This window comes from Hemitrygon akajei, chromosome 17 (genome assembly GCF_048418815.1).
Source record: "Hemitrygon akajei chromosome 17, sHemAka1.3, whole genome shotgun sequence".
Lineage (NCBI taxonomy): Eukaryota > Metazoa > Chordata > Chondrichthyes > Myliobatiformes > Dasyatidae > Hemitrygon > Hemitrygon akajei.
This window is the reverse complement of record NC_133140.1, coordinates 57,765,007-57,837,095: the sequence shown is the minus strand read 5'-3', so window position 1 is coordinate 57,837,095 and position 72,089 is coordinate 57,765,007. Positions and strand designations below refer to the sequence as shown.

General features: G+C 40.4%; 2 protein-coding genes across 3 annotated transcripts; one reads left to right on the top strand and one right to left on the bottom strand.

Annotated features, from left to right (window-relative positions):
• The first annotated feature begins 32,338 nt into the window (after nucleotides 1-32,338).
• On the top strand, nucleotides 32,339-54,644 carry LOC140740486 (melatonin receptor type 1A). The gene is made up of 2 exons (XM_073069665.1): nucleotides 32,339-33,110; nucleotides 54,337-54,644. The coding sequence occupies exons 1-2, from the start codon at nucleotides 32,339-32,341 to the stop codon at nucleotides 54,642-54,644; spliced, it is 1,080 nt and encodes a 359-aa protein (XP_072925766.1).
• A 7,032-nt stretch (nucleotides 54,645-61,676) lies between these two features.
• Nucleotides 61,677-70,400, bottom strand: sult5a1 (sulfotransferase family 5A, member 1). 2 transcript variants are annotated; one of them, XM_073070214.1, is made up of 6 exons: nucleotides 70,241-70,400; nucleotides 68,623-68,831; nucleotides 66,497-66,623; nucleotides 64,328-64,422; nucleotides 63,215-63,395; nucleotides 61,677-63,124 (listed from the first exon to the last, which is right to left on the bottom strand). In XM_073070214.1, the coding sequence occupies exons 1-6, from the start codon at nucleotides 70,395-70,397 to the stop codon at nucleotides 63,012-63,014; spliced, it is 882 nt and encodes a 293-aa protein (XP_072926315.1). In that variant the 5' UTR covers nucleotides 70,398-70,400; the 3' UTR covers nucleotides 61,677-63,011. The 2 variants fall into 2 exon arrangements, with proteins under 2 accessions (XP_072926315.1, XP_072926316.1); XM_073070215.1 differs by lacking the exon at nucleotides 64,328-64,422.
• Nucleotides 70,401-72,089: the final 1,689 nt, after the last annotated feature.

Here is a 72,089-nt window from a genome sequence, read left to right as displayed (position 1 = left end):
AAAATATAAATGAATGTCTCAGATAAAAGCACTGCCCACTTTTAAACTCTTAGAACATGGACTGCAAGCTTTGATAACTCAGAGACTTCTGTGACGTTAGAGCGACAATGAAAGACTTAAAACAATGGATTAAATTTAAAAGGTTATGATCAGACAGGCGATTTGTTGTTGCAGCTGTGCTATATGGGAGTTAATGGAACCTATTATAATCCCTATTTGCCCGCCTACTTACCATCATAGACCTTTTATAACTTTTTAGTTCCATTCACACAAGTTGCATTAGGACACTAGTAGGAGGAAGAATCCCTTTAGGCCTGCATAGTTGACTGATCCCATGCCTCAAGTCCATTTTTCTGCTTTATCACCAAATGCCACAATTTTCCTCGTGTCCAAAATCTAATAGCCTGGAGACAGAGTATAATTGACTTAATGTATAAAATCCTTTTACGTCCTCTGAGGAAAGATACTTCTCGGCTTTTAGTGGCCTCCCAAATGACTTGTAAAATCAGCACAGCTCCAAACAATATTGTGATCTAAAAGCCTACGGTACACCCAATCTAGTGGGAGGAGCAGGGTGCTCTTGGCGCAGTGCCTTGCTGTCCACTACACAGGATCATTAGGTACTTTACCTGCACCCAAAAAAGTGCAATTGGTCTCTGTACATCTGGACACAATGTTAAGTCAAAAGATGCTAAAATGATCTTTCAGTCTTGGGGTAAAATATGTAAAAAAAAAGATCCAAAAGCAAATTTGGTGGCCCACATTCTTCCCTCTTTCTTGCATTGTCTAACAGGTAAGACTTGAATAAAAATATAGAACTAGCCTGGAATCTTGAAATTCTCCAGGCTCTTTAGGTTGTACAGGTAAGAAAATAAAATGGTGGTAAAATGAGAAAATGTCCTTCAAATAATAATTTAACTTTTAAATAACACATTTTGCTGGACTTTCTTGATAACTGCTGCCACTTCCATGTGTCAGCAAGCTTGGGCGTTCCATGATTGAACGTATGAAGATCAAGTACTTTACTTTCTGCGAAGTTTGAAGGACCTCTTCTGCATGGCAGAATCATTGGCAAATCTTTCATCTGCTTGAAAGATTCAAAAGCTAGTTAAGCTTGGTCAATTGTTAAAGAATTTCTTTTTCTATATTGGTGAACTTGTTTGCATGATGCTACCGACAGTATACCTGTAAGGGCACGCACTACATGAGCCAGTTGGAGCCATCTAACTTGCTTGAATGCTTTCTCAATGTAAGAATGGACTTAGCAGATAACTGAGCAGAAAGTCTGCACAACTTGCTGCTGCCAGTGAATTCCAGAGTAATAACATAGTTGGAAATTTGATACAGAGAACTGAGCCAGTTAAAGACAATGAAGAGTTAACAATTGTACTTTGTTGTAGCATGTGAACTCCAAGAATATTGGGATTTAAACTGATACCCAGCTGCTGAAACATAGAGATTGGAAAGCCAGGACTAAGAAACAGAAACATTCAATAAAATAGGACATTACAGAGACAATCAAGAAATACGCAGTTCACAGTGAATATGGAAAATCGTATGTGAGGAAGCAGTGATGCCAATGTTCGTCATTTCTGGATAACTGAGAAATTCTCTGAGGACTGTTGAAATTGCTCAAAACAGAGCAGTGGGTAATGTCCATTTGTCTTAATTGGCTTTCACATCCCTGGTTTTAATTAGGCACTAAATAGAAGTAAACAGCCAGTGTGCTGCAAAGCATACGGTACAATTTTAAAAGAAGCTTTTGCTTTTAATCCCTTGAAATGATCATTTGCATTTCATTAATGAAAAGAGGTGAAAAGCTAATATTGTGAGTTTGCATTCAATCGAAGTTTCCCTCTGTTTGTTTCTGTGACCTTAATAGAAAGTAATAGCCATCAAGCAATTATCCTCTCTTTACGTGGGAGTATATATTCTAAAACACAGCTGTGGTTAGGAGCAATCTTTGTCCCTTTTCACCAACTATCTTTTAACAAGAATATCTTTTCATTTTTAATTTTATGTAATATCTAACCTCAATTGCTTGGCCTAGATTGTAGCCTGGAGCAATAAACAATGTAACAAAACAAAACCAATATTCCTATTTCCCCCTCCCCATTATCCAGTAGTTCTGTAATATTTTCTCTCACAGGCCTAACTACTCCTCTTTTAGTTCATTTATATTTATCGACACTAAGTAATATACAGTACCCAATTAACCTACTCTATACTAAATGCATACTCAATCTGGAAGAAGTTGCTCCAGAACTGAACTGCAAGCTCCTTGGAGGGGGGGTACTCCTCCAGCACCAATTTACAGGCAACTGACAGGCTGGAGTTCAAATTCTGATGAAGAGATTCAGACCCTAGGTGTTATTTCTCTCTCCATAGAAGCTGCCTGACCTGCTGAGTGCTTCTAATATTTTTTACTTTTATTTATGACTGGGTATATCTGCTTTACAAAGTCATAATCTTTAAGCATTAAGAGCCAATCCTAAAAGGATATCCAGAGTCTGGAGGGATTCCAGATGCCGGGGCTGGATTTTGATACGAGAGAGGGACTCTGATTGTTGTGTGTTTCTGATAGGAATCCAGTGGTAGTCATGGGAGAAGTGGGAGAGGATGCTGAGTTCATTGACAGGTGGGTGAATGTGGAGTTTCTTGGTTTGAGTCTGGAGGGAAACCCTCCTGAATTAAATGTGATGCTGTGAGGACCCTTACTTCACAACTTCAGTCTTTTCTGTTTGTCTTCAGCTGTTGAGTTTTCCTAACACCAGATGAACTTTATTATGGGGGGTGGGGTCATTTTGGTTTTTAAATAACTAACCCACCTCTGGGAGAAAGTCGGCTGCCTTAATCTCATCCAGTTGCTATGAATGTTGTATGTGGGAGGGGCTTGAGGTTGGTTTACCTCTTGTTCAGGTTGTTTTGCATTTTAACCTCTGGAGTGACCCCACGAGAACGATTTTTGGCAAATTAGGATCCGGCCTACTGCACTATTGAAAAGACCCACAAATGAATCATCTTTCAAACTTCTGAAGCTGTAACATGGAAAACGATCGCGTCATCCCTGATGTCACACTGCACTGAGAGTTGATTAAATAGTGCAGACCAATCAACATTAACTTTTCTACTGGGTCTATGTTGTGACTTCTATGAAGTAAGTACCAAAGTTAAGAACTTTCTTAGCCTCTCTTTTGATCATGTGATACCGAAGTCTAACATACTAACATCCACAACTTTTTGCATTCAGTGACTATTTTTGGCCTTTAAAAAGTATCTCTAAGATAGTTAAACATCTTCAGGTACCCAACAGGAACATCAGTAAACAAAAATCTAAAACAGAACCTGACACCAGTCCAGAAAAAAAAAGACAGTTTTAATGAACATTTTCACGGAAGCGGGAAAGCTAGAAGCATGTATTCCATTTGCCTCTGGTGACTTCAGTTGATTATTCAGCACTGAATCCACTGCAGACTTTTATTCCACATCATCCTCACCATTTTTAACTTGCACTCTTGCCCCTTTTAGTCACTAATTTCTCTGCTGCCTTTCACCCTGTCACATAAGTTCCCCTTTGATCTCTCTTCTCCCGCCTTTCCCTGCGATTGAAATCTTGCCCATCTCTAATTAGTCCCAGTTCTGATGAAAAGTTATTGACCTGAAACATTAACTGTTTTTCTCTCTGCAGATGTAACCTGACCTCTGGACTATTACTGATGTTTTCGCTGCCTCTGCCCTACCTCTTTCTGCTCGATTCAGCCTGCCTGCTTCTTAATAGTTCCCAGGATATGATATTTCTGTCCTTATACCATCTGACATACAAACAAAATTTGTATTAGAACAAATCCAGTTTAAACATCACATTGTCAGTTTTTGCTGGACAATATTAAGCATTATTCAGCCCTGCTCATTAAAACAGATCAGCATTCAAAAATTACCCAATAATGCAAATTTAGTCATAATTTCTCTGCATCATTAATAGTTCCAAAGGTTAGCAGTGCTGAACTAAAAACAGTGAACACTCCCAGAAAATTTGGTTCTGACCTTAATCTTAAGATATTGAATGAATATAGTGAAGCTTCAATGTCTACAAGGTATTCTAGCTTCTTGCTGACAGCCTTCATGATTCCATCGATGCAATATAATCTTTTTGGTACCTCTGTTAATTGTTGAGCTGTATGATAGGATGACATTGTCCATTGCTATTTCCCAAGGAGGCAGTTTTAAACTGCTGTGACCCCTATGCGGAAGATACGGTGCTATTTGAGAGCTAGTTTGTTCCAGTGTCTTGGCCTAACTGTAATGAAGGGATGATAGTCAAAGGCTTTCCCAAGAACATTGTGCTCTTCTCCCAAACAGTGAAGATTGTAGTACTGGGACTGGCTGCCATTGAAACCTTGGTGGGTCCTAAAGTAGACAGAAGGCACTGCAGACCTGGTACATTGCTGGTGGAATGTTTGGAACTTCACGTTAATGGACAGCATGAGACTTAAGCGCTTTATCCCAGCTGGTGATGATCTGAAGAACTACTGTTACGATTGTGCTCATCCAGGTAGATGCAGAATATTCCCCCAACCCTTGATTTGTGATCAAAGGTGCAAGGAGAATTTTAGTCACTGAAAGTGAAGGCCCTGACCTACTCTGGTAGCTACAGTATTTGACAGGGTTACTCAAGATACCTCAAGCAAAAAACAAACTGTAGGAGGGACTCGGTGTCAGGCAGCATCTGTGCAGTTAGAAGGGTATCAGAAGTTTTGAGAGGAGGGGATTTCAATCAGGTCCACTCCCTGAGTACAAAAGGCAGCAGCGAGTCACTACACGAAAAAGACCTTTGACCAGTGACCAATCAGCTCTTGGTTGAGCCCACTAGGGGTTCAGCTATTCTGCAGTGGGTGCTGTGCAATTAAAAGAAACTGATTAGAGACCTTAAGGGAAAAGAATCTTTAGGGGCAAGTGATCATAATATGATCGAATCCACCCTGAAATTTGAGAAGGAGAAGCTAAAGTCAGATGTATCAGTATTACAGTAGAGTAAAGGGAATTACAGAGGCTCGAGAGTGGAGCTGGCCAGAACTGATTGGGAAAGAACACTGGCAGGGATGACAGAAGAGCAGCCATGGAATTTCCGGAAGAACTTGGAAGGCACAACATATATATCTTCCAAAGAGGAAGAAGTATTCTAAAGGCATGATACAACCATGGCTAACAAGAGAAGTCAGAGCTGACATAAAAGCCAAAGAGAGGGCATATAATAGAACAAAACTTAGTGGGATGTTAGAGGGTTGGGAAGCTTTTAAAAACCAGCAGAAGGCAACTAAAAAAGTCATTAAGAAGGTAAAGATGGCATATGAAATTAAGCTAGCCAATAATATTAAAAAGGATATGAAAAGTTTCTTCAGATACATAAAATGTAGAAGAGAGGCAAGAGTGTATATTGGACCTCTGGAAAATGATGCTGGAGAGGTAGTAATGGGAAACAACAAAATGGCGGACAAAGTGAATAAGTATTTTGCATCAGTCTTCACTGTGGAAGACACTAACAGTATGGTGGAAGTTCCAGGTGTCAGTGGGCATGAAGTGCGAGAAATTTCCAGAACTACAGAGAAAGCACTTGGGAACTGAAAGGTCTGAAGGTAGATAAGTCACCTGGTGTACACCCCAGGATTTCTGAAAGAGGTGGCTGAAGAGATTGTGGAGGCAGTAGTAATGATCTTTCAAGAATCACTGGATTCTGGAATGGTTCCAGAAAACTGGAAAATTAAAAATATCATTCCACTCTTCAAGAAGGGAGAGAGGCAGAAGAAAGGAAACCATAAGCCAGTTAGCCTGACTTTAGTGATTTGGAAGATGTTGGAGTCAATTATTAAGGATGAGGTCTCTGGGTACTTGGAGGCACATGATAAAGTAGGCCGTAGTCAGCATGGTTTCCTCAAGGGAAAATCTGTTGGAATTCTTTGAAGAAATAACAAGCAGGATAGACAAAGGAGAATTGGTTGCTGATGTCTCCTCTCCACCCACTTATCATCAGCAACGGTCAGCACATGTGGGAGAACCATATCCCCACATTAACAAAAAAGGCCTGTCAGAGGATGTACAGTACATGACAAAATTCCATCTTCCCCAGAACATACAGGTGCAATTATATACTGCCATCATACAGAGCAGCCATTACTGTCCGGTTCTGTGAAACACCCTGCCACAATGTATGAAAACTACAGCAGACTATCAAGACTGCAGAGAAGGTCATTGGCTGCAATCTACCATCACTGCAGGACTTGTACATGTCCAGGACACAGAAACAGGCATGAAAATATCATTGTGGGCATTACTCATCCAGCAAAATGCCTTTTCCAAAAGTCCCCTTTTGGGAAGCACTATAGGGCTGTTAAAACAAACACTTCACGTCATCTTAAATGTCGCTTCCCACAGGCAGTTAATCTGATCAACCATTCTATTTAGCCTCACCCTCCTTATCTATAATCTCATTCAATGCACTTCACTGCAAGCACTTTAAACTGCTTCTTAGAATGCTGTTTACATTGTAAATACATGATGATATTTATGTATTTATGCAGTTTTATTTGGCATCTGTATTTCTAACTTTAATTTTTATTTAATTCTTTGTTCTGTATAATTGTTGAATGCTGTCTTTCTTGTTGCATGTAGCATCAACACACCACAGCGATTTCCTAATGCACGTAAATATATATGGTGAATAAAGCTGATCCTCAACCCAGTGCATAGGTCTGACTACCTTTCTGCCTCCACTGATGCTGCCTGAGCTACTGATTTCCTTCAGGAGTCTGCAGATGCTGCAAGTTGGAGCAACACATAATCTTGCATCTCAGGATGGCTCAGAATATTTTACCAGAATGAAGGTAGTCGCCGTTATGACGTAACAAAAAATAGAGTTGCAAATTTTGCATGGCAAGCTACCACAAACCAGCAATGTGAGAATGAGCAGATTCAGGTAGAGGGAATGGATTGGTAACCAGAGCTAGTCCTTTGGGCTAAATCATTTATATTCCCCCTAAAGAGTTTCATCTGAAGGGATGAAGCTGACGGCACAACACTCACTCAGTCATGCACGAGATGGCCAAGGTAGAATTTCCACTCAAATCTCTGACTGAAAAGCAAAAGTGTTGCCTCACTAAGCTAGGATTAGGGACATGGCACCCAAACCAGCCTACCTATTCCCAAGGCAGTTAACCATTACTGTTTTTCCCACAGACACTCTCGCCCTTTTCCATTCACGGCTCACGGGTCTTTGTCTCAATCCACTGCAGAGGTAAATACAAACTCAAAGCCAGCACCGGGGAACACCAATTCATCGCAACATTGAATGCTTTAGATATATGATATCTGAAGTAAAAACAGAACGCTTGAAATATATAGAGAGTTGGAAAACATTTCGAAAGAAAGTAAAAATTATAACTTCCCTCAGCACTCTCATTTAGCAGAAATAATTAAGACAGTTGAATAGACTTCCTCTATTTAACTGTTGAAAATAGAACATTTCTAGTGGGATATTTATTTTAATAATTTTATTTCGGTGCTCTTTTGATTTGCAATCAGATGTTCATTTTCTCCCTCATCGCTTGCACACAGTTTTCTGCCCCAAAATGAACAGAGGACAGAAATGCATAGAAACAGCCCCAACAGACTACTGTGTCTGTGCCAAACATGATGCCGAATTAAACTCCACATGATCCATATCCCTCCACTCCTGGTGTTCATGTGCTCCGCTGGATGCTTCCACCATCACCACCCCTAATAGTGAGTTCTAGGCACTTGCCACAATCTGGGTTAAAATAAACTTTCCCTGCCTATTTCTTTAAACTTTCGCCCTTTCACCTTAAGCGCATGTCCTCTAGTACCTGAAAATTTCCACCCTGGGAAAAAGACTTAGGCTATTTTCTCTGTCTCTGACTCTCATGATTTTATATAGATCTATCAGGTCTCTCATAGCCTCTGTCACCCCGACGACAACAATCCAAGTTCACCCAACCTTTTCTTACTCTTTAATCCAGACAGTACCTTGGTGAACCTCTCCTGCACTCGCTCCAAAACCTTCACACCCTTTATATTAACGGAGCAACCAAAACAGCACGTAATTCTACAAATGAAGCCTAACCAAAATTGTAACACAACTTCCTGACTCTTACACTCAATGAAAGCAAGCAAACCTTACTCCCTCTTTCAAGCACTATCTGCTTGCATTGCTACTTTCAGTGAGATATGCACTTGGGCCTCAAGCTCCCACAATGGGGATTACCATGGAACCAACCAGGAAAACCCAGCTCCTTTTTGTATTCCAGAGACAGAGGACTCAAAACGTGCCCAAACATAATTTACCTCTTTATTTTCTATTCAATCGTTTTTGAAGAAACTTATTGCTAAAAGAGTGCACTTCACTTAAAGTCCCGTCATAACAAAGAATTTACGCAGCTTTTAATTGAAAAGAGAGAAGAAGATAAAAGCATTTAGCAGCTGGAATTTTTACTATGGCTTTGTCAGGGTTTTGAATCTGTTTATGGATCCAAGTTCTTGAGGTGAAAGAAGGTGATTACTAGTACTGTGATTTATTCCAGAGTGGTACATTAAACACATTGGATAGCTTTCTTTTCCTGAAAAATCCAGAAGCTTTACTTTTCCTTCTTTTTGTTACATCTCACCCTGAAGATTTCACATGCTGAGCTCAAAAATATTTTATTCTGTTTTCTTTTTTAAAAAATTTCCTTCAATGAAGCATCTGCCAAGCCTCCCATTTGAAGAAAGGCTTAAAAAATGACAATTATATATGAATAAAGATACACCTGCGTATTTCTCACTTCTTCCAAAGCACAATCATTCTGAACAATATCCATTCTCCTGTGCTATGTCACATAAATGTACTGGCATTGCCTTCAGCCAATGCCAATAACATACAATTAATTCAGTTCATGTTTTTTTTTGGCAATGTCAGTACATAGGATGCTGGTGAGGCAGCAGTGCATACTGTGGAGTTCAAGACTGTTTTAAATAGGCTTACACATTTTCACAGATGATGCCAATTTCTATCTTTCAGTCTGATATCAATTTTCCTTTCCTGAAAACCATACCAATGTTTTCATTTTGCATTCCAGAGACAGCAGTAGGTAGATGAAGGATCAGTCAAATCAGGTTTGGAGCAAATGGATATGAATGAAATTTGATTGTGTGGAATGTATTTGTTACATTGCAACACTTGTTAATTCATCCCAACTACTGCAGCTGTTAACATTTTAGACCATAAGAACATAAGATATAGGAGCAGAATCAGGCATTCAATACATCCAGTCTACTCCACCATTTCACCATGGCTGATCACCGATCCCATTCAACCCCATACACCTGTCCTCTCACCATATCCCTTGATGCTCCAGCTGTCAACTTCTGCTTTAAATATACCCACGGACTTGGCCTCCACTGCAGTCTGTGGTCTCAATGCTGATCCCTGAGAAACATCACTAGTCACTGGCAGCCAACCAGAAAAAGCCAGCTTTATTTTCACTTGCTGTCTTCTGCCCATCAGTCATTCATGCCAGTATGTCTCCCGTAACACCATAGGATTTTAAATTGTTAAGCAGCCTCTTGTGAGGTAACTTATCAATGTCCTTCTGAAAATAGAAGTAAATGACATCCACTGCCTTGCTTTTGACCACCCTGCTTGTTACTTCCTCAAAGAATTCTAACAGATTTGTCAGGCAAGATTTCCCTTGACAGAAACCATGCTGACTTTGAATTATTTTATCACTGGTCTCCAAGAACCCTAAAACCTCATCGTTAATAATGGACTCCAACACTTTCCCAACCACTGAGGTAGGGTAACTGGCCTATAATTACCTCTCATTTGTCTCCCACCCTTCTTAAAGAGTAGAGTGACATTTGCAATTTTCCAGTTCTCCGGGACCAAGCCAGAATCAAGAGATTCTTGAAAGATCATGACCAATGCATCTGTTATCTCTTCAGCAACCTCTCTCAGGATGTAGTCCATCTGGTCAGGGTGACTTATCCACCTTTAGACTTTTCAGTTTGCCTAGCACATTTTCCTTTGTAATAGCAATGGCCCCCATTCCTGCTCCCTGACACTCATGAACCTCTAGCACACTGCTAGTGTCTTCCACAGTGAAGATAGATGCAATATACCCATTAAGTTCATCTGCCATTTCTTTGTCCACCATTACTACTTCAACTGCATCATTTTCTAGTGGTCCAATATCAACTCTCACCTCACTTTTATTCTTCATATGACTGAAAAAACTTTTGGTATCCTGCTTTATATTATTGGCTAGTTTTCCCTCATATTTCATCTTTACCATTCTTACAGCTTTTTTAGTTGCCTATTTTTGGATTTTAAAAGTTTCCCAATCATCCAACTTCTCACTCACTTTTGTTACCTTATATGTCCTTTCCTTGGCTTTTATGCAGTCCTTAACTTCCCTTGTCAGCCACGGTTGACTCCCCCTGCCATTTGAGAACTACTTCTTCGGTGGGACATATCTATACTGTGCTTTGTGAACTATTCCCAGAAACTTCAGCCGTCTCTGTTCTGCCATCATCCCCACCAGTATCCTCCTCCAATCCACCTGGGCAAGCTCCTCTCTCATGCCTCTGCAATTCCCTTTATTCCATTGCAATACTGATACATGTGACTAATGCTTCTCTCTCTCAAATTGCAGTATGAATTCAATCATAGTATGATCACTGCCTTCTAGGAGTTCCTTTAGGTTAAGCTGACTATAACCCTAATAAGATCTGGGTTATTTCATAACACCCAATCTAAGATAGCCTTTTCCCTAGTAGGCTCGAGCACAAGCTGCTCTAAAAAGCCATCTCGTAGGTATTTAACAAATTCCCTCTCTTGCGATCCGACACCAACCTGATTTTCCCAATCCCTTACATATTGAAGTCCCCTGTTACACTTATGTCATTACCATTATTACATGCCTTTTTTAGTTCCCTTTGCAATCTCAACCCCACATCTTGACTACATCTTGGAGGCCTATATGTGCTTCCCATAATGTTCTTCTTTTTACCCTTGCAGTTTCTTAACTCCACCCACAAAGATTTGAAATTCTCTGTTACTATGTGACCTCTTTCTAAAGATGTAATTCCATCTCTTACCAACAGAGCCACACCACCACCTATGCCTTCCTGTCTGTCCTTTCAATACAAAGTATATCCTTTGATATTAAGTTCCCAACAATGACCTCCTTTCAGCCATGACTCCGTGATGCCCACAACGTCATACTGACAACTCTCTAATTGTGCCACAAGTTCATCCACCTTATTCCGAATGCTCCACATATTAACTACAGCACCTTCAGTCCTGCATTCTTTGCCCTTTTGAATTTTGCCTCTGTGATACAACTTAACTCTTTGCTCTGTCTGCAGTTGTACACAATCATTGACTTGTCCTTCCTTACATTCATATTACATCATCTATTTCTAAACCTGTTGGCTCATCCTCAGCTCTATCATACTGGTTCCCATCCCCCTGCCATATTAGTTTAAACCATTCCCAACAGTTCTAGCAAACCTGCCTGCACGGAAATTGCCCCCTCTCGGATTTAGGTGCAACCTGTCCATTTTGTACAAGTCCCACCAGCCCCTGAAGAGATCCCACTGATGCAGAAATCTGAATCCCTGCTCCCGCTCCAATTCTTCAGCCACGCATTTATCTGCCACCTCATTCTATTCAAATCTTCACTGTCGTGTGGCACAGGAGCAATTCTGAGATTACTACCCTACAGGTCTTTCTTGTCAGCTTCCTTCTTAACTCTGTGCATTCTGTTTTCAAGATCTCCTCCCTTTTTCTACCTATGTCATTGGTACCAATATGTACCATGGCTTCTGGCTGCTCACCCTCCCTTTTCAGGATATTGTGGACGTGTTCAGAAACATTGTGGACCCTGGCACCTGGGAGGCAAACTACCATCCATGTTTCCTTTTCGCATCCACAGAATTGCCTCTCTGTCCCCCTGACTATAGAGTCTCCCATTATTGCCGCCATCCTCTTCAGTTCCCTTCCCTTCTGAGCCACAGGGCCAGACTCCGTGCCAGAGGCACTGTTGCTTCCCCCAGGTAGGTCTCTCCTCCCCTAACAGTAATCAAAATGGAGTACTTATTGTTGAGAAAGATGGCCTAGGGGTGCTCTCTACTATCTGACTTTCTCCCTTCCCTCTCCTGACAGTCACCCATTTATTGGTCTCCTGTAGCCTTGGTGTGGCCTCCCTGTAGTTCCTGTCTATCACTGCTTCACTTTCCCTAACAAGCTGAAGGTCATCAAGCTGCAGCTCCAGTTCCCTAACATGTTCTCTAAGGAGCTGCATCTCGATGCACCTGGTGCAGATGTGGCCATCGGGGAAGCTGTTAGTCTTCTGGGAATCTCACAACTGACACCCAGAACAGAACACTGGCTCTGTAGACATACTCCCTATTCTCTGTAGAGTTAAATTTTTAAAAAAAAGAAAAGAAATAAAAAAATAAATAACTTACCTACTTAACCTTGCCTCCGCCTGTTCTCACTGAAGTCTTGTTGAGCCAAAGCCTTACTACTCTGACTCAGACTACTCCAGCGACGACTGCTCCGCTAGGCAGTACCTCTCTTTTATAGAGACTGTGTTTTCAAACCTCTTCACCGGACCCGCATGGGAACGCTTCTGTTGTGTCTGTGCAGTACTCCAATTTTCTTTCTATTTTCTGTATTTGTTTATTAGTTCATTGTACTAATATCTTGAATGTGACTGGTATGTCATATTTATTGTTGAACCCAATCCATGAGTGGGTGTTGTGCAGCAGACAAGCTATCACAAAATAAACACAAGTATCTTACTTTTTTCAACCATTCGCATCTGTGCACCCACAGAGTTGAACATGTCAGATGTTACCAACCATCACTTCTACTCGGCAGTTCAATGTGAGCCAATTAGTACAACCATCACATGATGAAACTTCCTAAATTGCACAGCCCATTGACACTATGACTCATTCATATTTTAAAACTTATAATTTTTCAAATCTAGATTATCATATTTTGATCAGTATCCTGAAGATACAAAGCTAATAGTAGAGAATACAGGACTAATGATCAAATGACACAGGTTCAGTTCCTACTAGATAAGCTGGGAAATTTAAATTCAATCAATTAAATATATCTCACATTAGTTACTATGACAGTGCGACAATGAGTATGTCTGTGGAATGAAGAAAGAAACCAGAGTACATGGGGAGAACTTGTGCAGTCACAGAGAGAACGTGCAAACCCCACCAAAGCAACACCCAAGGCCGGGATCAAACCTAGGGCTTGAGCTGTGAGGCAGCAGCACCAGATGCAATTCCACTGTGTGCTCCAAGGTGTCTTTCCCATTGATGAGTTTCTAGGGTGTATGTTGCCTAGAAGTTCTGGATAGTTAGCAAGGATTATCATTTTAATTTTTAATAATTTTTGATTTATGAATATTAAGACATTGACAAACATACAAGGTGATTGATAGCTAGCTTCAGATTGGGGACACAGATTGTTTACCTTTTTCTGTGAGGTTTACAATAAGAAGGCCTTGAGCTATGCATGACTTCACTGATCAAGTCAGTGATTGTATCCTTTGGGAGGTAAGCTGGGGGCCCGAAATGAGACGAAAGCAGGTTTAGTTGGTAGGCTAGCAGACGCAAAGAGCATGGATTTAATAAAATTTGAAATTTAAAAGCAAGTAGATTACTCTAATTTGATCATCTATGTGCAAACTGCTGGACACTTTGATTCAAGACTGTCCTCACACTTCCAAATATTCTATCTGTTGACTCTCATTTTTATTAGAAATCTCAGGTGATCAACAGTCCAATGGTTAGTACACAGGAATGTGGAAGAAATAGGTGGATGAGTTCTCCTGATCACTTAAAGGGACAAATCTTTTGATAGTTGGGTGTCTGCCAAGAACAGTTGGATCTTGATGCCTTTCTCAGTGATGGTTGATTTTCTCTTAGTTTGTGATGTGGATGATGCCTGAAAAGCCAAAATTTAATATCCACCTTGAAATAGCCATGGGACAGTTTGAACCTGCTGCAGACTTCTTGGTGAAGTCATGTCCATAGCGCTGATGAGTAGAAAGATATTCCAGTTTGGGCTCCACAATGATGGAGGAATGGCAAAGTATTTCAAAGTCACAATGTAGTATAACCTGGAAGGGAGTCTGCAGGTTGTGGTAGTCAATATGCCTGTTGCCCCTCATTTGATAAATAAAGTTTGCAGCTTTGCCATCAAGGAAGTCTCAAGAGTTGCTGCAGCACATTTTGTAAAGTAGAAGTTTATTTTCATGGGCATACATACCCAGGGAATAATTGATATGAAGATTAGCTTTGCTTTCCCATGGTGAGTGGAATGTAAATACAGGACAGTGCATGGGGTGCCAACTGAGCAGATTGTTTTTTCCTGGATGGTGTCCATCTTCCTGAGAGTTCATGGATCTGTACTTACAGACAAACAGAGAGTATTACGTTACAAAATGTACAGCTTGAAATAGCTGGCAAGGTACTAGGCACTCTGGAGGTGAGTCACTAGCTACAGAATACCCATTTTTGGGAGTGAATCACTTGATGTAGAATGTCCAGCCTCTGATCTGCTGTTGTAGAAATAGTATTTATATGAATAATTCAGTTTAGCTCTGGACAGTGGGAATCACATCTCCCAACCTGCTGGATGCCATCAGTCGGGAAAATTACCAATGGTACAGCCGTTGTAATCTAGAGGGACATCAATTTCTTACCTGATAGAGATGGCCATTGTTAGCTATTTGTGTGCTATAATTGAGGCTTGCTATTTTTCACCTGAACACTGGCGCAGGTTGCTTCATTGTCTGAAGAGTTGTGAATGGATCTGAACTTTCTGTATTTATCATCGGGATTGACATTAAAGTGGAAAGCTTAAAGATTCAAAGGTGGTCCATGTTAGGACCTGACCAATTCCTCAACAACATGTTTGATTGTTATCCTCATCAGTCAATTTCTCCATATACTGCAGACTGTAAGTAAATGGGCAATAATGGCAACTTAAACTGAAATGGCTCTGTGTGATAGCAGCCGAACTATTTATCACTGAAGAATTCACCACCCCTCATGTACAAGATTCAACTGGATGTACAAGTTGCAAAATCGCCTAGGATTCTTGATTTTGATATAAAGCAAAGTAAGGCTGCAAAATATTATTCTTGTAATATTCATATTATGAGATTTACAGAAGGGATGAGAAGATGTGTTGGATCTCGATTATTTTCAATCCCCAGGTTCTTTCAGGAGTTCAAGACTGAGATAGGAACTTTGATTTTCATTGATTCTTCATGATCATACATTTTAAAGTTTAAACAAAGATACAGACAATGTAACAAGGCAGATGAGAGAAATTAAAGTGATTCAGTATAAAAAGATGGCACCTTTGAAAAATCTAAACTCAAGATAGGGATAAACCAGTTAATAGGCTACACAATTAAAACAATTATAACACACATATAATGTACTAATACTTAGTCAATTAAGATATGAGAAGTATATGTAACTGCTTTACCACCTTCTCCGGTAAGTAGGGATGAACCACGACATACTATGAAAAATGTAGGTTTATTAAAGATACAAATTGTTAAAAATACAAATTATGTCAGAAAGAAAAAAACTATGTTTAAAACTACATTTTAAGTCTTGTAGTAATTCAGCTACTATCTTATCAAAAGTATATAAAAAAAAAATGATTCCAATAATGCCAATATAGTATCAGCATTCCTCTGCACATATTCTTCGGTACTCTACAAACCATACACATAGCCCACTACAACCTATTCCAGACAAATCTAAAGAAATCCATTTCTACTTACACACAAATCTATGTATAGAAATATGTCCCTGCTCTATCTGGTGCGTAGCCAACAGCATGGTATGTTTTTCAAACCAACAAGTAAACTCTACCATAGTAGTGAAAATGAGTTCTCACAAATCATTCTATATCAACTAATCTGCAATCTACAGACATGAAGTTCCACTTACGTTGTTTATCATCACGATATAGGATTATACAGGATTTCTTTCACAGATTCATACCCGCAGTTAAGCTCCATTCAAGCTGCCTCCTTTCTTTCCTCATTTTAAACCCAAACCTTTATTTCTGATGGAGTTTCGGATAGAAATTGCTTTAACTAACATTTAAACAAGGCCTCTGTGATGTTGTGTAAGAGTAAATTATATAACAAATGGATATCTATCATTCGGAAGCACTTAAGATATTTTAATATGGCACTATCTAAAATTCGTTGATTATTTGAATATGTTCCTGGTTTCTTCAGTCTTGATAAATGAGCCCATCTAACATTAGTGGGAATAGATAAGTGCCCCATTGACCCATGGCCATGAGCTTCAATAAAATGGTTCAATTCTACACCAGTGTGATGGCATCAAATTTATGTCACCGTGCCTGGCTCTGACGTTGGGCTACATGAGATTAGCAGAAGACAAGTCTTCTGTTATTTTGTTATTGAGTGTCACTGACGAGTTCAGTTTACAATGCTTATTTTCAAGTTCCCTTGGTTAATGACTGCATTTCTTTTTTTTGTAATTTATTTTTTTATTGAAATTCATCATCAAACAAACATTTCCATAAGCTGTATTTCAGATATTGTATATATATATATATATATATATATATACACATATATCATATAATCATATATATCACAAATCTCCACTAAGTATTTATCTGAGGTATGTGACTGCATTTCTTGTGGTGAATATATTTTCTATGCAGTCACACAGGAAGTTCCAGGATTTGGATTCTGAAACGGCAATTCAGTATGGTGTGTATTCTTATAGGGTATTTTGCAGGTAACAATGTTCCCATGCCTTACATTCTGCAAGGTGCAAGTACAGTCTTAAAAGATGCTTTTGTTGGCTTCTCAAAAATCCTTCCTGGTTCTTCCAATGCGACAGAAGGCTCCAGAAAAGATGTTTTTATTTGATAACAAGGAGCATTGCAATCGACTAATAACAGAACAAACTCTTGGAAATCTCAGTTGAATATTCTATAACCTTATCTGACAACTTTGAGTAATTTACAATTGACATCAAATAATTAATTGCTTGAATTTCTGTAAGAACTGGATAATTCTAATTGATAATCTTATTGAACTCCCTTCCGTAATCAGACATTTTGATTAATAGGTGTTTCTAGTTGTATGTGAACTAAATGCTGATAAATATGCAATTTTATTTTAAATCCATTCATGATGATATTACATAATTTCTGGATAAATGGTTACCAGGACTGCATAATGAAAAAATGGATAAATTATAAATAAAATGACATACAGGAAGTACTTTTTCTCTGGGAAACTGTACAGCTTTTTAAAAAAAATAGTAGAAGGTAAGAATATGGCTTTTTCTGGTGTTAACTCTTTTGTAAATAAATCCTTTAAAAAGAGTCTTAGAATGAAAAGCTGGTAAAGTTGGTCAATGTGTAATATTTATCCTGCTGACTCTGTGATTTTTGTTCATTGAGATCATCCTGCTAGACCTTTGTAATGTGCAACTGAATGCATTTCATATGCTTGGTATAACAGGACAGGCTCTGGCAGTTGTACTGAAGATCTAAATTCCATAAACATCTATTGAGTCCAGTTTTCCAATATTGTTACACTAACAATTACCTGAAAAATTGCCCAAAATTTACAAAAAGGAGGAGAAATCCACTCTGGCCTAACAAGTCTAGGTAGAATTACCAGAAAAATTTGGAAGGTTTTGCAGACAGGGCCATCAATTGGCATCTACTCAGAAGAATGGCCAGTTTGGATTTCTCCAAGATGATTTGGCTCAACCCATCAACAAGGCCTTGGTCTACATTTGGACCAAAGGGGGTGAAACCTAAAATTGTGATGAATATGCCTGCTCTTGACATGGAGACAATGTCTGATTAAGTGTAGCATCGGGAACTCCAATGAAATGAAAGTCAATGGAGTTAAAGGGGAGAAGTAATCAGTGGTTGGTCTCATAACTTGCATATAAGATGGCTGACAATTGTCCAGCAGACCTCTAGATCCTATTCCCAAAAATTTCTGACTAGCTAACACAAAAATGATGGAATTCCATATGAGATATTGCTGATATTACAGCATCTAAATGTCTTGAGAAATGTGGTGTGAATTTATAGAAAGAATTGTGAAGAACTGTGTGGGGGGACTGCTTTAAACAACCCCTTTGTTCAAAGAATATAAACTAATTTAGAGCTTAGGGTGCTCTTGAGCACTTGACACTCAATCACCATCTTTCTGATGATTGTGACTATATAACCATTGTGCAAAGCAATAGAAAGGCTGATAATGAGACAATAACTAGAGTGATATAACCAGAAGAAATGCATCTTCTTTTGTTAAAGGCATATTAAAAGATTTAGATATGGAAAATAGCGATCTATAGGAACTTACTCAGCCTGACTAAAATAAAGGTTTAAAATTTGTCCTTTCTCATCTTCACTGCAAGGCAAGACATCTATTGCTCTGTAAATGGTTAAGTAAGAATAGGAGTTAGGAGTTCATCATGAGGCCACGGGTCTGGGCCAAGTAAAATTGCAAGTTTTCTTTCCAGAGATGGGTTTTTCAAAAATCCACTGTTGATGGGGACATGAGAGACAAAAATGGAATTGATGTAAGTGGGTAGTTTAGAGTCAGCATGAACGCAGCAGGCCAAAGAATCTGCCTTGAGTCATACAGTACGGAAACAAGCAATTGCTCCATCTGTAACACTATTACTGCGCCAGTGATCTGGGTTCAATTCTGCTGCCGTCTGTATGGCGTTTGTCCGTCTCTCACACATTCGGAAGATGGGTTAGTAGGTGAGTGGGTCACAAGGGTGTAATTGGACAGCACGGGCTTAGTGCTGCATCTCTAAATACATAAATTCGGATATTGACTCTCAAACACTTATTTGCAATGATCCAATTTTTCCTATCACATTCTCATCAACTCCTCCCACCAATAATTTCCCTATAACTCACCCACACTAGAGATAACTTATGATAGCCAATTAACCCACCATCCAGCATGTGTTTGGCATATGTGAAGAAAGATTACAGGGAGAGTGTGTGAGTTCCACACACACAGCATCCAAGATCAGGAGCACACCAGAATTTCTGGTGCTGTGAAATATCAGTGCCAACTGCTGTGCCATGGTGCCGTCCTCCCAAAAATTGGGATCACCGAGTTCAGTATCTTCAAGAAGGTAGCATCCATCATTAAGGATTCTCACCATCCAGAACATGTCCTCTTTTCATTAATATGATTAGGGAAGAGGTACAGGAGCCTTAAGACACACACTCAATACTTTTGGGACAGCTTCTTCCTCTCCATCATCAGATTTCTGAACAGGCCACCTCACTGTTTTGCTCTCTTTTTGCATTAATTAATTATTTTTTATATATTTCTTATTGCAACTCATAGCAATTTTATGCATTGCAATTCTGCCACAAAAACAACAAATTTCACAACATATGTCAGTGATAATAAACTTGATTCTGATCATTCTGTGATCTCAACCAATTTTCAGCCATAATTACTTCCCTGCCAGGAGTTCTATGGTATCTGCAGGAGATTTACAAAGAAAGCCCCATGCAGAATCCAAAGCCCATTGCAGATATCAGCCTATATGTCTGAAACAATAGTCAAGAAAGGAGACTGTGAAGGATTTTCAAGATTTTGCCTGGAAAGATCTTGAGGATCTTTCACAAACTTCTTTTTACTTCTGGCAAGGTGGCAGTGCACTCAGATGCAGCGACTTCTACAGGGTCAACCAAAGGTATTATTATGGTCAGACCCTACTGGACATTAAAAACTTAGAAGTACTGCAGGTCTGCCTCATCAGTGAGCTGCTTGTTGGCAGAGAAACAGAAGGAGCTGGACTTGGAGCAGAATGTTTCTGCCTGTGACAGAGGGGCGTCGGTGTGCAATCTAACAGTGACAGGTTGTCTCAGTCACTTTTCTTGTGATGTTGGACATGGTTGATGTGGAGTGATACAAGTCCAATTTGCTAGTTAATTGGCGAATGGCGAAGGACGTGGGGGAGCAGCGTGGTCTCAGTCGTAGTGTGGACGAGGCCTCAGGTTGGGGAGTCTCCTGTTTGCAGCCACCCAGGGGAAGGCGTCGGAGTCAGGTGCTCTAACAGAGTGCCGGAGGCAGTGTGGTGCAGCATCCACTCTGGAGTCGGTGCTGCCCAAGTGTCCAATCAGCAGAAGACAAGCTACATTGTGTTTGACTACAGACTGCTGCAACATTCATGGACCCAGGGACTTGTACTATATATATTTTGGTATGACTGTATGTTACTGCTGTCTTGTATGGGCTGTGTTTTGCACCTTGGCCCCAGAGGAAGCTGTTTCTTTTGGTTGTATTCATGGGTATACATGCATGGATGAATGACAATTAAACTTGAACTTGAACTCATTTCTTGACTAAACTCTTCCAACACCTTTCGACACTGGAAACCAGAACATGCAGCCCAGTGTCCATCAATGGAAAAAAGTTAATTTACTGTTTGTTTGGGTGACTGATTTTACACTGCCAGACCTGTTCTCATAAAAGTAACAAATGGAGTAAGCAGGGAGGCAGAAGCATGTGGAATAAATCTTTCACCCCAATGGTGGCAACAGATCATCAGGATAAGCAGCTGCTCTAGTATTACTTGCTTTCGAATGAGTGAGCAGCAGTTCTGAACAGCCATTGCATGGTGCTGTACTGCCACCAACAGTCCAAGGCTCTACCAACTTATTTTACCAAGTAAATCTCAAATCCACTTAATTGAGTACATTGCCGTTTGCAAAATCCTAAAACGACACTTTATGTTAATCTTTCTCCTGATATTAGAGTGAAGAGTTTTATAAAGTGGTGAGTTAAATGTAGTGATGGCTAGGGGTTTACCACCAGAAAGTTCAATGGAGAGGTTAGCAATGGCCACTTGAGATTGCAGAAACATGCTACGAAAGTTGAAAAAGATAATAAGCTTATAAGCTTATCAAAAAGGAACTAAAAACTTGAGATAATAGGTAGAAAATGTTCAATTGGAAGAGTGGTGATGGGTCAGGGAAAGATGGGAAGAGAAGTACTCCATAAGTTTCAAAGAAAAGGCAGTGAGAAGTGATAGAAAATGGAAGATAGCAAGTAGAAAAGGCTAAGTGGAGAAAGTAATAAACTCAGGCCATAGGTATCAACAAAATTCACGTGCAAATGTTCAAAAGGGATTAGAATTTTATTGACATGGGAAAAATTAAAAGAACTATCATGACTATAAAAACACACAATAGAGATTGTTTGAGTCCAAGCAAAAGTGCAAATCCTTATGATGGTTGAAAGCACTTTGCAGTTACTGTGCAAATTAAACATCTTCTCGACTTGGATAAAAATCAAACACCTTCACAGTTGCTGAGATAATATCTACAGATTTCTCACATGACATTAATAGTACCAAACTTGAAGCTACTCAAAGATGCTTGCACGCGAGCAGAACAATTGTGTACGACCAGGACAGATCTCTGATTCAGTACGGATCTGCACAGATAACTACAGACAGCAACAAAATGATTTATTTCAGTTCAAAGTACAAAGCACATTTATTATCAAAGAATGTGCAATACTATGCAAAATTCTTAGGCATATTTATATACTGAGAGTGCCTAAAACTGTTCCATAGTACTGTCAAAACTTAATGAATTACACTGTACTGCTGCCACAAAGAAAAACAAATTTCATGACTTGTGAGTTATGATAAACCTGATTCTGATACGGGTCTCTGTTGTGGACTGAGAGTAGCAAGGGGGCAGGGAAAAGGGAATCATGGTTGGGAAAAGAAGAGGGGATAGGGGAGGGTGAGATGTTCTGAAACGATCAATAAATCAATTGTTTGGAATCAAGTTACATTGCCAATTGTACATGTCTGCAAACACAGTCCAGAGATCAAGTTAAAAAAATGTCTTCCAAAGAACGAAGCAGTGCATGAATTCGAAGTGCACGAAAATGAAGCACAAATTCCCAAAGCGCTACAACCTGTTAGTCTGGAGGAAAGTGTGTGTTACACACTCTAAGTGTAGTCATGTCCCTATGCAGTTCCTCAGAATAACTTCCCAGTGCTGGATAATGATTTCAGCAATGTAATCATTTTGAGAACTGTGGCCCAAACTGCCATTTTCACATTGACAGCATCACAATTCTTTAACCCTTACATACTGTTTGGGTCAATTTTGACCCTTTTTGACCTTTGACTGCAGAGAAAACTCCCTAAATGCCGTTTTTTCCAGCCGAAATTTTATGACTTTTCCTAAAGTGACCCAAAATACGCAAGAATGAAGAGATTAAAAACAATTAAACTTTTGTACTGGTGTTCCAATTTTTGCAACACTGAAGCTGTTCCAGGTCAAATTTTACCCGTACCGTTTGCAAGCCAGGGAAATACGGGATAAAGATATGGGCAGCCTGTGATGCGCGTTCCAGTTATGCTTGGAATATGCAAGTGTATACTGGGAAGCCAGCTGTGGGAGGCCTGGAGAGAAAGCAAGGCATGCGCGTCGTGTTGGACATGACAGAAGGGCTGAAAGGACACAACGTGACCTGTGACAACTTCTTCATGTCTCAGGAGCTTGGTCAGGTGCTCCTGAAGAAGAAAATCACAACGGTGGGGACCGTGAGGCGGAACAAGCCGGAGCTGCCACCTGCTCCAACTGGAAGAAGGAGGAGAGGCGTCTTGTCTTCTAAGTTTGCGTTCACCCATGACACCACAGTTGTGTCGTATATGGCAAAGAAGAAGAAGAATGTGATCCTCATGAGCACTTTACATAAGGCTGCAGAGGTCAGCGATCAGGGGGACAGAAAACCAGCCATCATCCTGGACTACAATGCCAACAATGGGGGGGGGGGGGGGGTTGACAAGCAAGCGGAGAACAGCCCGCTGGCTTCCCGCCATATTCTATAACAACATTGACATTTCCACATACAATGCCTCTGTCATCTAGAGTGACCTGAGCCCTACCTGGAGGGCAAGCAAAAGGAACTGGGGGAGCTTGGAAAGGCCCTTATGACTCCTTCTACGCAAAGATGAGAACACCTTCCCCGCAGAGCATTCTCAGCAGCAGGGGTACAGGCAGTGCAGCAGTCTGAACCTGGCCCTGCCCAATAAGAGGCCAAAACAGGGGGACAAAAGAGAAGCAGATGCAACTTCTGCCCTGCAAAAACCATTGCAAAACATCGACTACTTGCAGCAAATGTGGTTGACTCATATGCAAGGGCCACACCCGCAAGGTTTCCCACTACTGCTTTGAATGCAAAGACTAGTTTGCAAATAGCAACTACCGGTACTTTTTTGTCTCGTTTGTTGCTTAAGTGTTATTTAATGTTGAATTAATAGTTAATAGTTATAATTAGATAGTAGTAGGACTTTTTTTTATGACACAGCAGTGAGGGCAGTGTTTTCTGGTTGTAATGGTTACAAATGGCTATATAATAAACCCCACAGTTCCAGAATGTTGTTGCAATTTTCAGTTTCAATAAAATATATTTAATTCTTTATGGCTGTTATGGTTTCTTGTAAAATAGGACATTATATTGTGTGACAGTATATGTTTTTTCTCCAATGATGAAGGGTGTAAAACCTAAAAAATACACTGTCCCTCATCTCTGATACACTAATTAATGATTAATTACACTTTTATTAATATCAGATAGACTACTTTGACATTGTAAATAGATCAGTGGCTCAAAATTTGGTATCGACACTTGCTATAGGGGGATTCTCGGGCCAGGGTCAAAATTGACCCTGACCATCCTGGGAGGGTATAAAATCTGAACAGTATCAGCTCAACCCATTACCCACCATCTTCTGTACGGAAAAAGTTTGCCCCTCTGGTCCTCGTTCATTTTTCCCCTCTCGCTGTGCGCCTCCACCCCAAACCTTGGGAAAAGATAATCCACTATATCTACCGCTCTCATAATTTTATAAATCTCTATAAGGTCACTCCTTAATTCCTGAATTCCCATCTGGGTGTTCTGATCATTTAGTTTGATTCGTCATTGTCATGCTGGAACCAGTGACAAGCTCAAATGGCACATCGCTCCTTTTCATTATCACGGCAACAATCAGCAACTCTATTTATGAGCCAGCCTATTTTTCTTTCAATACTGTAATATCAAGTAAATGTTTACACTTTCAGGCACTTCTCCCACATGTTGAGAAACTTCAAGAATCAAGCTTTTTCCACTAGGTTCTCACTTTCATTTCCACTAGGTTTTCACTTTCATTTCCATTTCATACCTATTCCTGCAAGCTTTAGTGATGTACCCTTTGAAACCACAAGTGTAGTGTTTTTGTTGTGTGAACCTAAGTTTCCCATTAAACTACATGTGGGATTCCACATCTGTCTATCTTCATCAATTACTCTATCTGCAAAGAAATATGACTGTATCCCAAAGTATTTCCTCCCATATCTAGGTGTGATAGTCAAATGTTACAAAGCAGCTTATTTGTGTGTCCATTTTCTTTCACTTATTGTTTGTAAACTTCCCTTCTCGTCTCCTCTTTATTTTATGATGAAGAGTTTCTCTGCAATCCTTTTGAATTTGGGAAAAGACTGTCTTTATCACTAATAGACACTTAAGCAAAGGTGGACCCTTTAGATTCCTTGCGGAAGTTATTTGGTTTTTTTTCCCAGCCTTTTGAGGGAACATCTGGAAACACAACCCTTAGAGAAATCAACCAAACTGGCATCTGCCAAAAAATATAAAGCATTGACCAAAGAGAAGTCAATGGTACCATTATCCAAAGTCAATAACACCCCAAAAGCACCATGACCCTTGTGACTTGGAGGAGGACAACTATCAAGTATACACTCAAGTATATATTATTACTACATAAATGTTATATTACTAAATGATAGGATACATAAGCCACTTGATTAAAATTTCAATGGCACAAAGAATCTTTACAAGTAATGAAAGTGTTTTTATGACAAGGGGGAGAGTGCAACCACAAGGCAGCACTAAGTTACATTGCAACCAATCTCATAGTTCCCTTTCCCATAGAACATAGTGATGCACCATCAATAACTCACGCTGAGACGTAGGAAGCAAGATATCGGCTTTTATTGACTGGAAGAATAAACAACACTACATCCTGGGGAAAATGAGGGAGAGCAGCAGCCCACAGTCGCCTTTATACAGGGGTCTGTGGGAGGAGCCACAGGAGCAGTCAGCAGGGTCTGTGGGAGGAGCCACAGGAGCAGTCAGACAGGTATATCTAGTTCACCACACATAGAAAACCTACAGCACAGTACAGGCCCTTCGGTCCACAATGCTGTGCCAAACATGTACTTACTTTAGGAATTTCCTAGGGTTACCCATAGCCCTCTATTTTTCTAAGCTCCATGCACCTATCCAGGAGTCTCTTAAAAGACCCTAGCAAATCCGCCTCTACCACCGCTGCCGGCAGCCCATTCCACACACTCACCACTCTCTGCGTAAAAAACTTACCCCTGACAGCTCCTCTGTACCTACTTCCATGCACCTTAAAACTGTGTTCTCTCATGTTAGCCATTTCAGCCCTGGGAAAAAGCCTCTGACCATCCACACGATCAATGCCTCTCATCATCTTATACACCTCTATCAGGTCACCTCTCATCCTCCATCGCTCCAAGGAGAAAAGGCCAAGTTCACTCAACCACACTGCTTGCTTCTACTTCCCACCCATGATCCACAAACCAGACTGTCTGGCAGGCCTTTTGTCCTTGCCTGCTCCTGCCCCACTGAACTTGTGTTCTCATATCTCGATTCCATTCTATCCCAGTTGGTTCAGTCCCTTGCCACCTACATCCACGACATTTCTTTTGCCCTCAATCTCCTTATTAACTTTCCATACCATCCATTTTCACCATGGATATTCAGTTCCTATACAGTTCTATCCCCAATCAAGAAGGCCTGAAAGCTCCCCACTTCTTTCTTGACAAAGAAAAAACATCAACCAATCCCCCTCCACTCCCACCCTCTTCCATATGGCGGAACTGGTCCTCTCCCTTAACAACTTTTCATTTGGCTCCTCCCACTTTCTCCAAACTTGTGGGGTAGCCATGGGCACACTGTTATGAATGCAGCAGCAATGAATATGAAACTGAGACAGGGTTTAGAACAAATCACGAGATTTATTAACCTCTGCTCAAAACTTAGAAAAGTAAACTAAATTACTAACTTAACCGGAAGTTAACAGCTAGGCGGCAATATCTAACAAACGGTCAAAAGCAGAAACTGTTCTGAACGAGTTCTCATTCAAGCACAGACTTAAAGTGGTAAATTCAAAAGCCCAAGTGATTTATACAGTCATTAAGGAGAGCCTTCCCCAAAATGATTCCTTTGAAGTAACGCCAATCTGCCGATTGCACACCTGAGAGATGCCTTGTTCGACGAAATCTCAAGAAAATAAAAGGAACTGACCTTTTGACTGGAGGGTGGTCACTGCACAAACCATCTTGACTTTGCAGGGGTTCAACTCAAATGTGCATCCCACCATTCCTGAACGAAGTCACAAAGGTCGATCATTCCCAAGACACTGAATGACATTAACTTTATCCAATTCTTTGAACTCGGATAACTCTGGTAATGCCTTCACTCTCTGATACTGGACCGTAAGGGATAAATAAATGTGCAACAAACAAAAATCGTGGAGCTTCCACACCTCAGAATGGCAACAATAACGTTGCACAAAAATAAAAGTGAGAACTGCGTCACAGACCGTGGGCTTGATTTAAAAACTGTTTGGAACATGCCATCACGTGATATAACATGACCCCATGGTCATAAGACAATTACATCATCCCACTGTCCCGTGTTCAATCAACACAAATGAGCACCAGCTATGCCTGCCTTTTCGTTGGTTACGTAGAACAGTTGATGTCAGAAGCCTTCTCCAGTTATACTCCCCAACTCTTCCTATGTTACATTGACGACTGCATTGGCACTACTTCATGCAGCCATCTAACTTCATGAAGATTTCCCTCTAACTTCCATGCTGTCCTTGAATTCACTTGGCCCATCTCTGACACCTCCCTCTCCTTTCTCCATCTCTCTGTCATCCGTCATCTTTTACAGACCTACTGATTCCCACAGTTTTCTTGACTATACCTCTTCCCACCCTATATCCTGCAAAAATGCTATTCCCTTTTCTTAGTTTCTTCCCCTCCGCTGCATCTATTCCCAGGTCACACCTTTCCGTTCCAGGACATCAGAGATGTCCTCCTTCTTTAAAGAATGGGATTTCCTTCCTCCACAATTGATGCTGTCCTCACCCACATCTCCTCCATTTCCCAGACATCCATGTTCACCCCATCTTCCTGCCATCTTAGTAGTTATAGAGTTCCTCTTATCATTACCTACCATCCCATGAGTCTCCACATCATTCTCCTCAACTTCTGCCATCTCCAAAGGGATCCTACCATTAAATATATCTTTACCTTCACCCGCCCCATCAAAATTTCCCTCCCGGCACTTAACCCTGCAAGTGGCCTAAGTGCTACAGCTACCCATACAACTCCTCCCTCACCTCCATTCAGGGCCCCAGGCACTCCTTCCAGGTTAGGCAACCAATCACCTGTAAATATATGGGTCACCTATTGTGTCCTGCGCTTCCTGATGTGGCCTCTTCTACATTGGTGAGACTTATCTTAGATTGGGAGACTACTTTGTCAAGCACCTCCACGTCATCTGCCACAAGCACAACTTTCCAGTGGCCAAACATTTTAATTCCCGTTCCCATTCTGACGTGTTGGTCCACAGCCTCCTCTTGTGCCAAGGTGAGGCCACCCTCAGGGCGTAGGAGCGACACCTTATATTCCATCTGGGTAGCCTACAATCTGATGGCATGAATATCAACTTCTTTCAGTAAACAAATTCAATCCCCTTCCTCTATTCCCCACTCTGACTTTTACCTCCACTCACCTGCTTATTACTTCCCCCTGGGTCTCCTCTCATCTCCTACTAGATTCCTTCTTCTTCTCCAGACCTTGATCTTTCCCACCCACCTGGTTTCACGTATCACCTTCCAGCTGGCCTCCTTTTGCTCCCCCCCCCCCCCCAAACTTTTTATTCTGGCATCTTCCCCCTTCCTTCTCAGTCCTGAAGAAGGGTCTCAGCCCAAAACGTTGACTGTTTGTTCATTTCCATAGATGCTGCCAGACCTGCTGAGTTCCTCCAGCATTTTGTGTGTGTTCGTTAGATATTCGATGTTTCGGGCCAAAACCCTTCTTCCAGACTTGCAGTTCTAAAGAAGGGTCTCAGCCCAAAACGTCGACCATTTGTTCATTTCCATAGATGCTGCCTAATCTGAAGAGTTCCTCCAGCATCATTTTTTTTTGTGTTTTACTAAGTTATAGATGTTTTATTGTTAAAGTCTTTCTTGTTTTCTGGAATCAAGTTTATTGGAGTAAAATTTTACCTCTTACTAAAGGAGATTATAGTCAATGTCGATTAATAACTCAATTTAGATGGCCGGCAAATGGTATAAAATATTTAGGTATAAGAGTCGATAATGATATAAAGAATTTATACAAATTAAATTACTTACCATTATTGAAAAAAATTCAAGAAGATCTTGATAAATGGATGATATTACCAATAACATTAGTAGGTAAACACCGTAAAAATGAATATATTCCCAAGATTACAATACTTATTTCAATCACTACCAATACAACTACCCCAGAAGTTTTTTCAAGAGTTAAATAAATATGTGAGGAAGTTTCTTTGGAAAGGTAAGATGTCAAGAATATCGTTGGAAAAATTGACATGGAAATTTGACCTCAGAGGGTTACAACTTCCAAACTTTAAAAATTATTATAAAGCAAATCAACTTAGATTTATTGCATCTTTTTTTGATGAAGATAAACTGGCATGGATTAGAATAGAACTAGATAAAATAGGAGAAAATATACCAGAAGATTTTATATATAAGTGGGAATCTAAATGGATACGGGAAAAGAAAGAATCTCCAATATTAAAACATCTGATTGATTTATGGAATAAGATAAATATTGATGATGAGATAAAGAAATCTTTATTAGCAAAGAGATCTTTAATTCAAAATAAACTTATTCCTTTTACAATGGATAACCAACTTTTATACAACTGGTTTCAAAAAGGGATTAGATATATAGGAGATTGTTTTGAAGGTGGTATATTAATGTCATTTGATCAATAAAAGAATAAATATAAAGTATCAAACAACACTCTTTTTTGTTACTTACAATTAAGGGCTTACTTAAGAGAAAAATTAGGTCAAACAATGTTATTGCCAAAATCTAGTGAAATAGAAACTTTAATTCAAAAAGGAAAAAACCAAAAGATTTATTTCTTGCATGTATAGCTTGATTCAAAAACAGGCAACTAAACAAGGAGTCCACAAGTCAAGACAAAAATGGGGAAGTGACTTGAATATTAAAATTGAAGAAACAAATTGGTCAAGACTATGTCTTGATAGTACGACAAATACAATAAATGTCCGGTTAAGATTAGTGCAATATAATTTTTTACATCTATTATATATTACACCACAAAAAATAAATAAATTAAATCCAAATTTATCTGATCAGTGCTTCCGATGTAACCAAGAAATTGGTACTTTCTTACATTCTACTTGGTCTTGTTCTAAAATTCAACCTTTTTGGACAAATTTAAGAGTTTTATTGGAACAAATTATTGGAACACAACTTCCACATAATCCAATATTATTTTTATTAGGCGAAATTGAAGGGATAAAATCAAAACCCAAGTTGAATAAATATCAGAAAGAATTTATAAAAATTGCACTGGCAGTAGCCAAAAAGGCTATTGCAGTTACTTGGAAATCGGATGCATACTTAAGTATAGATCGTTGGAAGAATGAAATTTCCAGCTGTATTCCACTAGAAAAAATTACTTATAATTTAAGAGATAAATATGAAACATTTTTGAAAATTTGGCACCCTTATTTACAAAAGACAGGATTAAATATATAGGTGCTCTGAAGATAAAATAATTGGTTATTTGGGGAAAGAAATAAATATATACACTAAAATTATTACGAACTCCGTGGAGCATGTGGTGATCTTCCGATATCCAGGCATTCCTTCCTTCTTTCTTTTTTTCTACAGGGATGTTAGGGGGGAGGGGCTAAAGGGGAGGGGGGATGGGTATTCTTTTTTTCTTTCTGTAACCATCTGAAAACTTAATTAAAAAAAAGTAAAAAAAAAAGTTTATTGGAGTAAAATAAGCAAAAAGTAAAAAATACAAGCAAGCATCCAAACATCACTAGCAGGGACCACTGGAGGCAGGATTTTTAAATGCCGTGAAAAGTTCAAGGCATTCTTCACCAATGGAATTGCATTCTGAGTGTGAGAAAGAGACAAGTTCATTTTTGTTGTTCAGAATGGCTGAAAATAAAGTAATTGAAGATGGAACACTCAGATTACAGAAAGCAGACAGATTAGGTAAATAACTCATGCAGAGTGATCAGAGATACAGCCACCCCTTCTACAACACTATTTAAAGTACATTTATTATCAAAGAATGTATAAATTGTACAACCTACGCACACAAAATGCTGGTGGAATGCAGCAAGCCAGGCAGCATCGAAAGGAAGCAGTACAGTTGACGTTTCAGGCCAAGACCCTTCGTATAACCTTGCGATTTGTTTGCTTCCCTACAGTGTTCACAGCAGATTAAAACCCTGATTAGATTAAGCAATGCAAGAGGTACCAGCAACCTAACAGAATGCGTTGAACTGAAATCATTAGGTATTTATGCACAAAAACTTTTGCCTTATTGTGTAGAAAAACCCAGCAGACCCTCAGGGTGGCACAGCTGTACCCTCACATCTCCAACACTCCAGATTCAATCCTGGCCTCCACTGCTAGCCAGATGGAGTCTGCACATTCTTCCTCTGCTCCAGTTTCCACTCTCGTTCCAAAACCGTGCTGGCTGCAGGTTAACCAGTTACTGTAAATTATCACTGGTGTAGGTGAGTGGTAGGAGAATTAGAGTGGAGGTAATAGACATGCAAGACAATCTGTTGCACGGAAATGAGTGGAGGAATGGATTTGAGGAGTCAGACAACAACCTTCTAAGGGTTTAGGAGGACCATCAGCAGCTCCCAATGATGTTTTGATTCAAGATGGCTCACTAAAAAACTGACTTTATGCCCAGTATTCTATTAGTTACATTAAAATACTTTGTCCTTATTGAAGCCCACTTAAGAAATCATCTCTTGAAGAAAATCCTCTGCGGCTACTTCAAACCAGAACAGGGTGCCCTTCTGTAGTGTGGTATTGAGGAAATATCAGATGCCCCAGTTGAGATTTTAAAATTCTGTTCTACCTGTGGACCAACAAAGATATCATCTATCAGTCATCCACTTAAATATACTGTAGGCCCATTTCCAAAAACAAGGATGCTTGGCGGGTAAACTTTGGAAGGACTTAAAGCTAGTTCGGGGAAGCGTTACGTTCCGAATTTGCAGGCATCCCTCTCTCCGTCCCATCACAGGCCTACTCCTTGGGAAATTGAACGAGATTGAACCACCGCTATCAGCACTTACCGTCAGAAATTTTCAAGGGGGAAGAGGCGGGGAAACCGTTAATAGCCGACACCTATAGGGGAAAGTGAGAAATTCGACAAACCAAACTAAATCCCACGTTGTGTTTGTAAGAGCCCACAAATATCACGGCAAAACCTGCCACTAAACATAAGCACGTGCCTTTATCGGTTTAATCCCTTCCTTATTTATGAATTTCTCATATTCGCCCTATGACCTTTTGATTGGATGAGGATTTGTGAACAGCGAGAGGGGACAAAGTGAGCGGGATGTGAGGTGAAGGTCGGATGTTAGTGAGCCCGGACAAAAGTCCCCTAGAGTTCACTCTGTGAGAGAAAATTTTCCTTGCAGGATGCCACTTGAAGCAGGAAAATCTCACCATTATCCGACACTTCCCAATTTAAATTCATGCGCGCACACACACGGCTCGCTTTAATTACATTTAATAACGTCGAACGCATTTTAACGAGGATTTGTCTGATTAGCATATGAACAGATGGTAACTACTATTTAATTATTGCGCTGCCCCTAGTTGGTTTTTCCTCATGTTTTTCACCATGCCTCTAAGGAAAGACAGGACAATGGAAGTTGTTTCTAAATAACTTTAAAGAGTTTTACTTTCTTAAATCCCTGCAATGAATGTTTAGTAAAAAGTAACAGATCAGTAGTTTGTAGCCTCCGCTTAGCCGAGTTTAGGAACGAGATGGGTGAAGATAACGTGACCGGAGTTGGGCTGACCGAGTCCTTGGTACAGACAGATGCTACCTTGAAATTGTGCATCATTGCCGTTATGTGTGTGTTGATCATCCTGGGAAACACGGCTGTGATTTTGGTCATCTCCTCCTCGGTCTCGGGGTGGTCTAGAAACAGCCGTCTCGTCCTGATTTCACTTACGGGGGCGGATGCTGCCCTGGCACTAATAATCATCCCCCTGAATTTGTACGTGAACAGTGTGAGGCAGCTCCGTAACCAAACTGACTCTCCCTTCTGCCACACTGTGGTGTTTCTGGACGCCAGCATCCTCACCTCTTCCATCTACTCCCTGGCCACCATCAGCATCGAGCGGTACATCGCCGTGTTCTTCCCGCTCCGATACGGCAGGTTGATGACCCCGTGCAGAATCAAAGCCCTCATTGCCCTCGTCTGGCTCTTGCCTCCGATCCTCTTGTTTCCCATATCCATCCCACGTGGAATTGTCAAAGTATATTTCTCAAGAGCCTCCCTGATCTGCAACCTGGAATTTTCCAGCAACGCGACATACACTCTGCTGCTGACAGCGTTCATCTTCTTTCCCTGTTCACTCATCATAACCTTCGCTAACTGCCGTCTCTGGTGTGCAGCCAGGAGTCAGAGAAATCGGTTTAAGCCGTCGAAGGTGAATAGGCGGCGCGATGCTGCTTCCAGAGTTTTGCTGCCCGTGGTCGTTGTCTATTACATCTGCTGGAGTCCCTGCGTCTGCACCATGATCTTCCAGGGTGAGCAAAAGAGACAAATCTTCTAACTTTTGTGAGTTGATAAACTTTACCCTTTCTACCCCTACTCCCCCACTCCTCTCATTTAAAGTGAATGGTATTTTGAAGGCCTTGCAAAGCTAGGCTTCGCTGAAGTGAGTTTCTACACGCTCAAACACTTTTAACAAAAAAAACCACTCCTGTCTTTCCTCCCCTTCCTCACACTCACATCCCATGAGGTGGATGAAGAAGGAGTATCATCCATGAGTTTGTTCCTTGCAATCCCAATTTTGAAGCAGGTAGGGGAGGGTGGATGGCTCATCAACTTTATTTTCCTAACAAAAGGCATTAATGTACATTTTTATCAGTGGCTATGTGTATATGGTGCAAAAAGTACATTACTACTAAATATCTTACTCTGACCTCAAGTGGCCTTTTATTAGAACTGAAGTGTTAATAGGTATCCATTATTAACTTTGTTTTTGGGGAAGGAAGTAATTTGTGCTGCTCCAGTTATACAAGAAGGAAATAAGTAGCTAAAGAAAACATTAATCCCTTGGAGATGAGGCTGGGAAATAGACGTAGATTATGGAAACCGGGCCTTTGGCCCAACTTTTCCATGCTGACTGTGCTGCCTAATATTCTCATTTGCCTGCCATTGGCCCATAGCCCTCTAAATCTCTCCCATCTAAGTTCTTACTTAAATGGCTTTTAGTTGTTGGCAATGTGTCTGCTTCAGCCATGGTTTCTGGTAGCTTATTCCAAATATACACCACCCTTTACATGAAGAACCTGTCCCAATATCTCTTTTAAATCTTTTTAAACCCATGTCTTTTTTTTTTAAGCACCTCATCCTTGGAAAGAGATTGTGCTCTCACCCTGTCTATTCTTAGCATGATCTCATACACCTCTATCAGGTCACCCTGAGTCTCCCATGCTTCTAAAGTCCTAACCTATGTCACCTTTCTATGGAACTTGGGGGCCCCCAACTCCAGGCAGCATACTGGTGTACCTTTTCTGCACCCTTTCTAGTTTAAGGACATAACAGGGTGACCAAAACTGGACACAATACTCCCAAGTATGGCCTCACCAATGTCTTGTGTAACTACAACATAACATCCCAGCTTCTATGCGCACTGCACTGACTAATGAAGGTCAGTGTGCCAAGTGTCCCCTTCATCACCTTATCTGCTTGTGCTGTGTCTTTCAGCAGACTATGCATTTACACTCCCTCTTTTCCAAAATTCTACCATTCACTGCATAACTCTGCTTGGCTTAATCTCTCTAAATGCCATAGCTCATTTATTTGGATTGAAGGCCATTTACCAGCCCACAGCCAACAAACCTAGCTTATGAAGGTGCCCATGTAAATTTTCATTTCCTCCTCACTATCTACAACACCACCTATTTTGGTATCATGTACAAACTAACTTGCCGTGTCTTGTCCATTCACGTCCAAATTGGTTATATAAATAACAAGCAAGAAAGGTCCTAGCATTGATCCCTGTGGCACATCACTAGTCAGCCCTCAAGTTTCAACCTTTTATTATCGTACTGTTTCCAACTACTGAGGAAATCCACTATTCCTTTCACTGTGACATTCTAATCCATTATTCCCCTGGATCTAGAATAGTATGCCTTAAGGGACCTTGTCAAAGGCCTTGCTAAAGTCCATAGAGACAACATCCATTGCCCTATCCTCATCTACCCTCTTGGTCACCTCCTTGACAAACTCTAATAAACTTGCCTGACACAACTTCATATGCATAAAGTTCAGCTGACTGCCCTGATGGACCCTGTCTCTCCATTTCCATTAAAAACTGGAAATGGCAAAGATCCCAAAGAGTTTTGAATGGGGCATCGTGGTAGAAGTCATCAGAAAAAATCCTTTGATTATCCATTATTATCGGTATCGTAGGAAGAAATTGAAGATAACCTCTACAAGAGGAAAAAGTACAAGACAAACTGATAGGCCCAATGGTTGATTAAGTCCCGAAGCCTATTTGCCTGTATCTAAAGTTCTTAAAGGAGGTGACTGGGGAGACGGTGGATACATTGGTTGTAATCTATGAAAATTCTCTGATTACGGGGAAATCCTAGTGAATTGGATAACCACAAATGTAACATTCTCCTTAAGAAATGACAGATGCAGCAAAAAAAAACCTAAGCCAAACATCTGTCGTTGGAGAAAAGCTGAAATCCATTGAGGAAATAGAACATCTAGAAAAATCTTGACATAAGCAAGCGGAGTCAGTGTGGTTTATGAAAACGAAAGCATGTTTATTAAAAATGCTGGAGGCCATTGAGGATGAAACTGACAAAATGCATAAAGTGAACTTGCAGGCATAGTGTATTCCGTTCCTCCAATTTGATTAAATACCTCAAACAATTGCACAAGATAGGGCACCTGGATAATATATTTGTACAATAGAGGACTGGATAGCTAACAGAAAGCAAAGCAAGCTGTTTACTTCCCCTCCCTTTACCATACTGTATTACAGCACAGTTCTACAATGAACTACAAATGTTTCTAGCTGTAAGCTTTTTTTTTGTTTCCTTGAGTCATGATAAAAGGATTATTTTCAGAGTGGCAGTCTGTAAGCAGTGGGGTGCCACAGGAACTGGCTCTCAGCCTCAGTTTGTATTAATGATTTTGAAGGGACTGAATGCACTGCAGTCAAGTGTATTAATATAAAGAAGGATGGTTAGCAATTGAGGACAAAAAGCTTGCAGAGAGATGTTGATGGATTGAGTGGGTAAAAGTTTGGGAAGTGACATTTAATGTGGGGAAAATAGGTTATCCACTTTGGAAGGAAGAGGAAACAAAATATGAGACTACCAAGGGACTTAAAGACAAAAGATTAGAATGTTAGGTACAAGTCATTAGGAAAGCTAGTGGAATGCTGGCATTAATTGAAAAAGTTTAAAATGGAAGCATTTTGGGTACAACTTTACAAGCTCTGCTGAGACTGTCCCTTAGAGGGTTCTGCATACAACTTTGGTCTTCATATGCGAAGAAGGTTATGCAGTACTTATGTTGGAAGCAGTGCAGAGAAGGGTGATGAAGGAGCTGACATATGAAGAATGGATGAGCAGGCTAGACTGATATTTACAGGCGTTGAGAAGAACAGGCAGTGATTTTATTGAAATTTGTAAAACTCTCAAGGGGAGTGATGGATGATAAGGGAATGTTTCTCTGGTTTGGTAAGGGAAGTTATCAAAAAACAAGGTCAAATTGTTTAGTTTCAGAAAATGGTTCACCCACTTAAAATAGATGAGGATGAATTTCTTTGAGGCTTAAGTATCTGATATTATCCCAGAGAGCTGTGTAGGTGAGTCAGTGAGTATTTTCAAGGCAGCAAATGACAGGCATCGGAACTATAAGATAGTCAAGGATGTATAGTGGAGCAGGCACTTGGGTCTAACTAACCTTTGTCAGTGTCTCAGATAAGGCTATTTGTGTGTAATTTGATACAAATGCTTGATATAGTCTCCAATATTTGACTGGATTCTTAGAGCAGATATCATATCCATCCCAGGGTCTTTTTCTGTTCTTTCATCTGTACAACAGCATGTTTTTGGTGCAACCCCAGTACTTTTCAGGATATAAAATAAGAGCAAATAAGTTATGGTATGGTTTTATAATCAATATTGAGGCTGCATCGGGAATATTGTGTGCAGTTTTGGTTGCTCCATTATAGAAAGGTCACGATTATTCTGGAGAGGGTGCGGAGATGTTCACCAGGCTGGGATGTTCACCTGGGATAGATTGAGGCTGGAGTGAGACTGTAAAACATTTGAGGGTTATAGATGAGGTGAACAGTAGTAATTTTTTTTTAAACCAAAAACTGACGTCCTTAACTGGAGGGCATGTGTTTAAGGGAAGGAGTAAAATACTTCTGGGGGTACACAAAGGATTTTTACCACCAGTAGGGTGGTTGGAGGTTGAAATGCACTGCCTGAGAGTGTGATGGAACAGATTCCCTATATTCTGACTGCCATGAATCGATATTCTGGCATCCATGTACCAACCCAAACTTAAGCTTAAACATTGAAATTGAGCTTGCATGCACCACTTGCGCTGGCAGCTTGTTCCACAGTCTCATGAGCCTTTGAGTGAAGAAGTTTCCCCTCGTGTTCCCCTTAAACTTTTCACCTTTCACCAATAACCCATGACCTCTGGTTATAGTCCCACCCAACCTTACTGGAAAAAAAAAAGCCTGCTTGCATTTACCCTATCTATACTCCTCCTAGCTTTGTATATCTCCATCAAATCTCTCAATCTTCTATGTTCTAATGAGTACAGTCCTAACCTATTCAATCTTTCCTTATGATGCAGGTCTTCCAGACCCGGTAACATCCTTGTAAATTTTCTCTGTACTCCTTCAACCTTGCTTGCATCTTTCCTGTAGGTAAGTGACTAAAACAGCACACAATACAGTACTCCAAATTGGGCCTCACCAACGACTTGTACAACTTCAAGATGACATCCCATCTCCTGTACTCAATGTTTTAATTTATGAAGGCCAATGTACCAATAGCTTTCTTTATGACCCAATCTACCTGTGACGCCACTTTCAACAAATTCTGGACCTGTAAACCCAGATCCCTTTGTTCTACCACACTCCTCAGTGCTCTACCATTCACTGTGTAAGAACTACCCTGCTTGGTCTTACTGAAGCACAACACCTCACGCTTGTCTGCGTTAAATTCTGTCTGCCATTTTTCAGCCTATTTTTCCAGCTGATCCAGATCCCTCTGCAAGCCATGATACCCTTGCTTGCTGTCCACTGCACCCCCAGTCTTGGTGTGATTCACAAATTTGCTGATCCAGTTAACCAAATTGTCATCCAGATCATTGATTATAGATGACAAGCAGCAATGGACCCAGCACCAATCCCTGCAGCACTCCACTATTCACAGGCCTCCAGTCAGGGGCAGCCATCTACTACCACTCTCTTGGCTTCTGCCACAAAGCCAATGTCAAATCTGATTTACTACCTCATCTTGAATGCCGAGCAACTGAACCTTCTTGGCCAGCGTCCCATGCGGGAACTTGTCAAATGCCTTGCTAAAGTCCATGTAGACAACATCCACTGCCTTGCCTTCATCAACTTTCCTGGTAACTTCTTTTGAAAAATGAAAAAGTTGTTTAGACATGACCAACCAAGCATGAAGATGGGCTGACTATCCTTAATAAGTCTGTCTATCCAAATACTTGTATCCAGTTCCTTAGAATAACGTCCAGTAACTTTCCACAACATATGTCAGACACACTGGCCTATAATTTCCTGGTTTGAGTTTAGAGTCTTTCTTAAGCAGTGGAACAACATTGGCTATCCTGCAATCCTCTGATACCTCTTCTGTTGGTAAGAATGATTCAAGTATCTCTGCTAGGGCCCCAGTAATTTCTGCACTTGCCTCCTGCAGGGTCAAAGGAACCACTTTGTCAGGCCCTGGTGATTTATCCACCCTTATTTTGCCTCAGGAGATCAAACACCACCTCCTTTGTAATCTGTATAGGATCCATGCAGTTTAGCGGTTCAGGAACAGCTCCTTCCCCTTAGCCATCTGATTTCTAAATGTGGCTATTGAACTCATGAACACTACCTCATTACTTTTTTATTTCTGCTTTTTTTGCAGTGCTTGCTGTTTTAACAACTATTTAATAGATATATACGTACACTTGCTGTAATTCAGTTTTTCCTTATGTATCATGTATTTCATTGCATTGCTGCTGTAAAGTTAACGAATTTCGCAAAATATGCCGGTGATATTAAGCCTGATTCTGAAGTTGATGCCACTTTGCCTCACTTCTTTCGAATCTGCGTCTGTCTCTGTCACCTACAGATGCAAAAATTCTATTTAAGACCTCCCCCACAAAATGCTGGAGGAACTCAGCAGAGCAGGCAGCATCGATGGAAAAGAATACAGTCGACATTTCGGGCTGAGGCCCTGCTTGAAGGGTGGGTCCTCCAGCATTTTGTGTGTGTTGCTTGGGTTTCCAGCATCTGCAGATTTTCTCCTGTTTGTGATTAAGATTCCCCCATTCCCCCCCCCCCCAATCTTTTGGCTCCACACATGGATTACCATTCTGATCTTCCAGAGGATAATTCTGTCCCATGCAGTCCTTTTGCTATTAACATATCTGTAGAATTCCTCGGGATTCTCCTTCACCTTGTCTGCTGGGGGAGCTTTGTGCCACCTTTTAGCCCTTCTGATTTCTTCAGTGTTCTCTAGCATTTCTTATACTCCATAAGCACCTCATTTGTTTCTACCTGCTATACACCTCCATTTTTTTCTTAACCAGGGTCTCAATATCTCTCGGAAACCAAAGTTCCCTAAACCTGCTATATTTGCCTTTTATTCTGTCAGGCACATGCAAGCTTTGTACTCTCAAAATTTCATTTTTGAAAGCCTCCAAGTACATCTTCACCAGAAAACAGCCTTTCCCAATCCACACTTGCCAGATCATTTCTGATACCATCAAAATTGGCCTTTCTCCAATTTAAAATCTCAACCTGTGGATCAATCCTATCTCTTTGCACATTTACTTTGAAACTAATGGCATTATGATCACTAGATGCAAAGTGTTCCCCCACACAAACTTCTATCACATTCCTTTATAGCAGATACAGTATTGCACACTCTCTTGTAGGGACTTCTATGTAATGATTAAGGAAACCTTTCTGAACATATTTGACAATCTGTCCCATCTAGTCCTTTTACGGTATGGGATTCCCAGTTAAAATCACCTACCATAACAACCTTATGTTTCTTGCAACAGTCTGTGATCTCTCTACAAATTTGTTCCTCTAAATCCTTGGGACTGTTGGGCGATCTGTAATATTAACATGGTCATACATCCTTATCCCTCAGTTTGACCCAAAAAACCCCACTAGACAAGTTCTCCAATCTGTCCTGACAGAGCACTGTCATGACATTTTCCCTGACTAGTAACACCTACACCTCCTCCATAATTCTCTCACACTCTGTTACATCTAAAACAATGGAGCCATTGAATATTGATCTGCCAGTCCTACTCCTCCTGCAACCAATTCTCACTAATGGCTAAATATTGAAAATCTACAGCACACTACAGGTCCTTCGACCCATAATGTAGTGCCAACCATGTAACCTACTCTAGAAGCTGCCTAGAATTTCCCTACCACATAGCCCTCTATTTTTTCTAAGCTCCATGAACCTATCGAAGAGTTTCTTAAAAGACCCTATTTTATCCACTTCTACCACCTTCGCTGGCAGTGCACTCCCCGCACTCACCACTCTCTGTGTACAGAACATACCTCTGACATCCCCCTTGTACCTACTTTCAAGCACCTTAAAACTATGCCCACTCGTGTTAACCATTTTATCCCTGGGGAAAAAGCCTCTGGCTAGCCATACGATCAATGCCTCTCATCTTATACACCTCTATGAGATCACCTGTCATCCTCCGTCACTCCAAGGAGAAAAGACCAAGTTCAATTAAGCTATTCTCATAAGGCATGCTCTCCATTCCAGGCAACATCCTTGTAAATCTCCTCTGCACTCTCACTACAGCATCCACAACTTTCCTGTAATGAGGTGACCAGAACTGAACACAGTACTCCAAGTGGGGTCTAACTAAGGTCTTGTATAGCTGTAACATTACCTCACAGTTCTTTAACTCAAACCCATGGTTGATAAAGGCCAACACATCATGTGCCTTCTTAACAACATTGCCAACCTGCGCAAGACATGGACCCCAAGATCTCGCTTAATGTTAATATTATATTCTGCCTTCAGATTGCCAAAATGAATCACTTTACACTTATCTGGGTTTAACTCTATCTGCCACTTCTCAGCCCAGTTCTGCATCCTACCGATGTCCTGCTGTAACCTCTGAAAACCCTCCAGACTATCCACAACACCCCCAACTTTTATATCATCAGCAAACTTACTAACCCACCCTTCTACTTCCTCATTCAAGTCATTTATAAAAATCACAAAGAGGAGAGGACCCTGCGGAACACCACTGGTTACCATCCTCCATGCAGAATACGAACCATCCATAATCACCTTTGCCTTCTGTGGTCAACCCAATTCTGGATCCACAAAGCAAGGTCTCCTTGGATCCCATGCCTCATTACTTTCTAAATGAGCCTCACATGGGGAGCCTTATCAAATGCCTTACTGAAATCCATATACACCACATCCATTCCAAGTGTTGTTCCATGCCTTAAGCTTATCCGCCTTTCCTACTACTTGCGCTGAAGTGCCCGTAGCTCAGGACACCAGTCACATCATGCTCAAACATTTGATTCCTGATTCTGAGGTCTTGGCACTATCTGTATCCACGGCCTCTCCACTAACGGTTCTGGCACTCTGGTTCCTAACCCCCTGCAACTCTAGTTTAAACTCCACCATGCTGCACTAGCAAACCTTCCCACTAGGATATTAGTATATACTTTATTAGCATAAAGTATATGGACCAAGAACTGTAAGTGGGATTAATATGGTTGGATATTTGATGAATGGGCCTGTTTCTGTGCACTGGGACTCAATGTTCTTGTCACCTTGAGATTTTATTTTTGGCCTATGAACCTCATTTTACATAGCGTTGCTGAAAGCTTCTTGTGTGCAATGCTGCACAACTCTGTCACCTGTAAATACTTTAAAATTGGTCACATGCACTGTTTTTCTCATTACTGTTCAACTCAGCTAACCTCCAAAAAAAAAAAATGCCGGTTTCCTTTTACATGTGTTGTTAGAATCTGATTCTATTACCTTTCAACAGCATATTCTTAATCTAAATAATAGGGAAACCAAATCTCTAATGCTCCCCCTTGCTACTTTGACTGATATTTGATAATGACATTTAATTACTGAATCAGAGGCTTGATGAAATACTTTGTTTACCCTACTCTAGCAAAACCATGCATAATTTCAACTATTTCCACGGCATTGTTTCTCCAAGGAGAGCATTCCTAGCATTTCCATTCTCTCCAGATACCTGTTTCCCCCTTTACCTGCTGAATCTTCACAGCTATAACATCTGGCCCAATTGGGTCATCATCTAAATTTGGGCTGAATGGAGTTGCTGGTTAAAGCTTTGATTTAATCAATGATATTGGGGTCACTTGGGCCTGACAAACAACAAGCTGCTTCTGTTCTTAAGCAAACGTGTAGTCCTGTGTAGGAGTCCCTGATGATTCAAGACTCCCATGCAATGGGGATGGGTATTTTTTTTCTATCTATCCTATCAGCTCCCCCTTGAAAAAGTGACTCACTAAATTTTGAGGAATACAAATGTAATTTATATATTATTGCCACTATAGTTACCTTCTGGAATCTAGGGAACATTCCTCTGATCCCTCTGATCCTGCACACTGCCAAGAGTCTTACCATGAATACCATCATGTTTGACTTACCAAAATGAACCACCTCACACTTATCTGGGTTGAACTCCATCTGCCACTTCTCAATTTCCTTCATGGACAGTACATGCATCTTTCCTAACTTGTGCCAGACTGGCTTTTACTGAGTATGTTCTAAAATTAGGGAGGTTAGTGCAATCACTTTATAGCATCAGTTGGATTTGATTCCTATTGTTGTCCTTAAGGAGTTTGTATATTCTCTCTGTGCCCATGTGCTTTTCTCTGGGTGCTCTAGTTTTGCCCCATGTTCCAAAGACATGTGGTTAGGGTTAGTAAGTTGTGGATATATTATGTTTGTGAAAGACGAGTGGCGATGCTTGTGGACTGCCCCCCAACACAATGCTCACTGACTTGATTGGACACAAACAATGCATGTGTTAAATAGAAAACCTACAGCACAATACAGGCCCTTCAGCCCACAATGCTGTGCCGAACATGTACTTACTTTAGAAATTACCTAGGGTTATGCAGAACCCTCTACTTTTCTAAGCGCCATGTACCTAACGAGGAGTCTTTTAAAAGACCTATCATACCTGCCTCTACCACCATTGCCGGCAGCCCATTTCACATACACACCACTCTCTGTGTTTTAAAAAAAAAACAACTTACCCCGACATCTCCTCTGTACCTACTTCCAAGCATCTTAAAACTATGCCCTCTTGTGTTAGCCATTTCTGCCCTGGGAAAAAAAAAACCTTTGACTATCCACAAGATCAATACCTCTCATCATCTTATACACCTCTATCAGGTCACCTCTCATCCTCAGTCACTCCAAGGAGAAAAGGCCGAGTTCACTCAAACTATTCTCGTAAGACATGCTCTCCAATCCAGGCAACATCCTTGTAAATCTCCTCTGCACCTTTTCTATAGTTTCTACATAATTCCTGCAGTGAGGTGATCAGAATTGAGCACAGTACTCCAAGTGGGGTCTGACCAGGGTCCTATATAGCTGTAACATTACCTCTCAACTTTTAAACTCAATCCCATGGTTGATGAAGGCTAGTGCACTGTACACCTTCTTAACTACACAGACAACTTTCGCAGCATCTTTGAGTGTCCTATGGACTTGGACCCCAAGATCCCTCTGATCCTCCACACTGCCAAGAGTCTTACCATTAATACTATATTCTACCATCATATTTGACCTACCAAAATGAACCACCTCACACTTATCTGGGTTGAACTCCATCTGCCACTTCTCAGCCCAGTTTTGCATCCTATAGATGTCCTGCTGTAACCTCTCACAGCCCTCCACACTATCCACAACACCCCCAATCTTTGTGTCATCAGCAAATTTACTAATCCATCCCTCCACTTCCTTATCCAGGTTATTTATAAAAATCACGAAAAGAAGGGGTCCCAGAACAGATCCCTGAGGCCTCCATGGAGAATATGACCTGTCTATAACCACTCTTTGCCTTCTGTGGGCAAGCCAATTCTGGATCCACAAAACAAAGTCCCCTTGGATCCCATGCCTCCTTACTTTCTCAATAAGCCTTGCATGGGGTACCTTATCAAATGCCTTGCTGAAATCCATATACACTACATCTACTGCTCTTCTTTCATCAACGTGTTTAGTCACATCCTCAAAAAATTCAATCAGGCTCGTAAGGTATGGCCTACCTTTGACAAAGCCATGCTGACTATTCCTAATCATATTATGGCTCTCCAAATGTTCATAAATCCTGCCTCTCAGGATGTTTTCCATCAACTTATCAACCACTGAAGTAAGACTTCCTGGTCTATAATTTCCTGCGCTATCCTTACTCCCTTTCTTGAATAAGGGAACAACACCTGCAACCCTCCAATCCTTCACAACCTCTCCCATCCCCATTGAAGATCAAAGATCATTGCCAGAGACTCAGCAATTTCCTCCCTCATGGGGTACATCTCATCCGGTCCTGGAGACTTATCCAACTTGATGCTTTCCAAAAGCCCCACATATCCTCTTCCTTAATGTATATGTTCAAGCTTTTCAATCCACTGTAAGTCATCCTTACAATTGCCAAGTTCCTTTTCTGTAGTGAATACTGAAGCAAAGTATTTATTAAGTACCTCAGCTATCGCCTCTGGTTCCATACACACATTTCCACTGTCACACCTAATTGGTCCTATTCTCTCATATCTTATCCTCTTGCTCTTCACATACTTGTAGAATGCTTTGGGGTTTTCCTTAATCTGCCAATGCCTTCTCCTGGCCCCTTCTGGCTTTCCTAATTTCATTCTTAAGCTCCTTCCTAGTAGCCTTATAATATTCTAGATCTCTATCATTACCTAGTTCTTTGAACCTTATGTAAGCTTTTCTTTCCTCCTTGACTAGATTTTCAACAGCCTTTGTACACCACGGTTCCTGTACTCTACCATCCTTTCCCTGTCTCATTGGAACATACCTATGCAGAATGCCATGCAAATACCCCCTGAACATTTGCCACATTTCTGCTGTACATTTCCCTGAGAACTTCTGTTCTCAATTTATGCTTCCAAGTTCTTGCCTGTTATTATTACACCTTTCCAGGATCTGTTTCCCTCTCTCCTCAATATCCCTTTTACTATTGGGCAGCCTATAAAAAGCACCCAGTAAAGTTACTAACTCCTTCCTGTTTCTAATTTTCACTCACAGAGACTCAGTAGACAATCCCTCCATGACTTCCTCCTTTTCTGTAGCCACGATACTATCTGATCAGCAGTGCTACACCCCCACCTTTTTTGCTTCCCTCCCTGTTCTTTCTGAAACATCTAGAGCCTGGCACTCTAAGTAATCATTCGTGCCCCTGAGCCATCCAAGTCTCTAATGGCCACAACATCATAGCTTCAAGTAATGATCCACGTTCTAAGCTCATCCACTTTGTTCATGATGTTTCTTGCATTAAAATAGACACATCTCAAACCATTAGTCTGTGTATCCCTTCTCCATCACCTGCCTATCCTTCCTCTTGCGTTTTCTCTATTTGTGAGCTAACTGCCATTTCTTCCGTCTTTTCAGTTCAGTTCCCATCCCCCCAGCAATTCTAGTTTAAACTCTCCCCAATAGGCTTAGCAAACCTCCCTACCAATATATTGGTCCCCCTCAGATTCAAGTGCGACCCATCCTTTTAGCACAGGTCACGCCTGTTCTTATACTCACTGTCGCGTGGCACAGGCAGGAATCCCGAGATTACTACCTTTGAGGTCCTGCTTCTCAACTTCCTTCCTAACTCCCTGTAGTCTGCTTTCAAGACCTCCTCCCTTTTCCTACCTATGTCATTGGTACCAATATGTACCACAACCTCTGGCTGTTCTCCTTCCCACTTCAGGATAACATGAATGCGATCAGAAACATCCCGAACCTTGGCACCTGGGAGGCAAACTGCCATCCGCGTTTCTTTCCTGCATCTACAGAATCACCTGTCTGACCCCCTAACTATCGAGTCCCCTATTACTGCTGCCACCTTCTTTTCCCTACCCTTCTGAGCCACAGGGCCAGACTCTGTGTCAGAGGCACGGCCACTGTTGCTTCCCCCAAGTAGGCTGTCCCCCCCCCCCCCCAGCGATACTCAAACAGGAATACATATTGTTAAAGGGGAAAGCCACAGGGGTACTCTCTAGTATCTGACTCCTGCCCTTCCCTCTCCTGACTGTTACCCACTTATCTATCTCCCGAGGCCCCAGTGTGACTACCTGCCTATAGTTCCTCTCTATCACCTCCTCACTTTCCCTGACCAGACGAAGGTCATCGAGCTGCATTTCCAGTTCCCTAACTGGAGCTGCAGTTCGACGCACCTGGTGCAGATGTGGCCATCCGGGAGGCTGGGAGTCTCCCAGACTTCCCACATCTGACACCCAGTACAGAACTCCGGCCTCACAGACATACTTCCTGCTTCTGTTCCTCATAGGTAACTTACCTTGCCTCGACCCCTTATCGCCAAAGCCCTCCCACTCTGCCTCAGATCACTCCCTTTGATGCCTGAACCTTCCCTGCTATTTAACTCACGACTGATGCTCCAGTTATAGCCGCTGATAGGCAAGTACACTGGACTAACACTCTTGAAGCTCCCTTAAATAAATAAATAAAGCTAATCTTTTTGAAAATAGGCTTCTTAAAGCAGTAGCATAACTTTGTTCTATTGTATTCTCACCTTAAATATAAACCTTAGCATATCGTTAATCTAATCATTTTCTCGCAAGAGACTGACATTTTAATGATAGGCATACACTGATCTCTAACCCACTTTGGACGTTCACCATTTTGAGTTTGCAATGTCGAAACTACTTTGATCTAGCCTTTTTCCATCCTTATTTGCATATATTAATATTCATTTACTGCTCTCATTAATTTGCTCTATTAATCTGTTCACATTTTCCACCTAACCTATTTACACAACTGTTTGTCTTTATGAATCTGACAACCTTGTGTATGTAGCTTTATATTTATCGTCTAAGGTATCAATGCATATAATAAACAGCTGAGATCCAGCACTTTGCCTCATTATACTCTATTGGTCATAGCCTGACATGACACTATAGAAACCTACCTCTTGTCACTAAAATTCAGCCAATTTCCTAACCAGTTCAATAATTTGTCTTCGATCTCAACATTGATCTGGATCATAATTGTCCTACATTTTGTGTGGTGATATCATTCCTTGCACTGTCTAATCACTGGTGTTCTCCAGCACCACTGAAAGCATCGTCAGGTTTATCAAATGAGTAGAAGATGCCTGTCAATAAAACAGTAAATGCTGGAAGCAGTTCTGATGAAGCATTAACTCAGTTTCTCTTTCTACATCTGCGACCAACGTTGCCTGACCTGATGGGTATTACTAGGGTGTCCTGATTTTATTTCAGAGTTTCAGTATCTATTAGTCTTTTTTTATATATAGTATACTGCCAACATTTATGGCACTTTTCACCAATGAATCCAGCATTAGGTTCTGCATGAAGTTTAATGCGCAAGAATATACACCTTATAATGAAGAAACTTTCTGAACAATCTTTAGTAGGTTAAACCCAACACAGGGTCAACTTTTCTGTTGGTTTTGATGATGGAAGGTTGTGAGAGGGACTAAATATTTTTTTTAGGAAATAACAGGTTGCTCGTGTTTCTGATAGTCAGAAAATTGTAAGTGATCTCAATAGCTGGTCAAACAACACAAATACTGTAAATTGGAGTTATCCTCTGAGGCAGACAGAAACCAAATGAGAAACTATAAAGCAGTAAGCATACATAAATGATGTACAGAAATACAGATGATGGAGTTAAGGGAGGAAGAGGGAAATGCCCCCAAAACGTTATATATATTTTAAACTAGCAATTTTTAATTCATCCTTGAATTTTTAAAATAAATTGCAAGTTTAAAATGCATTAAAAAATTTTTTTTTGTAATTATGCTGTTAAAATCCCAGTATTTCTTTCAAAAGAAAGACAAGGCAAGAATGGAGGAAAGTATTACACAAGTTGAGCAGTTTATGTCACTGCAACCATTTCTTTAGTTTGGACTACAATGTTACAGGAAGAAGTGGCTCAGAAAGCATGTTAAAGGTTTCTTTAGTTGATTGCACATCCTCACTCAACAGAAGTTGCTATTAAGTTTCCTCTTACTGTGCTGTTCTCTTGTCATTTTGACCTTTCTAATTGTGGGTGATTGCTACAGGAAACTACATTGATAATTTCCTCATTGCTAAGAGCTGATCTGCTGCTGTAATTTACATAAAAACTAAACTCTATTGATACAAGTTCTTCCTTTATTAATCAGTACTCTCATTTCCCTCTTGTTTCCAAACCAGCTACTCCATTGTTACATTTTAATAATGGGCCACACCTTTGACTGAGACAGATGTATAGAGAGTTGTACAGTAGGGAAATGGGTTCTTTAGTCCAAATTGTTCATACTGACCAAGGTGCCTACTGAACTAGTCCCATCTGCTGGCATTTGGCCCTTAATCCCCCTCAGACTTACATCTGAGGGCTACAGATAGCATGGATCCATGCAGGCTTTCTCACCTGAAGTTGAGTGAGATTAGAACTAGAGACCATAGGTTTAGGGTGAAAGGAATCTGAGGGGAAACTTCACTCAGAGGGTTGTGCAAGTGTGGAATGAGCTGCCATTGGAGGTGGTAGACATCAGTTCACTTGCAAAATTTGAGAAGTTTGGATAGGTGCATAGATAAGAGAGGTATGAAGGGCTATGTTACAAGTAGATGAGAGTAGGCAGAAGACAAGGCAAGAATGGACTAGGTGACCAAAGAACACTACAACACAGTATGAATCTATGATATTGCTGTTCTCTTGCCCAAATTCTATAGTTTCCATGTGCTTCTCCATGGTAAATACAGACTAGTATTTATTTAAGACCTTTGTTGTTACCCTTGGCTCCACACATAGATGACCACACAGATCCTTAAGGGGACCTGTTCATTACCTAGTTACACTTCTGGTCTTGTATACTTAAAAAATTTCTTTGGGTTTTGCTTTGTTACTGCCAAGGATATCTCATTGTCTCCTTTTTGCTCTCCTAATTTTTTTTCTTTCTTGGGTGAACTGTTACATCCCTTGTTTTCAAGGGATTTGCTTGAACCCAGCTTCCTAGACCTGACATAAACTGCTTTTTTCCTGACCAGAGCCTTGATGTCCTTTGTCAGCCAGGGTTACCTAATTAAGCCAGCCTTTTCTTTCATTCTAGTAGGAACATGTTTGCCCTGATCTCCCATTCTCACTTTTTTAAGATTTGCTAGATTCCTCTTTACCAGCTAATATCCTCTCCAATCAATTTTTACAAGTTCCCATCTAATGCCATCAATATTAGGATTTCCCTAATGTAGAACTTGTGGAACATCCCACGTCCTTGATTTTAAAACTTAACAAATTATGGTAGGTGTTCCCAAAGTGCTTCTCCCACAGATGGTATTGATAAGGATACTTGCCTATCCTCTCTTCCTAAGAGAAGAGTATGTTGCACCTCTTTGGTAGGGTTATTGAGAGAACCTACCTGGCCACACTGAATGAATTCTGTCTTATTTAATCCCTTAGCATTGAGGCAGTCTTAGTCAATAATAAGCATGTTAAAACTGCCTATTCTTGCATCCCTGTTAGACCTGCAGCTATCTGCAGACCTCTTACATATTTGCTCCTCTAATTCCTGCTGACTATTAGGGGGCTTAGAGTACAATCCAATCAACTTGATCCTAACCCTTTCATTCCTAAGTTCTGCTCATTCAGCCTCATTGGTGGTTCTCTAGAAATACCATCTTCAAGTACTGCTGTGATCAATATCCAGAACTCAGCTCTCCAATTTTACTTCTACTTCTCCAGAACACTGAGCTGCCAGTGCTGCCCAATCTCAAACCTGTTTCTGTAAAAGCAATAATATCACAATCACATGAGTTGATCCATGCCTTGTAATCATCTGCCTTGTCTATCAGGCTTCTTGCATTAAAATAAATCTATTGGACTTCCCTTGCACATTGTCCTGACTATTAGACTTGGCTAAAAATTGGTACTGGTAGGGGGACATGCCAAATTTCTTTAGCCTGCCTTGTAGAGGAGGTGCTGATGTGCTTTCTTGGTTGTGGCTCCTACGTGGACGAGCTGTTAGTGATGTTCATTCCCAGGAATGTGAAGCTCTCAATCCTCTTGACCTTAGCAGTGATGTTTTTTTTTTAAAAAAAAAAGAGAAAAAACAGTTGAGCACTGCCGCCCTCTTTGCTGTAGTAAATGACCAGTTCCTTCGTTTTGCTGATGTTGACATTGTTGTCATGACACTATGTCACTAGGCTCTCTCCCTCCTGTACTCTGATGTATTGTTATTTAAGATTCATCCCTCTACGGTGATCTCATCTGTAAACTTGTAGATGGAGTTAGCAGAATCTGGCCACACACTTGAGTGTATAGAGAGCAAAGCAGGAGGTTGATATAGGATATTGGTTTTCCTCCAGTCCAGGTGCAACTTGTCCCTTTGTTACCATAAGACTTGGGAGCAGAATTAGGCCATTTGGCCCATCGAATCTCTTCCACCGTTTCATCATGGATGATCCATTTTTCCTCTTGGCCCCAGTCTCCTAACTTACACCCGTATCCCTTCATGCCCTGACGAATCAAGAATCTATCAGCCTCTGCCTTAAGTATGCGTAAAGACTTGGCCTCCACAGCCACCTGTGGCAGCAAATTCCACAGATTCACCACTCTCTGGCTAAGGAAATTCCTCCTCACCTCCATCCTTTAAGGGTGCCCATCTATACAGGTTACAGGCCACCTCTGCTCAGGAGTTTTCAATGGTTCAAGAACCTGAATTCTCAACTACGTACTCATCTGCACTCTTTCTATTCCAAACACTGCCAGCATATAGGAACTGGAGTAATTCTGAGGTTAGAACCAATGAGGCCCTGTTTTTTGAGGCTTGATGCAGGATTACAACCCAAATTTTTGTCATTTCCTTTCCAATATCAGATGCTGCTGGACAGTCAAAGTTCTCCAGCAGATTGTTGCTCTTTTTTTTGTAACCTTCTGCCTAGCTCCCTGTATTCACGCTGCAGAATCTTATCCATGTTTCTAGCTGTGTTGTTAATATCAACGTGTGTAATGACCTCTGGCTGTTCGTCCTCCCAATTCAAATTTGCGGGATTTTCCTTTGTGGTCATAGAATCTGCTGTCTATTCCCTCACTATTAAGTCTCTTATCACCATGATATGTTCAAGGCCTTCTCCAGAATGCTGAGTAGGATGTCAAAAATTTTTTTTTCCCCATGCTATCAAGCATTTCTCCCATTAGTTCCCTCAGGTGGAAAAAAGGATCTTGTGCTACAAACCCCATTTCCAGAAAAGTTGGGATATTTTCCGAAGTGCAATAAAAACAAAAATCTGTGATATGTTAATTCACGTGAACCCTTATTTAACTGACAAAAGTACAAAGAAAAAGATTTTCAATAGTTTTACTGACCAACTTAATTGTATTTTGTAAATATACAAAAATTTAGAATTTGATGGCTGCAACACACTCAACAAAAGTTGGGACAGAGGCATGTTTACCATTGTGTTACATCACCTTTCCTTTTAATAACACTTTTTAATCGTTTTGAAGCAGAGGATACTAATTGTAGTAGATTTGCAATTGGAAATTTTGTCCATTCTTGCTTGATATAAGACTTCAGCTGCTCAACAGTCCGTGGTCTCCGTTGTCTGATTCTCCTCTTCATGATGCGCCATACATTTTCAATAGGAGATAGATCTGGACTGGCAGCAGGCCAGTCAAGCACATGCACTCTGTGTCTACAAAGCCACGCTGTTGTAGCCCGTGCAGAATGTGGTCTGGCATTGTCCTGCTGAAATAAGCATGGACGTCCAGGGAAGAGACGTCACCTTGATGGCAACATATGTCTCTCTGAAATCCTAATATACGCCTCAGAGTCAATGATACCTTCACATACATGCAACTTACCCATGCTGTGGGCACTGATGCACCCCCATATCATCAAAGATGCTGGCTTTTGCACCTTTTGCTGATAACAATCAGGATGGTCGTTTTCAGCTTTGGCACGGAGAACTCAACGCCCGTTTTTTCCCAAAACTAGCAGAAATGTGGACTCATCCGACCACAGCACACGGTTCCACTGTCTTTCAGTCCATCTGAGATAAGCTTGGGCCCAGAGATCTCACTGGTGTTTCTGCATAGAGTTGATGTATGGCTTCCTCCTTGCGTAATACAGTTTCAAGTTGCATTTCTGGATGCAGATCTCTGAATCTTTTCACAATATTATGTACCGTAGATGTTGAAAGACCAAAATTCTCTGCAATCTTGCATTGGGAAATGTTCCTTTTGAACTAACAATTCTCTCACGAATTTTGGCACAAAGGGGTGAGCCATGACCCATCCTTGCTTGCAAAGACTGAGCCTTTGATGGACGCTACTTTTATACCCAGTCATGATACCTCACCTGCTACCAATTAGCCTGCTTAATGTGGAGTCTTCCAAACCGGTGCTACTTGAATATTCTGTGCACATTTCAATCTTATTTTAAATCTGTCCCAACTTTTGTTGAGTGTGTTGCAGCCATCAAATTCTAAGTTTGTGTATATTTACAAGATACAATTAAGTTGGTCAGTAAAACTATTGAAAATCTTTTCTTTGTACTTTTGTCAGTTAAATAAGGGTTCATGTGAATTAACATATCACAGATTTTTGTTTTTATTGCATTTTGGAAAATATCCCAACTTTTCTGAAAATGGGGTTTGTACTTTAGGGAAGAACTAGTGGCCTGGTCAATGTTTATGGCCCAAACAACATCGATAAAATTCATTACTGGCCCATAACTATGTGTAATTTGGCATCTCATTTTCCAAGGCATTGACTCGTGTGCAAAATTAAAGGCTCTGGAACATGATGAAGTACTTACAAACAGAATATTGTGTTCGGTGCTGGTAGCTGCAATATCGGAAGGATGTGGAGGTTTATGGGTAGGTGCAGGAGAGGCCCACCAGAATGTATCCTGGCCTGTAGAGTATTTACTGTAAGGAGAATTTGGACACACAGCATCAGAAGCTGAAGGGTGACTTGTTAGAAATAGATAAAATTGAGAGGCATACACAGACTAGATGTCTTTTACCCAGAATTAAAATTTCAAGTACTAGAGGATGTAGAGGGGTAAAATTCTAAGCAGAGTTGCAAGGATTTTTTTTGTAACAGAATTGTAGGCATTTGGAATGTGCTGCCAGGGAGGTGGCAGATGTAAATGCAATAGTGATGATTTAAAAGCATTTAGAATGTCACATGAACAGGACAGGGATCTTGTGCAGGAAGTTGGGTTTGATTTATATTGGTATCATGGGCTGACAGTCCTGTTCCTGTGTTATACTGATGTATGTTGTAAGTTTTTAAACTTCCCTACAACCTTATTTCTTAATAAGCACCACATCCTGTTATCTTTGCATCCCCATCCTACAATTATTTTCCTCCCATAGAACGTCTGAGGTCTTCCAGCAGATTCAAGCAACTACAGTGCCTTGTATCTTTAATAGCCTCTTCCCCAGATCACAGCAGTAGCATGCCTCTCATTTTGTCACTTCACCCAATCAGTCCTCTAGCATGGGCTCTCTCTCTGGCAACCAACTTGGGTCTCGGCCCGAAACGTCAACAGTGCTTCTCCCTATAGATGCTGCCTGGCCTGCTGCGTTCCACCAGCACTTTCTGTGTGTGTTGCTCGAATTTCCAGCATCTGCCGATTTCCTCGTGTTTGCTAATTTAAGTGGTGATTTAAATATTGTTTCAGGAATCATTAAGGGAGCTTAATTCACTTAGTTCTGATGTATTAAGAGCAGAACAATGCTTGTTAATAATCTTTAAAGAAGCTCCCATTTATTGGGAATAGATTTGTATAACATGAGATTCTGCAGATGCTGAAAATCTTGAACACACACAGTGCTGGAAAAACTCAGCAGATCAGGCAGCATCAATGGAGAGCAATAAACAATTGACGTTTTGAGCTGAGACTTTCACCTAACTTAAGCCAATGACATAGTAATTTAGTTTCTCACCAAACATGCACAGACAGCCCCCAAGTTACGGCCTTTTGAGTAATCTAAATTCACCCTTAAAAGATTAACAAAAATTGAGTTACAAAATAAAATTCATTCTTGCAGAAGTTATGGGTGAAATAAGTAAATTACACGTTTTTTTTTCAATTTGTGATTTTTGTTGCCTGCGCAGATTGCTCACCTTCATACTACAGGAAATCATGATATAAGCTGCTCTCTAGAAAAGCAACTCTCCCTCCTGTAATACAGGGTTGCCTGTAATGAGTTTCTTTCTTTATCAAATAATAAATACTCTATTCTTGTTGCTCTAATTTATTGTATTTACAATTTAGCTCTAACGCATCAGAGTGTGCCAGACTGGATGGAGTTTGTTGCCCTTTGGTTGCCGTGTGGAAATGGTTTCTTCAACTGTATTGTATACTTTTGGTTGAACAAGAGTTTCAGAAAAAAGTTCCAGGAAATGGGGCGAAAGCTCTGCTGCTCCAAATATTTTGTGGTTCAAAATACTCGTATTTCACAAGTTCCGCAAAGAAAAATTGTCAAAGGAATCTGGAAGTACCGTACAGAAAACACAGCAAGAGTTTGCAGCATCTCATCCACTTCTGATTTGGTGCTTTCCAGCAATCAAGCAAATGCGTAAATTGGAGGAGTAAAAATATGGAATTAAAATATTAAAAAAATCAATTACTATGAATAACGATATATATTATGCTAAATCTTTTTAGCAAGAAACTGTATAGACAAAGAACTGAAGTGAGTTTTATATTTGAGCTGTACATAGGTAACTATTACCATTTCATTGAAACTGAAAAAGAATGTCTAGTTCTGCTGGTGGAAATTTGTTTTGGCTTGATCTTTTACTTTGATATAACTTGTGCAGGAACTAATATAATAATTAATATGGTAGAATTATTTATTAAGTAATGTTGATTTATATTTCAATATTTTGATCTTCAAAGTTGCCAAATTAATGATTTTGTGCTTCATAGTTTCCTAATATACAAATAGTGACTATTTCCATTGTCAGAAAAAAAATCAAATTGTTGTTAAGTTTAGGGGGGAAAAAATTATTCCTAGATTATTAAGGTTTCATGCTAGGATAGTCTAATGAAGAGAAACTGATTTGCCTTACTTTTAGATGAAATTAGTTCCTGATGCTCACTTACATTGGACCTTGGAACGCAAATCATAATTAAGTAGCAAGTGATTTGGGACTCTCTATGTCCAAAGGGAAATTGGAGAGGGCAAGAGTCTTTAGAGGGGATTATTCTGCAATATGTAATTAAGTTTCCTGCTGAGACATGAAATTAATTATACCAAAGTGGCTGCTAATATTTATCATGGCAATGCCATTGTTTTATAAATGTCGATAACTTATGTTTTCATTAGCTAAGCTAATGACTCTTATTTCAACCTATTTCTTTTGCTTTCTATACTGATTTGTGCTGATGGAGAACCTGACCATCTCTGCTGTTATTCTAACTGTGCATTAAAAGGTTACTGAAGGAACCGAAGGCTGTTATGATTTAGGACGCCTGGTTAGAACTGTCCATTGGGTGGTTTTGTTGAGTTAAGATCAAAGACGGTAAACCTTAAGCATTCTATACTTTTGATTTTGCAACATAGAAATCTTGCAGTTTGCTTTTTGTTTGATAAAGTTTCACCAGTATTAAAATGGTATCATTTTACTCCTGGCCGGCTTCAATCATGCAGATTGGGTAAATGGAAGTTTTTGATCTCGAAACCAAACTTTTGCTATCATCATGGGTTAAAACCCTTTTAACATCAGAACATCCTGTATGCCAAGGCAAATATACAATTAAGGCTAGTTTGTTTTTGGTGTAAGTTGATAATCAAAGCAGGAGACCTGATAAATGATATTCTTCAGATGAGATTGAATGAACAAATATTATAAAGAATTTTAGTAGAAAGTTTGCATTTTTTATAAATTTTTTAGTATGTAGTAATTTTGGAAATCAGTATGTATGCTTGTTAAATCAGTTTTATTTACAAAAAAACTGGTGACATTTGTAAAAATTAAGATTAACTTTTTCAATATCTTTGTAGCAAAATATTTCAGTTCTTGAGATTTCAGTGCTTTGCTCTGTTTGTAAAAGTGTTCAAAGTTAAGTTTGGATCAGTCGATTAAGGGATGATTGGCTGCTGGAACACATGCTGCAGCTTCCTGGCGAGGAATAGGCTCGTGTCATGTTTAAGATCATATTTAATGGTGAGATTTTGGCAGGAGCATGTAAACTATGCAAGCAAAAGGAAGTTGCAGTCAGTACGCAATTAGCTAATTTATCAGTGGAAGATCGTGGAATGAAGTATTTCAATATTCTTGCTTTTGTGGGGCACCAGCTAGTTGGTTAGCACTTGGGTACAGTATTATATGATGCTGCTATTTGTGTTTTGTGTAGTATATTTACTTGTGTCAGTGTGTAGTTTTCTTAGGTTTTGTATGTAAGTATCAGTAACCTAATGTTAAACAATGTTGACTTGGACACTGTCATTTTTGTGGTGATGAACCTAAATTAATATATTTCAAAATAAAGCAATGATGCCTTAGAGTGTGCTCGTCATTTCTTAAACCTTTTCTCTGCTAATTGCTTGTCTTGACAGTCAATGAGATGCGCAGGCAGAAGCTGGCCCTTCTACCCACCATGCCCATGGTGGCTATCAATAAAATCCCTTTTACCAACTCTTGGTAGCAATCTTTTGTGCAAAGGCATTTCAAGAACTTGTCCAAATAGACCTAGTGGCCACTTTATTAGGTAAGTTGTATACCTGCTCGTTAATGCAAATATTTAATCAGTCAATGATGTGGCATCAACTCAATGCATAAAAGCATGCAGACATGGTCAAGAGGCTCAGTTGTTATTCAGACCAAACATCAGAAAGGGGAAGGAATATGATCTAAGTGGCTTTGAACATGGAATGATTATTATTGTCAGAATTTGCTGATCTGTGATTTTCGCATGCAATAGTCTCTGGAGTTTACAGAGAATGGTGTGGAAAAACAAACATCTGGTAAGTGGCAATTCTGTGGGCGAAAACGCCTTGTTAATGTGGGAGGTCAGATGAGAATGGCCAAATTAATTCAAGCTGACAAGAAGGCAACAGTGACTCAAATAACCACATGTTACATCAGTGGTGTGCAGAAGAATGTCTCTGAATGCACAGCATGTCAAACCTCCTGGGCTACAGCAGCAGGAGTCCACAAACATACACTCAATGGGCACTTTATTAGGTACAGGAGTTAACTAATAAAGTAGCGCCTGGGTGTCTATTCCAATATTGAGTCTCTGCGTCCTCCACCCCAAGTAGTGTATTCCAGATTACAACTATACTGTAGGTAATAAAACTCTTCTTAGGATCCCCTCAAAACTTTGTATTAGTTTGAATCATCATATTTCAGTTCAGACCTGAACTCTTTAACATCAATGTATGTTTTGAAAGTTAAATGAATTCTGCTGAACAAACTTTCAAACCAAATGCTCTTCAAGTTATGGATACCCTGTACAACTGACCAAGTTTTTTTGTCAAGTGATTTATATCTGACATTGGTAACGTGTGGTGTGATCACTGAGTCATTATGGATGGAAGATTGAAACTTGGACCTTTCTATATCACTAAGCATATGTATGCAATCATGCACAAATTGCATGATCCTATAAATCATTTTATAATCACTTATGCATAAAATGGTTATGTATTGATACAATGTCTATGGCTTTGCTGATTCAAGTGGTTAATCAAATCTTCAGTTATGTGGGAGCTCACGGCTCTTGAATTGTGATCATGATTGCCTCAGTAGATACCTATTTACAGAGGCTTGATGGCTTTGGCTAAATGTAATTTTTCACAATATTGGTAAAAATAAAACTTGTAACTAATAGGATAACTTGCTTGACTTCAATTCTGGGGTTAAATGCACAGTAGAATTCCTTGGAGAATGTTGAGACTGTTGCAGTAGTCACTTGTGGAGAAGATACTCTTGAACTCCTATTAGTTTGAAATTCTAGGCTTTTGACCTAGTGATAATAGATTTTCGAATCGGAACAGTGTACAGTTTGGAGGGAAACTTTGGTGAAGATGGTAGGAGGTGCCAATGAAATGCCAATAACTATGTGGTGTTGGAGATGCAAATAGAGTATTCCTTCATGTTGCCAGTTGCATCTTGTAGATAATGGGAAGGAGTTGAGTTGTATGCACCAGAATTCTTGCCTATAAAAGCAAGTGAGAGCCCACTATATTTGTAGCTGATCTAGTTACATTTATAGTCATGAATCTCCAGCATCTTGTGTCCACATGATAGACACAAGGGTCTATCCATTTAATATCATTCAATATCAAGGGGATTTTGTTAGATGATTTTTGTTGGGATAAGTTTTGCACTTGGAACATAGTCATAAAGTTGTACTGTGTAGACCTCTTTGGTCCACTGTGTCTGTACAGACCATCATGCCAATCTATAGTATAATTATTATTGAGGTGCAGTACAGTATAAGCCTTTCTGGCCCTTCAAGCCATGCCACCCAGCAGCTCCTGATTCACCCCACCTGATCACAGGACAGTTTACATTGACCAAATAACCTAGTAACTGGAATGTCTTTGGACTGTGGGAGGAAATTGGAATACCTGGAGAAAACCCATGGATTCCACGGGGAGGATGTACAGACTCCCTACAGATGATGTGACCATGATCTGTAATAGTGTTGTGCTAACCATGATGCTATGGTGGTGCCATCCATTTGCCCACATAAATGTCACATCTCTCCATTCAAGTACCTGTTTAGGTGCCTCTTCTAAAAGAAGACATGAGGTTGCTGTAAAAGACAAAGTGAAGGTGAATCGTAAGGGTTTCTACAAATATATGCAGAGCAAAAGGATAGAAATGGGAAAAATTGGTCCTCCAGAAGATCAGAGTGGTAATCTATATGTGGAGCCGAAAGAGATGGGGGAGATGTAGTGAGCTTGGCATCAGTAGTGGGAAATTTATTGCAGGGTATTTTAAGGGAGTGGATATACAGGTATATGGATAGACAGGGCTTGATTACGGATAGTCAACATGGCTTAGTGGTGGCAAGTCGTATCTAACCAATCTTATGGAGTTTTTCAAAGAAGTTACCAGAAATGTTGATGAAGGCATGGCTGTGAATATTGTCTGTATGAACTTTAACAAATCCTTTGACCAAGTCCTGCATGGGAGGTTGGTCAGGAAGATTCAGTCACTTGACTTTCAGCATTAGGTCGTAAATTGGATTAGACATTGGCTTTGTGGAAGAAGCCTGAGAGTGGTTGTAGATGGTTGCCTTTCTGATTGTAGACCTGTGTCTAGTGGTGTGTTGCAGGGATAAGTGCTGGGTCCATTGTTGTTTGTCATCTATATCAATGATCTAGATGTTAATGTGGTTAACTGGATCAGCAAATATGCGGATAACACGAAGACTGGGAACTGTCGTGAACATTGTAAAGACTATCAGAGGTTGCAGTGGAATCTGGACCAGCTTGCAAAATGGGCTGAAAAATGGCAGATGGAATTTAATGCAAATGTGAGGTATTGCACTTTGGGAGGACCACCCAGGGTAGGTCTTGCATGATGAGCAGTAGGACACTGAAGGAAGCAGGGGAACAGGGATCTGAGAGTACAGATCTATAATTCATTGAGAGTTGCATCATAAAGAAAGCTTTTGGCTCATTGCCTTTCATAAATGAATGTATTGACTCCAGGAGTCAGGATGTTATGTTGAGATTGTATAAGACGCTGATGAGGCCTAATTTGGAATATTGTGTTCAATTTTGGTCACCTACCTACAGGAAAGATGTAAACAATTAGAAGTATGTTGCCAGGTCTTGAAGACCTGAGTTGTAGGGAAAGGTTGAACTGTTTGGGACTTTATTCCCTGAAACGTAGAAGATTGGAGGGAGATTTGATAGAAATTGAGGATATAGATAGGGTAATTGCAAGTAAGCTTTTGTCCCACTGAGGTTGGCTGAGATAGAACTAGAGGTCATGGGTTAAGGGTGAAAGGTTAATTTTCTAAGGGGAACATGAGGGGGAACTTCTTCACCCAGAGGGTGCTGAGATTGTGGAATGAGGTGCCAGCGCATGTGGTGGATGCAAGGTTGATTTCGGTATTTAAGAGAAACGTGGATGGATGAGAGGGGTATGGAGGCTATGGTCTAGGTGCAGGTTGGTGGGGTTAGGCAGATTAATGGTTCAGTACATACTGGCTGGGCCAAAGGGCTTGGTTCTGTGCTGTAGTGTTCTATGATCCTATATACCTTAAATCCTCTTTTAAACCTCCTTGTTCTATGCTCTCTAGATATAATTTTTTTAGCGTGTCGCACCAGACAGTCAGCTATTCTTGTCTGGCGCATGATGTCAGGATTGGTCTCCTTTCAGATTAACCAGGTCATGGTATGAACGTTCCTGACTCAACACTTGTGGGTTTTTTTTTACGAGGCCGAGTGGCTAGCTCAACGCTCAACCCGGCACGGATGGAAAGCATGCTCGGGGGTGGCCCAACTTGGATTCGAACCCAGGAGCCTTCACTCCGGAGTCTGGCGCTGATGCCATTGCGCCACCAGCCCGTTTTAAATAACCCTTCCGTGAGAAACAAAGTCAGACTATTTGTGTCACATAATTTTTTTGCAGATCTATCATGTCACCTCTTATTGCAGTTTGCCGCAGGGAAAACAGACCTAGACTATCAAATTACTTCTGATAACTCAATCCCTCCAATCCAGGCAATGTTCTTGTGAATCTCTCCTGTACCTTGCCAGGCTTAATCACATCGTCCTAAAGAGTGGTGACCCAAACTAAACACCAATGTGCTGTGTGGCTAACCAATGTTTTGTGCATTGTAGTATGAAGTTCCAACTCTTATACTCATCGCTATTATACATGGTTATTGTTCATGATTGCTATTTGTGATTTGTCAAGCCATGTTTGAATGTTATTTGCATCTCATAGCTGTTGGGATATAAGGCACAGAAACTGCCATTTTACCCTGTGTAGTAATTTAGGCCTTCAGTAATCAATACAGTAATCAATAGTCCCCCTATATAAGGTGGGGGCTATTCTGATTAGCTGCCTGTGACAAATGGTGTTCCACACAGTTCAATATTGGGACCACTTCTTTTCGTGTTTATATACCAATGATTTGGATGATAGATTTGATGGCTTTGTGGCCAAGTTTGCAGATGATACAAAGATGGGTAGAGATTCAGGTAGTGTTGAGGAAGCTGGAAGTCTGCAGAAAGACTTAGACATTAAGAGAATGGGCAAAGAAGTGGCAGATGGAATATAGTGTAGGGAAGTATGATCATGCACTTTGGTGGAAGGGATAATGGTGTAGACTATTTTCTAAATGGGGGGAAATTACTAACATCAGATGTGCAAATGGACTTGAGAGTTCTTGTGCAGGATTCCCTAAAGATTCAGTTGCAGGATGAGTTGGTGGTAAGGAAGGCAAATGCAATGTTAGTGTTCATTTCAAGAAGACTACTATACAAGAGCAAAGATGTGATGTTGAAGCCTTATAAGGCATTGGTCAGACCACACAGACAGTTGTCAGGAGTTTTAAGCCCCTTATCTAAGAAAAAATATGCTGGCATGGAGAGGGACCTGCGGAGGATCATGAGAATAATTTTGGGAATGAAAGGGTTTGAAGGTTCAAAGTTTATTATCAAAGTATGTATACAATACACAACACTGAGATTAGACTTTGCCAGAAAGCCATGAATAAAAACCATGGAAGTCATTCAAAGAGAAACATCAACACCAGCCACCCCACACACAAAAACAAATGGCAACACAATCATTAAACCACCCCATCCCCTCCCACAACAAAAACTAACAAAATGCAACAATACATCAATCTCTGAACCCCCCCCCCACGCACAAAAAAACAATGAGAAAGAATGGGCAAAAACATAATATAAAAATCATAAGAATGAAAAAGTCTATCTACAGGCCATAAACACAATAGTCCAATTCATTAACACAGAACCTCTGTAACATCCCCCGACATTATCGAAAGGGCGGTAGACCAAGACTACAGAGGCCTATCACCCACCCCGGGTCCACAACAAGCTGCCATGCAGGCTTCTCCTTGGGAAGCAGAGAGATCCCATCAGCGATCAAAAGGCAGGCCGTTGGTACTGAACCCTTGCTCACCTTCCACATTCGGCTCAATGTCTCAATCTTTCTCAGCGCTTTAATTGGTGATTAATAGAGTTGAACATTAGCTTGTACTCCATTAATGTATGAGGAGTGTTTGATGGATTTGGGCATTTATTTGCTGGAGTTTAAAAGAATGAGGGGTGATCTCATTGAAACCTATCGAATATCAAAAAGCCTAGACAGTGCGAGTGTGGAGAGGATGTTTTCTATAGTGGGTGAGTCTAGGACCAGAAGGCACAGCTTCCGAATAGAGGGACATCCAATTAGAACACAGATGAGAAGGTATTTCTTTAGCCAGTGGGTGGTGAATCTTTGGAATTCTTTGCCATGAATGGCTGTGGAGGCCAAGTCATTGAGTATATTTGAAGCAAAGGTTGATTTGGTCTTGATTAGACAGGGCATCAAAGGTTACGGGGTGAAGGTGGGATTATGGGGTTGAGAGGGACAATAAATCAGTCATAATGGAATAGCAGAGCAGACTCGATAGGCAGAGTGGCCTAATTCTGTTCCTACGTCTCTCTCCACATTCCCATAAACTCCACTGATTCTACCACCCACTGATATAGTAAGGGATGTTTACAGTGGCTAGTTAACCTACCACCACTCCTTCTGGGATTTGCAGGAAACTGAAGCACCTAGAGAAGACCCCCATGGTCGTAGGAAGAGCGTGTAAACCCCTCATGCCATACAACCTTGGGATCGAACGCAGATTTTGGCACTGGGTGGATCAGTCATGTTATATTGAATAGTGGCGTATGCATAAGAGACGAGGTAGCCTACTCCCAAACGTATTGACTTGGTTTTCAAAGGCAAGAGCTATAAAAGATAGTTGAACATAATGTTGGAATTGCTCATTTCCTTCTGAAATATTTTCTCAAAAGCTTGTTTCTGTTCATGTGTGAAATGCTCCTTCCAGTCTCCAACTATCCCTAAACAAAACAAAAGAGAGGAAATCAATCATTATGAGAACAAAAGGATTGAGAGTTTTTTGGATTCTGGGTTCTGGTAATTTCACCAACCTTTCCTCATGAATTTTCCTTTTTCGTGGTTTAATATTTCTACGGGAATAAGTGTATAGTTGACCATCTTGTTGTCTTTCATGTTTTCGAAAGTGCAGTGCCGTACAATTGCATCTACTGCATTGGGTAAAAGAGGATGCTCCAAAAAGTTGCACAGTTTTATGACAGATTTTCTCAGATCCTGTAAGAAATAATAGATGAAAGAAAAATTCAAATGTTTTGTAAAAGTTTTTTAAAAAAATGATTTCACATCTACTTTTGTGCACTGCTCTAAACCTTAACCAACTTTGCTCAAATGTTTGGGTTATGTTCCAGAGATATATAATGTAACATTTCAAGATTATTTTGTTTCAGACTGAAATCTGTATAAATTCTTTTGCCCAACTTTTTCCTTGGTCAAGCACAATTAAAAAGTGTTACCTTTTTCTAGAATTAAACATAATAGTGATTATTTCTTGGTAATTTCTTGTCATTCTGTAATTGCGTCTGAGCACAAACTTTCCAGTTTGTGTCAGGGACACTTAACGTGGTGTTATTCATGTCCAAGCCCCTCCTGTGTTTTTGGGTGGGAATGAGAGGGTTTGTTTGGGAGCCTGAACTGAATATTAACACAGGAATACTTACCTTAAGACACTCCACGTAGCCCCAAATTAAGAAACTGCCAACTAATAAGTTATTGGCTTCTACCTCTAAGCCCACACTGCAACTTGTGCTACCATCCTCCAATCTCTTGGCTGCTGAGTCCCAGGACCGAACCCTACAATGTTGTTTGTGTGTTGATGTTGGTAAGCAATTGTTAGAGGAATGCAGAACTATATTCATTTCTGTAACTGCATTACTTACTGCAGATGAGATGTTTGCAAGTTTATTGCACTTCCCTGCATAAATGACTACAGTGAAACTTCCAGTCAAAGAGAGCAACATTATGGGAAATAGCTGTCAGACAATTGAGAACAATTTGGTTAAAAAAAATTAACATATGAATTTCAATGCTCAAGTTAAGTACTTCAGTTTCAGAGGTCGGAAACCATTTATTCAAATACTGCAAATCTTTAAATTGATCACATTTTTCACATTTCAAAATAAAAGCCAAATATAATGGGTAATCACTACCTTTTTGAGCTCTTCATAGGTGATAAATAAGAAGTTGAATTCATCCCTGTGACTATGCCATTCTTTGATATGTTCAAACCATGATCCATAATTCACTGAAATAGTGGATCAATAGATTTTTAAAACATCTTGAATCTCCTTGAAGCATTAAAAGCAAATTCTTATTCTTGTTATTTTGATTAATTGACAGCCAAAGTATCATTGAAATCTGCTTTAAATTCCCACCATAATATTGTTCCCAAAGTACTTTATTTTATTACCAAAATATTAAGCATGCATGTCTGAAAACACATTATTTTAAAAATGTAGATAGACCCACATTATAGCAAATTATGCTTTTATGTTTCCTTTGGTTTTATACTCGTTGCAAAGCATAGGTAAACTCTGACTAGAGCAGGGAAATTAGTTAGAAAATGAAATGCAATAAAACTGCTTTGAAGTTGCAGAGTATTTGCTCTGCAAAAACTTTACCAACCAATATTAAGTGATTCTTTTTTTTAAAAAATGCTAAAGAATATTGAAACTCGTATCCCAATTTTGTGGCAATACATGTCTCATTTTATAATTTAGTAAATATACAATATCCTGTGGTGTCCTAAAAGAAATTGAGAAGTAACTTGCATATATTTTTAACATCAGAAACTCCTAAATTTCTGAACCCAACAGTTCTTATGTAACTTTAAATAATTAACATTGTGGCCTATTTTGCAAATTAATATCCCCCAAGCAAGTTTGATATTTTTTTTAAAGTTGAAGTGAAACAGATGGCTGAAGTATTAGATAAACACTTCATCAGAAATGTCCTCTTCTTTCAAAGAATGGAGATTCCCTATTTCTACGATTGATGTTACCGCCTCTTGCATCTCCCCCATTTCCCAGGCATCCATTGCCTTGCCACCTTATCAGGGATTGAGTTCCTGTTTCCTTACCTATCTCCCCATAAACCTCCATATCCAACACATCATTCTCTGTAGCTTCTGCCATCTTCGACAGGACCTTACCACCAAACGCATCTTTACCTTCTCCCACTCTCCACTTCCAGCAGGTTTTGCTCCCTCTTTGATTACCTTCTTCATTCATCCCTCACCACTAATCTCCTTGCACATATCCCTGCTAGTGGCAGAAGTGCTACACCTGCCCATTCTCCTGGTCCCTCGACTCCTTTCGGGGTCCCAACAGCCCTTCCAGGTGAGGCAATGCTTCACCTGCAGAGCTGTTGGTATCATCGACTGTGGCCTCCTCTACACTGGTGTATACCTGACGTAGACTGAGAGTCTGCTTTGTCAAGGATCTCGACTCCATCTGCAAAAAAGTAGGGTTGCCAGTGGCCAACATTTTAATTCCAATCCCCACTGCCATTCCAGCATGTTGGTCTGTGACATCCTTTCCTGCCACAATGAGGTCACTCTCAGGGTGGAGGAACAACACTTCATATTCCGTCTAAGAGCCCCCAACCTGATGACATGAATATCCATTTCCCTTTATAAATAGCACTTCCAATACAGCATTGCAGTTCTGCATAGTGACAGTTCTGCTCTGTACTAAACTTGAATGTTTTAGTACAAGTGAGCTTACAACATTCAGTACCTCCCAACTTGAAGGAATGTTACTATGGCAAACTTGCTTTAAAGAAAATCAAATAGTGATCTAATGGACAGGAAAATTTAAATAAGTTTTCTTCTGCTCTTTCCCCAAATTGGTTATAATGTTTTGGAGTACTTGGAATTCAGGTGGGGGGGGGGGGGGTGGTGTGTGTGTGTGTGTGTGTGTGTGTGTGTGTGTGTGTGTGTGTGTGTGTGTGTGTGTGTGTGTGTGTGTGTGTGTGTGTGTGTGTGTGTGTGTGTGTGTGTGTGTGTGTGTGTTTGCAATGCAATACATGAAATGTTAATATAAAATGACAACTTCATTAGACTTTGTACACAAAAAATCTAATCCAAATGCTTTTTGATTATTCAAATTTGAAATCCTGCAAAATTATTAACGTGAAATACCATTTCCACAGACAGCAGAAAAATGTGCAAATCATCATTATTGGGTAAGACTTGACATGTACTGTGGCTGGGATTGTTTTCTTAAAAACACAATTCTCATTAAAAGGTTGAAATGTCTATTTTTGAAATCCCCGAATATTTCTGATAGTTTGCAAACAAATAGGGTCAAAATACATACCTTCTCCGATTAAAAATTTCTCCAGAAATTCCCCGAAAGTCCCAGGCTCGGGTAGAAAGTTTGCAATTTTGTGGAAATGATAATAAGAAACAACTATGTCCTTTGGATTTCTTGCAACATAAATCACCTGCAGAAATGGGGCAAAGTGTTCAGCAAGCAAGAATTATTTTGACATATTGGACAAAGATGTTGACAAAGGATAGTTAGGGTAAATGACCCCTACTACTTTATACATACTGTAGAAGAGAATTGAAAGACATCTTTAAGAACTGATCTCTTATTAGCCCCAAAGAAATACAACCTAACGACCTTTGTTTATTTATTAGTTTCCACTTTGTCCACAGTGGCAAATAGTTCACAGATAAACTTGTATTAAGTTACTTTGGAGGTAGTTATAAAAATTAGGAGAAATATAATTGGTCTAGGAAGAATTGTACTTGTGATGTTGGAAAAGTAAAGATATGTTATGTATACCTGGGTGTGGGTGACACTGAAGCTGAGTATCAAAACTGAAGAAATGCTAACATTTCTATCCTGTATTATGATTATAGTGGCATAGAAATTTGTGGTACAGGAAATATCATTCAGTCTAATGGGTCCTTATCAGCTAATACAAATTTCCAATAATGTTTCCATGTTTTTGGACTGAGTTCTGTAGGTTAAACACCCAATGCTAATACAATATTCAAATGTTGTCTATAAAATCACATTTTGCTTATTTTATTTAATTCTTGGCTGAAAGATGCCAGAAGTTGATGATTACTGTTGGAATATGTAGTCCGCATTGTAGCCACAAGAATAACTCTGTTAAATAAAACTTAACTGGAAGTTTGACAGCTCTGTAAATCAGGCGATGTTTAAAGTCTGGTCTTGCCCCTTATTGAGCTAAGTCAGTTACTCTAGGAAACATCTTCTATTAAAACCAATGCTTGTTTAGAACTGGAAAGGAAGGGGGAAGATATCAGAATAAACAGGAAGGGGGAGGGGAAGGAGGATCAGCTAGAAGGTGATAGGCGAAGCCACAGGGGTGGGAATGGTAAAGGTCCGGGGCAAAAAGAATTTGATAAGAGAGGAAAGTGGACAATGGGAGGAAGGGAAGCCCTCTTCTTTGTCCTGAAAACAGATGTCGCGGAGATGAAGGAACGGAGAAGAATGAATGCCATTTTTATAGGAGGCAGGTTGGGAAGAGATGTAGTCAAGATAGCTGTGGGAATCAGTAGGTTTTTAAAGATGTTAGTAGCCAGTTTGTCGCCAGAGACCGAGAAAGGGGAAAGAGGTGCCAGAAATGGACCAAGTGAATTTAAGAGCAGGGCGGAAGTTGGAGGCTCAGCATGGGTGCATGAAGCAGCACCAATGCAGTCATCAGTGTAGCGCAGGAAGAGTTGGGAGCATTACTAGGAAAGACTTGGAACCTGGATTGTTCTACGTAGCTAATGAACTTGCGGGCATTGCTTGGGCCCATGTGTGTGCCCATGGCTACCCCTTAAGTTTGGAGAAAGTGCTGCCTGCACCATTTCTGCATTAAATCTATTGAAATGATGGTGAGGCAAGATGATGTGCCTTGGAAAAATGAATTCTCAAATCTGGTCACCAGTTTACTTGCAAAACATTATTTTTCAGCAAAGTTAGTTCAACTGAATGCAGCCTCATAACACCTTCCTTCATTTGGCAAAAAGGGTTTCATAGGGCAGAGAGATGGTGGGCGGAATGTGATGTGATGTTTACTGATTTTCCCTGTTTATTTCCTCTGCTGGTTCCTGCTGCCCCTCCCTCATTCTTTATCTGGTTCCACTTATTGCTCGTCTTACTGAGCAGATTCCAGACCCTTGCTTTTGTATCGTATGTTCCCCACCTACCCCACCTCCACTGCACTGGTTCTGTTTGCAGATCAGCCCATTCCTTACCTGATTCCACCTACTACCCACCCCACCATCTCTTCATGCCAGCCATCTCCCATTCTTAGTCCTGTTGCAGGGCCTTAACCCAAAATGTAGACTCTCCCTTTACGTCCACGGATGTTGCTTAACCAGCCAGGTCCCTCCAGCAGTTTGCTTTTTGCTCCAGAGGTCATCATATGCTGGATCTTGTGCCTATGTTACCATGCTTGAAACTGTGAGCTTGCTTACCTTTGCATTGGACTGTTTGAGAGACTTGGCGAGGAAGTGATAGGGAAGGTGAGTGGTGAGAATTCGATGGTCCGATTTGTTCATGAGAACATTCTCACAGTAGTATTGTTCAATCCACGGAGTCCGAAGCCAGTTTGGGATAGTCTTCGCAGGCGTCATGTCCCCATCGCTGTAAATAAGTGTGAGGATCTCCTGCATCCATGTGGTACCTTCAGAAGGATAATTTGGATGAGTTAGTGTGGTATTGCAATGGTGGAGGCTACTGTCCCATCTGATGTACATGGCTGCAACACAAATCCATTGCCAAAGTGCTATGAAGAGTTACCATTGGAAAAGGTGATAATTCCAGCTTAATTCCCATTTGTAATTAAACTTAACATTCCGATTGTATCGCCCATTGTTGTTATTTAGCAGTTTGAAATCTTAGAGAGCTAACAAAGCACTAAAGACAGTGCAATGTTTGCATTTGATGTATTCAGTCATATAAGGGCCAGCAACATCTTCCCCTCCTTATCCCTAAGGAAGAACTCTCTCATTCCACTCCAGTTCATTTCTTTGTCAAAAACATCTTCCTTTCCCATAAACGTCTTCCCAGGCAGAGGCAGGCAATGCACTACTGGTCCTTTTTAACTGCGCCCTGCCCTCTGTCCGGGGCGTCAAAAGCTCCTTCCAGCAGAAACATGATTTACTTTCAGATAATTGCCTATCTTGCTTTTCTCCTTGCAATTGGGCAGGTAATCTCTAAACTAGGAAGTGTCTGCAGATACTTCTGTCTCTGCTTGCCTGTTAACCTTAATTTTTGTAATGTACACTTCAGCTCCTACAAGAAGCTAACTTTCATGGCATTTATATCCTGTTTATATATGCCTATGACAATAAACTTGAACTTCCCTATTTTGCAAAATGCAGCCCCTGCATTTTGTGTTCCAATAAAATTGAGCATAAGTGAATGTCATCACTTCTATCAATTAGGTATTTTATAGCTCATTGGACTCTACTTAAACCATTTTCTAATGAGAACTACTCCCTCATTGTTTCAGGTAGCGGCTGTGGTAAATAATGACCTAGAAATAATTCCATGACTCTCAACCAGATTAAATTACAATGTATCTGGGCCAATACATAATCTGTTCTATTCTGCTCAGATAAAAAATGCATCCAAAGGCACTCCTCACTAGCTCTATTAGGTTACAATCAGCTAGTGTGCTGTAAACAGAATTATGCTTGGGTATGAGTGGTGACAGGACTGAAATTCATGGGAGGGTTAGGAGTGGCATGTGGAATGAGAGCTGAACACAGACACACATATCCATGTATCCACACACATGACTAGTACTTGTACACACAAACAAGCGACGAGTACGTGTACGCTCACGCGCGATGAGTATGTGTATACATGCGCACACGCACACACACAAAATACATAATTGGAAGTGGAAGTACAAAAATGTTCTGGTGAAACACTGACCTAAATAACATACCTGACAATATCCAAGATTATCTTAGTCTCATAAACATATCACATATTTTACCCATGCAATTAATAATTGTCAGAGATGTGAGTACTTCAACAGGAATAATAAATAACAATTATAAGAGGTGCCTGATATACTCTTACCTGATTTGGGGTACGTAATGATCACTGTGTCAGTGTCCTGAAACTGGAACTCCTGAGCGTATTGCAAAGACTTCGGTGTATGCAGATGCCCTGGAAGGTCGATGCCTGAGCTCCGAATTGTCACGTTGAGGTTAGCCATGGCTGATGGTGCTTGCATCAAGTCAACTGCTGCTGAGAGTTCAATGCTGGGGTTTTAATCTATTTGGAACAGGAAATCATTATGCACTTACGTCACTCCAGCTCCAGGAAGTCTGTGGTTTCCTTGCTCCTACTTCCTTCAATCCATGACACTAACTCAATGAATTCATTTATTCTAAAATCTGCAGAGCCTCAGTTATTTCAGTTTCTTCCCTCTGTAATTATGCCGTTGTATGATTTCAGTGGGGAGACCAACATCAGCAAAGTACAATCTTATATTCAAGCGTAACTTAAGCAATCCTAGAAAACTATTCAGAATATATTAACTTTATAATGAAATTATAATTGTTCAAAAATGTATTTTCATTTATAGTTTGCAAAACTTTCTGAACGTTGGCTGTGACTACTATAATTTGTAGAAAATATGAGCCTTGGCTCTCTAGTTAAGAACCATAGAGACTTAGTAAAGTACAGTCTGGCAACAGGCCCTTTGGCCCATCCATTCCATGCCAAACCCATTTTAACTGCCTACTCCCATCAACCTGCACCAGGATCATAGCCTACTATACCCTATCATCCATGTACCTAACCAAACTTTGCTTAAATGTTGAAGTAGAGCGTGCGTGTACCACTGGCAGCTTGTTTCTACGCTCCCTCAAACCTCTGAGTGAAGAACATTCCCTTCATGTTCCCCTTGAACTTTTCATCTTTCACCTTTAGTCCCACGCAACCTCAGTGGAAAAGCCTGCTTGCATTTGCCCTATCTATACCCCTCATAATTTTGAATACTTCTATCAAATCTCTCAAGCTTCTGAATTCTAAGGAATAAAGTCCTAACCAATTCAAACTTTCCTTACAACTCAGGTCCTCCAAACTGGGCAACATCCTTGTAAATTTCAAACACGAGGAAATCTGCAGATGCTGGAAATTCAAACAACGCACACAAAATGCTGGTGGAACACGGCAGCATCTATAGGGAGAAGCACTGTCAACATTTTGGGCCGAGACCCTTCGTCAGGACTAACTGAAAGGAAAGATAGTAAGAGATTTGAAAGTAGTGGGGGGAGGGGGAAATGCGAAATGATAGGATAAGACTGGGGGGGGGGCGGGATGAAGCTAAGAGCTGGAAAGGTGATTGGCGAAAGTGATACAGAACTGGAGAAGGGAAAGGATCATGGGACGGGAGGCCCCGGGAGAAAGAAAGTGGGGGGGAGCACCAGAGGGAGATGGAGAACAGGCAAACAACTAAATATGTCAGGGATGGGGTAAGAAGGGGAGGAGGGGCATTAACAGAAGTTAGAGAAGTCAATGTTCATGCCATCAGGTTGGAGGCTACCCAGCCGGTATACAAGGTGTTGTTCCTCCAACCTGAGTTTGGATTCATTTTAACAGTAGAATTTGTAAATTTTCTCTGTACTCTTTCAACCTTATCTTTCCTCTAGGTAGGTGACCAAAACTGCACATAACTCTCCAAATTTGGTCTCACCAACATCTTATACAATTTCAGCATATCAACGTATCTCCCATACTCAATACTTTGCTTTATGAAGGCCAATGTGCCAAAAGTTTCTTTATGAACCTATCTACCTGTGATACACCTTTCAATGAATTCTGGGCCTGTATTCCTATATCCCTTTATTTTACCACACTCCTCAGTGCCTTACTGTTCACTGTGTAAGAAAACCCTGGTTGGTCCTACCAATGGGTAACA

What these genes read in the sequence shown, in the direction of transcription:
- LOC140740486 (XM_073069665.1), top strand. Translation starts at nt 32,339, where the DNA reads ATGGGTGAAGATAACGTGACCGGAGTTGGGCTGACCGAGTCCTTGGTA. An exon ending in CTGCACCATGATCTTCCAGG is followed by an intron (nt 33,111 to 54,336) that starts GTGAGCAAAAGA and finishes TTTACAATTTAG; the next exon opens with CTCTAACGCATCAGAGTGTG.
- sult5a1 (XM_073070214.1), bottom strand. Translation starts at nt 70,397, where the DNA reads ATGCAAGCACCATCAGCCATGGCTAACCTCAACGTGACAATTCGGAGC. An exon ending in GAAATTTTTAATCGGAGAAG is followed by an intron (nt 64,423 to 66,496) that starts GTATGTATTTTG and finishes CCACTATTTCAG; the next exon opens with TGAATTATGGATCATGGTTT. An exon ending in AGGAAAATTCATGAGGAAAG is followed by an intron (nt 63,125 to 63,214) that starts GTTGGTGAAATT and finishes TGTTTTGTTTAG; the next exon opens with GGATAGTTGGAGACTGGAAG.